At 29.5% G+C, this 72,089-nt stretch overlaps 1 protein-coding gene across 4 annotated transcripts; it reads right to left on the bottom strand.

Annotated features, from left to right (window-relative positions):
- Positions 1 to 13,914: 13,914 nt before the first annotated feature.
- Positions 13,915 to 52,724, bottom strand: LOC132951234 (tetratricopeptide repeat protein 12-like). Of its 4 annotated transcripts, XM_061023017.1 has the most exons (10): positions 52,587 to 52,711; positions 37,235 to 37,351; positions 36,920 to 37,105; positions 36,705 to 36,838; positions 34,936 to 35,114; positions 27,431 to 27,548; positions 25,749 to 25,946; positions 21,059 to 21,207; positions 14,886 to 15,129; positions 13,915 to 14,001 (listed from the first exon to the last, which is right to left on the bottom strand). In XM_061023017.1, exons 6-10 carry the CDS (start codon positions 27,495 to 27,497, stop codon positions 13,970 to 13,972), a joined length of 690 nt encoding a protein of 229 aa, XP_060879000.1. In that variant the 5' UTR covers positions 27,498 to 27,548; positions 34,936 to 35,114; positions 36,705 to 36,838; positions 36,920 to 37,105; positions 37,235 to 37,351; positions 52,587 to 52,711; the 3' UTR covers positions 13,915 to 13,969. The 4 variants fall into 4 exon arrangements, with proteins under 4 accessions (XP_060879000.1, XP_060879001.1, XP_060878999.1 ...); XM_061023018.1 differs by lacking the exon at positions 37,235 to 37,351 and having other exon boundaries at positions 52,587 to 52,708; XM_061023016.1 differs by lacking the exons at positions 34,936 to 35,114; positions 36,705 to 36,838; positions 36,920 to 37,105; positions 37,235 to 37,351 and having other exon boundaries at positions 52,587 to 52,724.
- Positions 52,725 to 72,089: the final 19,365 nt, after the last annotated feature.

The following is a 72,089-nucleotide window of genomic DNA, read 5'->3' as shown; positions in this document are numbered from 1 at the left end:
TTACAATAAATATTAAGTACCTATATTATTAGCTTCTAATAATTGGGACGTCATTTTTGTAGATATTGATCCGGACAAAATTATGCTGGCCCAGCGCTATGCCACGGTTTATGGCGTATCCATCCGATGAAATTGTTGGAGACTCTTTCAAACTGGGCAATCTGATAAACGGTGACGTGATCGTTACTTCGCGGCCATCATAGGGTAGACCAGAATACACAAAAATGTAGGTCATCGGGCTGTCGGCTGTATGATAAAGTCCTGGAAGTGGGAATTACAATAGCTCCTAAAATGCTGTTACACCTCAACCTTAATAAAAACAAAGAATGATTAAATAATGGCAACGGAATTGGCCTACAAATCTGAAAATAAGTTTATGGACAAATAACTTCTCAACGTAATATTATGACCGATCCAATAATAACTTTCCATAGGTACATCAGACCTATGTGCGACGGCTGCTCACCAACGTATCGACATCCACCAGATAACTTTGGTAAGTTTTAAAACTATACCGCTCATTCTTGAGGAATGCTAAAGAAAATTAATTTATTAGATAAATATTATACTATAACAATTTTTAAATATAGACGTTTTCAACTCACAGTTATGCAGATGGATGTCGACCGGTTTGGGAGCGACGTCTGATACGCCATTGTTCTAATGAATTCAAACATAAATAATATATTTTTATAATAATTTTATATGTATATAGGTACGGTTAGGTATATTAAATTAATTAAGCAGGTACTATATTAATATAGTCTATTAATTATTTTTTTTACTATGCTTTTATTGTATTAAAATATACACAATGACTTATAACTTACATTATTGGACCGGACATACAGCAACGTCGAGTTGAGGTACCTGTCCATAAACACATTTTCATCAGCAAAATATAATATAAAATATAAAGTAAAGAAATGCATAAAGAAAAAACTGTATTTATTCATACAATTTTGAAATCAAAAACATTAGAACAAGATAATGCTTTCTTGATAAATTAAAAATATTTGAAGATTTTATTTGTCATACGTTTACATGGCAATAGTAAAATTCTATTAAACCTATTAGGTAAGTAAACAACATTTATTAATATGACAAATATTTAAAATTTCAAAAAAGGGGGACCCTCGTGTTAATACCCCTCACTTTGTTTTTTGGATAGCGCTGGAAGTTTTTGTGCAAAAACGTCGGGACCTGGTGCACATTTCTGCACAAACGATGCACAAACGTTTGGCACCTTAAAAATTTCAATTTTCCAAAAAGAGGGTGTCTCGTTTCAATGCCCCCCCCCCCCACTTTGTTTTTTGGATAGCGCTGGGAGTTTTTGTGCACAAACGTCGGGACCTGGTGCATATTTCTGCACAAACGATGCACAAACGTTTGGCGTGGTCAGAAGTTCAAATTTCGAAAGTGGGGGGGCCATTGAAATGGACCTGAACTGCTTCTATTATTAATTATCGGTGACGACGTGACGTGGTGTAAACGTGTTAGAAGCAATATGCATTCATATTATATTATATGGACGCGTAAGTCTTATCTTCGAAACCAATAGGTACCTAATAATTATATATTATTATCTACATTTTTTTCGTTTAATCGTAAACGGTCGTATAATACACGTCATTATATTATTACAATTTAGGAGGTCCTGCATTTATTGTGTGTAAAATGGATACAATTTTACTAACGAAGTAAAACAAATACTAAGAGGTGTGACTCGTCTAAACACCGATACCAGAAAAAAAATAATTGTATTAAAAAATATACTTATCAAAAATAAAAATGTTATGAGTATTTTTAAGAAAATAGGGTTGAAAATTATGTTGAACTTGTCACAATGTAATGAGAGCTTATTAAACGAATGGAGATCATAGTGAGGAATTAAAATCACAATAATTATAGAGGGGTGGCAAAATTTAATTGAATATGGCTCAAACCGTAGATTTTGTCGAAAACTAATGTTGCGTAAAAATTCCCACCAACTAGATTCACATTCCCATCAGTAATATCGCCACATCTGACTCTCCCCCCCCCCCTCAATAATAATATTCTACTATTAAGACACTGTACGCATGAATTAACACATTTTAATGTTGTAGACAAATTATTAAACGAAGAAAACTTTGAAATATTTTAACACTAAAAACGTTTTGATAATATTGTACCAAACCCTATTTGAATAAGTTGAACAAATTGCACAATGCTGCTGTGCTGCAACACATGTGCTCACGCGTTCGAAACTTATATAATATGGTTTGTACTTTGTCGTTACCATTGGCATTGTAACAAAAGCATAATATAGATTGCTATTGTTAAAACGACAGTATTTGAAAATACTATTATTATTTGTCATCTTATATTATTATGGTTCGACTTCAGTATTGTAGCCGGCATGAATGCAAAATAAAATCTACATTATTATCTAGAACACTACACTTGAAAATGTTATAAAACAACAACAAAATTATTTATTTCTATATTTTCATACTAATATTATACATGCAGGCAAACGATATAATGTATTATTTTTTTTCAGTTATCACATTTTGCGGTCGTTGCTGTTTTATTATATATTATTTATTGTGGCCTGTGGATATCATATCTGCAGTAAATTATATGTGACAATATCGTTTAGCTAATAATGTTTTGAACGCACTGAACATAAAAATATTTATTTTGTTAAGTTCACAACAAGTGGCTAAAGTACAAACATTTTTGGTATTTAGTAATCATAATACCTACATAAGGTCATAAGGATACTACATTATAATATAGATAGAATCAAAGAAAAGCTAACATCTAATTAATTAGAAAGAACATTTAGAAAATTACATTTGGTTGTGAAACTATTTAGGAAGGAAGGTATTGGTACACCTAATATAGTTTAAAATTAACTATTTCCTCAAAAGTTAAAATGTAATTTTCCAATGCATATTATATATCCACGTCAACAGTTATATAAATCATATCAGGGGCGGCTTGTTATACATTTTTTTTAAGTTGTATACATTTAATCATAATAACATTAATAACTCGCCACTGAATGATATACTTATTAGTTAATAGTTATTATTATATATTGATTTGAATACATAATATATACCTACCCATTATAAAACTATTTTTAAGATTAGAAAAATAATCGTTGTAAAATTGTGTATAGGTACCTGAGTATGGTATACAGGGTAATTCTGATTCAACCAGCATGGTCTCCTCCATTTTTTCCTCAAATTATAAATTTATTAATATTTTGAGTTTTGGAAAATTTTAAATTAAATACCATATTTTAATTTTAAATTCTTGATAAATTTTATATTACTTAAATATATAGACTTCTACTACTTAGGATATATTATCTTAGTAATCTCAAGAGTTTGAAAATACAGTCTTGTAAGTATATTTAAAAATTCCGAATTTTTGGATAACTAGATTTTAAATAACTGCATTGTTGAAAAAAAGGGCGTGAGCATGCTTGTCGAATCACCCTGTATAACTGTGTAACTGTGTAACTGTGTAAGGTATCTAGTTATTTTAAGAAGATACATTTATTTTAGGTACATAAAAATAACAACTGTCATTACGAGGGTGGACGGAAAATGCTGCTATGACTCTAGCCCAAGGCCTTATGCAGCAATAAGAACCTCGGGAGATACCATCAGACCAGATTTACGGTTTTCCATATTATACACACGCATATTACAATAAACGTACCTACTTTATGTTTACTGTGCAACCTTCCTCCGGGCTTCGCTTATCTATTAGGGACGGCCCCGACAAAAATGTTTATGTCATAATCTTAAAGGTTTATCCCAAAATAAAAAAGATGTTTTCTTACACTCCACTGTTTCCCAAAACGAATTATTTATAGTTTATAGTTTATCTTAGGTACAATATGCCATCATCACGGCCACGTCACAGTTGCAATATTTCCTCAAATACATATAGTTATTATAATGATGATGATATTGAAGCATACCAAGTGGTTAGTACAAGTACATATTGTAGAATCTAAAATTTAGATGACTTACAAATTCTTCAATAGATAGATATATAAAAGGAGGAGGAGTTTTGGGGATTCCACCCTTCCCCCCACCCCAACATTTATTTTATAATTAATAAATTTATCTCATGAAAACTAAATTAATTATTACAATTTATCATATTTCCCTAATAATATGATAAGTGATAACTGTATATTATTATGTTCGTATTGTTAAACCTTATACAAATTATATTATATAATATTATAAAATATATATTACCGAGCAAATACACATTTTGTTGGTTTTGCTATGTATAATAAATATGAGACACAATATTTATCGACGGATAAAGATAACTTATTGAACATTATACGTCGATGCCCGTATTGCCGTTTTTCCCAAATTCGACTAGATATATTGAAGCATATATACTGTATAAATGTAATTCTGAATTTTTTCCAAATATATCTTTCCTTTTGAAATTATGAGATACATTACCAGTTACGATATCAAAATCAAATCGCACATTTTCTTCTATGAAAAGATTAAAAAAAATATTTACGAAACTCATCAGACCATTTACGTCTTACTATAGGTCGCTAGCTCTTTTGAGTGTTGAATGTACCTACATAGAAAAAATTGAAACCAATTCAGATGACGTGATCAGTTGTTTTGCAAAAGAAAAATAATACTGCTAGAGTCTAGTTGTTGGACTATTGTACTATAAAAATATTTAATTGTAAATTTTGTACATTTATCACACATGTAATACATAAAATAACCTTATTAAGATGTATTATTATAATATAATACAGATTTTTTTTAAATCGGTTTTTTATATTTTGAATATATTATATGATTTGGTTTTAAAACCTTCCCGAAAATTTGTTCCAGCTACTGCCTTGTAGATAGATATAGTCTATTCTAGTTGGTTACAAGAAATATGCACAGATTAATATACCTGCATACAATTAATATTATAATAATCGATGCAAACTGCAGACGCACTTTACAATATTTTTATTTTTAATAAATAATAATGCAAAAACATAACCAGCAAAGCTGAGAAATAGTGTAGGTTTAACTATAAATAATTATAATATAGTCACGAAACATATTTTAAAACGAATAATGTAAAAAAAACCATGTCATAAAATTATGAAATACACCTATTTTTTATTTATAAAATTTTTTTTAGTTATTTAATTAGGTATATTAAAAAAAACTTAAACACAATTAAACGCATAAAATTATTTTTATTTCGGATACAAAACATTATTATTTTCGTACACGTGAAGTCACGAACTCAATTAAAGAGATAATAATTAACGAGTAACAGTAGTAGGTATATGATTTCGCAGAGCCATTTGTTAACTGTTTGGCCAACCAATCGGTTGGAACAATATTTGATTGCATTAGGGACGAATTTCCTCCTAAAATGCTTTCGAATCGCCCTACAACATTAGCGTAGATACGCAATTATAATATTATTATCACTATTAATTATTATACGTAGGAAGGTACATAATATTATTAAAGATAAAACAACACTAAAATAATAATGTTATATATTTATTATTTTTCGTGTGTAACGGTAAAATAGGTATTTATATTTTTATATAAAACTTGAACTAAGTAATAATATATTATTATTACAATATTTATATAAATATTGGTCGTTTGAACGTTATTTAAGTTTTACGTGCAATTTTTATGATTTGTAAATTTAGATAGTACCTATAATACGAAAAATATTGTAAAGAATTATTTAAAAATTATTCTAAATCTAAAGTCTTAAGTTATTAAGGGGAGATTAATTTAATGGATATATGATATTCAAGGTATAAAAATATACTAGCTAACAGGAGGGATTATAGATTTTGTAGAACATAATGTTATAATTTATAATGTTAGTGCGGGTATACAATATTACAAAATACAGGGTTATTCCTGGCTCCATATAGGTCACTCGATATTACGCCGTGGGACTTCTACTTTTGGGGATATGTTAAAGACACTGTACGCACCACAATTATTACTGTCAACTACAGAGGAGTGAGGAGCTAAGCAATTAGTGGAGTCAATTACAATGGATATGTATGTAATGAGTTTGAGTTCCGAGTTCCAAATAGGTGTTGTTTGTGTTCAACAGACCAAGGGAAGTCACATAGAACATTAATTATAGGTAGGTACCTACCACAAAATAAATTTGAAATACTATTCTTTTAATTAATGTATCTTATTAAATTACTCTAAACCTAAAAACTAAAAACATAAAAACATTTTATATATAATAGATGAATAATTTTGAGCAACCCTGTACATGTAATCAGGATAATGTATTAATGTCTCTTGCGGTTTTACTAATTTAAATTTCAGTGGTATACCTATACCTACATTATTATATTTTATTGTTCGCCAGAATGGAGACAAATTTAATTCATTAAAATAAGCATTCGAGAACCTATATTATTTTAGATTTTGTTGTTAATAATTTATAAAATGTTCACCTTTTATAGCTAAGGATTGACAATTTAAAACAAGGTTGCACGTAAGTACCTAGCTAAATCTGTAACAAAAGAAACTAAAAAATATCCATAAACACAGTTTTTAGATTCTGAGCGGAGCGCAAGGAAACTAGTGGTTTTACAATGGTGTTTTTTTTTTTTTTTTTTTAATATCCTGTATACAAAATTTCTACTAGAAGAAAAGCTTTGATTTCACATACAGTACCTTATCTTTTAGCAAATTGGATCAAGATGGTGCTTTAAAGAGGTCATTTTTCGATTTTCTCAATAGTTATTTAATGCCATGGGAAAGACTACTGACAAATTACGAAATACCGCTTAAAATGGGATTTTAATTTCTCACGCTTTGTTTATCACTATAGAAACGAATAAAAATAAAAATAATGATTATAGTTATTTTGTTGTAATTAATAATATTAAATCAACTTACAGGCTGTAATAAAATATAATAACAATATAAAATATCCAGACTGACAAACCGTCTTCGCTCAGAATCGTTTTTCGTATACAAGGATATGATATCATTTAATTCAAATTTAATATAATCCATTATAAAGTGACCCACTTGTAACCTACTGTACAGCAGAGCGACATCAACTTACCCACTTTTTTTTTATAGTTATTTTAAGTTAAAATTTGGACGAAAGTACATATTAAATAACCAAGAATAACGATTTTAGTTATTTTTTGTAATTTTATAATAATAATTCAACTTAACAGCAATCGTATTAATAATAAGACGTATTAGTAATAACAATAATGTAAATTAATAAAATATAAAATATCTCAGTGGCTTGGTGTGGCGCGGTCCGTACGATCAACTGCGGAAATGCTCTGAGTGTAAGTATCGGCTGGTGTTGCTACAGGTGACAGACGGACAGCGGAGCCTTAGTAATAAGGTCCCGTTTTACCGTACAGAACCCTAAAAAGGGGTAAATTAGATAGGCAACCGCTCAGTTGTAGGTACAGTAGCTACACTAGATGGCTGGATGAGGTGTACCTCATTATCTAGTATTATAAATCACTGTAAACTGTGAACTGTAAAGTATGTGTTGAATTTGAATTCATTGAATTTAATGATAAATCATTACATTGGTACGAAAAACGATAGTCGTCAGCCTATATTACTAAGTATATTTTATGATATATTTATAATTATACTTAGATAGTAATTTATTTTATTACTAGATAGTATATATAGTAGCCAATATATAGGTTTGCTGAAAACATTACATTTATTATATTACCTATTAATATTGAATTATTATAATAGCAAGTATATACGTTTTCATATACCTATCATTGTTATTAACTTTTGAGTCAATAAAGACTTATTGTAGAACGGTGTGAACTGTGAGTTGTTAATAGCATACAATGAATCTAAATCTTTTTAAAATGTCATTGAATATATTATAATAATATACGTGAAATGGTATACCAATGTGAAATTACAAGCTTAAAGTTACCTAGCTGTAAATTTAAATTAATTAAGTGTATATATATATACAACAATAATATTATATTTAATAAGATCGATAAAGGTAAAACAGTTATATTATAATTAATTTATAACTTTTAACTTACTTACTTTATTGTACGCTTTTAATTTTTTTTTTGCTGTTAGTTTGATTTTTAATTAGTTGTTTAATAAAAATAAATTATTTACAGGAATAATTTTACACCCAATATGATATATATTAATTATTGAGTAGGTATTAACATATTACTTTAGTAAAATTCTTTGCTTATCGTTTTATACATTAGGCCTTAATTGAATAGGTAGGTACCTATAATAAATAATAATATCGTCTGTCAGTAATATTTTCTGAATTTAAATAATATTCTATAACTACATAGTTTTCAAACTAAGATTTTCTACTATTTAGTTTAACACCTGTATAAACCCATATTAACTCGAATAGGGTAGACGGTTATAGCACTTATACATTTGTTACAAATTCGCATCTGGGTGTTGGATCACTTGAATACATCGAGTTCATACTACCTACATGAGTAAGTGCACAAATACATTTATTGGGTGCAAAACCCTGGATGTAAGTAATGAAAAATTAAAATGTTATTAATAATTTCAATGTAATCTTTACAGAATTGTATGGATAATTATATATGTAATTAGTAATTATAACGAGTGAATTTTTCTCTGTTGTAATTATTATTTAAATAATATAATATAATTAAACTACGTTGTGATAATTAGATGAATAGAAAAATAATTCCCATACTTCTATAAAAAAAAATCATTATTTCTTACTTACAACAGAATTCTAATGATTTAATAATTGTGACGTGGCTCCTACGACCCGTTTAAAATTTATTTATTACATTCATTATAACATCATGATATACCTATATATTAATTATATTATGAGAATTCCCTACTAACATTTGAAGATTAAATTAAAAACAATCTAGACAATTTGTTTTTGGAGAGGACGATAGGCTAATGATAAACCTAAATATTCGCACTTGTACGGTTGTACGAACATAAAATGAGAATTGTGCAGAAAATTGTGTTAATGAAAATTGGTTTTGCATAGGTTCGTACAGTTTGTCTATTGAAGTTAATGTGTTTGTGTTTTCTCGTATGGTGAACTACGTAGAAGAGGATTTATTCAGCGTTCACAGATTAGGTACTATGCCAAAAGCCCAAAAATAATTAGTTGAAACTAGAGTGGAGAAGAAAATTGAGATTAAATAAAATTAAAATTTGTACCTAATTAATATTATATATTATTATGTATATTAATTATTAAATGTATATGTATACAATTTTAAAGAATAGATTGTATCTGTACGGTGCATATTTATTTTGTTATATTATCTGGCACACGCCCACTTCACCTATTTGTGCTTTTTTCTATGTGCTACACTGCAACAGCTTTGATCTTTCGTAAATAATAATAATTGTTAAAAATAAAGGACCAAGTATATTACACGAGTACCAGTACCTACTATATGGCATTATGGCTTGTCGCTACTCGCTTGTATATTATAATAACTGACTATGTATTAACTACGCAATGATTTTAGTTTATGTTTAAATGATAATAATTGTTATTTATTGAATACATTTCTATCGAGGGAAACAATTTTCCGCAAGAGCTATGTATGTGATTGTAGATAAGGTTATTTTGGCAATGAAAACGAAGACGGCATAGTCAACCCTTGAACACCTCAACACAAAATGTAGACATGTTGTGTTTATAATTTGTAGATTTAGGGTATTTAATCATCAGTACGGTATATGTATTATGTAGAAATGTAGAATGAATATTAAATAAACTTAAGTTCATAAATATAAGACTTTTACAAGTAAAGTAGTAAGATTAATTAATTAATTAATCACTTACAGCTATTCACCGAGAAGGAAGTCTGGCAAGGAGAAGTTATAAATATTTCAAACATTAATAAAATGTACTGGGTATATAATAATATTAACCATTTGGTTGATGAAATATGTTTAGAGCAAACACATGTTGTTTATGATAGTTGAAGTTAGCACCACAATAATACCGCTATGCAAGTGTGTGACTTATAGATACATGTACTTAAAATTATTATATTCACAATTCGTATGATATTATAATATACTATAGAGCAGACTCAGAGATTCCCAAACTGTGGGTCGCAATTATTTATGTTTGGGGAGTTGTGGAAAGTTTTGAAATATACATACCTAATATATTTAATTTTAATAATTTAAATTATTTAAGGGGGGTTCCAGCGTATCATGTTTTAAGGAGTAACATTTAGGCATTTAACATGACATGCACATTTGGGCTATATCTATGTGTGAGTAAATGATCATTGTGTGTTTCCGATAATCGATGTAAAGCTGTGGCGTCGGGCGACCGTCGCTGTATGTAACTCTCGCACGCGCACGCATATGTCAACACTTCGCGAAAATGAAATATATTTTTGTTTGCATAACCAAAAAAACCACTAAAAGTGGTAGTAAATTAGACATACTTCCTTAAGTTCGATTGTAATATTACGAAAAAATGGTTTGAATTCAGACGCTTCTAGATTCTCTTTAAGCATCACTTGTTTGATTTAAAATCAGATGTGCCAAAAATAAATAAAAATGTAATGAAATTATTTCATGGGAGTTTGAAAAAAACCCTTATTTTAAGGTGCTTAAAAATTGAAATTGAAAATCGACTATCTAAAAAGCCTTAATATTTTGTCAAAGAGTTCATACATGTATAAAGAATTAAAATCGGACATTCCGAAGTATGTGTAATTTACCACCGCTGATTGGTCTAAAACGTATGAAAAATACGCGTTCTGCGATCCTTTTAATATTATTTGATCACTTTAAAATATAATATATGAAAAAGAAAATATATATTTCATGTATAAAATATAAATACATAATAGTATAGTATATGATACAGTATATTCCGTGTAAGTGTGTAACTATGTATTGTGCATTTATTACTTTGGTATGAATTCAGTTTAGCCGTTTAGGTAGTTCCCATGTGATTATTGATTTGTTTTATCCTCGACAATAATTAAGAAAGTACCAGTGACGATCAGTGTGTCACCACAACGCTGCCGCACTAAAAATTATCTCAAAATGGATAGTACCGTAAAAAGTTTGGGAACCCAGTCTGGTATCGAGTATAAATGTAAGTGTATGAAATAAACAATAAAATGTATTTCGCAGTATATTTGAGCATAATATTATTATATTAAATACATAATATCACGTTATTAAATGAGTGCAGAGTGGGTATACGTAAAGTTTACATCCCAAACTTTAAATTAGTACTTATAATGACGTCCACGGTCCACCCAATTAGATAGCACACTATGAGTTATGACTGTAAATAATAATAATAACTGTACACTGTGGCCCGTGGACTCAACAATATTGTGATTACTGCAATATTGGTAATATATTTTAACCATGTAATGATATATGACAGGGGTCACCAATCAATATTTTTGGAGGGCTCCATTGGGAATTTTTAAAATTTTCATGGGCCATCTAAATTCAAAACAAATATTCTTAACGTATTATATTATAATGCAAAAGTAACATAGTAGCCTAGTGGAAATAAAATAATAATGAATTAAATAAATTAAATAAAAATTTATATTAATTATAATATAAATAGAAAATTAGGTAAAATTATTGGGAAAAATGGCAAGTATTCCTCTCACGTTCTCAACTAACTGCAAGAAAATTGGTGTATGATTCGTGCACTTAATATTTTATATGCAGCCATGCGGTTCTTATTTTTTGATTTACGAAGTTCACAAATTATTGAACAGTTTTAGGCAAATGATTTATGTGAAGTCTCATAATAATGTTTAATATTGAAGACTTTAAAAACAGCTACTGTCCGGTGGTAAATCAAACAAACTGGCAAAGCCCCTGCGCCTACCTATATATACTTTATTATCGGGTTTTTCATTTTGTTTCATACTTTCATTGTCTGCGGGCCGAATAAAATTTGTCCGTGAAGCTGATTTGGTGACCACTGATATACCATATACGATTGCTGTATGATAATGTATTTTATATCGCAGAGGTTCCCAAACTTTTTACGTTACGACCCATTTTGGACCATTTTTTTAATTTTGGCGACCCACAACATACTGTAGACCGTTTTTTGTTGTTTCATCGATAATCGCGATCTTTTATTGCGTCATAGTTGTGGTACACAAAACGTCACTGGTATTACACTCGTAATCGTCACGGATACTGATAAAACAATTCAATAATCACTGCACAGGAACTAAACTATATTTATACCAAAGTAATAAATGTACAATATAGTTACACTGAAAATACTGTATCATAATATACTCGTAGTTATATTTAAAATAATATTATATTTTATAGTAATCATATAATGATATTCAATATACGATAAATTATAAAATTAAATATATATATTTCAAAACATTACGTGACCAACCAAACATATAATTGCGTCTCGCAGTTTGGGAATCTCAGTTGTATCATTTAGCTATTATTATTGTAATTATATTTACTTTATAATTTGTTCGTCCAACGTATAATGATGACATCTTCGTCGCGTATCACCATGCTAAAATTTATAACGCCACCAATAATTCAAATGAGTCATTTTTTCTAACGATATTAATGTAGTTATAGTATATATTAAAATAACATTATATGGATAACGAAAAAAATTGTAATGAACTTTCTTGTTGATTTATTCGTAAATCGTACAATACAATACACAATAATCGATTTTTTTGTTTTTCCCGATTATTTTGAAAAGGATTATTTTGAAGTACCTACTGAACATTTTTAATTTTGACCATCCGAAATATCAAACAGATCTAATTTGCTACCTAACAAAAAACAACTTCAACGTTAAAGACTGAAAAGGACAGAAGGTGATGATTTATAAAAAAAAAAACAACACACACCATTATTATTAAACAATACATTCATCGCTCAACTTTGAATCTAAAAGCCACGTCTACGACGGAAATAAGTACATATATGTATAGTAATAGGTATACCCACCTTAATGTGAGACAATAAAAAAATAGTTTTCGAAGGTCGTGATCCTGGACCTAACCCACTGCCACTCTAAATTATATTATCTCGATAACGACAAAATTACGATATATACACGTACTGGCATTGTCTGACGGTGATATTATAATAATATACATTAATATTATACAAATATCTGTTGCTATATTTGGCACTATATACTGTGGGCGAGGTACCTATAGGTATACTTACGCCATTATTTTCTGGTTGTACGCTTTTTAAACGGTTCACAAACACGCATAACCATAATAATATATAATAATATATAATATTATTATAATAAAATATATTCAGAGATTTTACACGCCATGTATATACGTATTATGCATAATAATATTATGTTGTACACAGTAATATTCTTAATTCTTCTTTTATCTGTAAAAAAATTTTCACATAATTTTAATTGTGTTACACGACATTTTTGAAAAAAATATAGGTACTTTTTAGTTTTTATTAACGCCGCTATTGTCAATTAAAAAGCAAAAAACTTAAAAATTATATTATGATTTATGATAATACAAACAGTATATAAAAACGTGTTTTTTTTAAGCAAACGTTTACTGTGGAAATAACCTTTTAGGAGGGATAAGAGAATCACCTTATAGGTTAGGTTAGATTGTACGCTATACGTTATTATGCGTATGTTCGTAAACCGTAGGGATAAAGTACGTCCTATATTATAATACGAATAATTCTTGTTGTTAATTGTATAATCATTTTAATAATAATTATTGTATATTATTGTATAATGTGTAACACGAGAGTTTCTGCAAAAACGAAGACTCGCGAAAACGCCAAAAACGTATAATATATAATATAGTATACCCACTGCATTTGTGCATGATGATGTGCATGAAGGTGGCGAAGGATTTACAGCATGGGTATTAACGACTGCAGCTCAGTTTATTTCGGTAGTCTATACAAAAACAGAAATGAGAAAAAACATTATAGTGAGTCATAAACTTTTTATATATTGTATCATATACAATATTATATTAGTTTTGCTCGTTTTTGTTATTTTCCACATTTTTTTATTAATTAGCAGCAAGTCCTATCTATAATAAATCTAATTGATTAATAAAAATAATCATTTAAAGTTTAGATAAGAGGATTTTGGAATAAACAACAATTCGTGATATTTTATTATGTCTATTCCATTCCACTACATTTGATATAGTACAAACTACAAAACTGTTAACGCTAATAAGTGAGCGCCGCAACAATTGGTTAGGATCATTAAATCCATATTTTTTAAAAATATGGATCAATATTTTTGGGAATACGTTCTTCTCCTGAACGTACGAAAATCAAGAACTATGATTTCCATTTAAGAAAAACAGCAGGAAAAATTTCCATACTCAATCACATCTCAAAATTAAAATAACGCACATTATAACCACTCAATTCGATAAATAAGGTTTATTATATTATATTATTATATTGCCTCCACTCCCATTGGACTTTGTATTGAAAAAATAAACTATGCTAATAACCACGTGTACGTATTAAAATAGGCTTAGTAATAATAACAATAAAGGATAAACAATTTGTTTGTTCAATATTTAACACTGACGTCTGCTCCAAAAATATAATGCAGGTTTCCGTTCAAAATATTTGACAGTGATTTTTCCACAAATATTAGCACACGGATATAGTGTAATAAAGTTGGAATCGTGTGCGTAGATTTAATAAAGAACATTTTCTAAAGAAAAATTTGACTATACTTTTTGAAACAAAGAAGGTTGTGTGCAGTACCTATAATAATTATTAAAAATCATCCGGCCGTTATAAGGTGCTTACCTTGTATGCGTTTCGTCTGATCAGAGTGAGTTTTGAGTGCGGTCTCTAGCAAATCCTCGGCAGCTCTGGTATCGCCCAACCCCCATAATGCTTCAGCCTTGTAAAGGACGGCGTTCAGCGATCGGTCGTTGAGGCGCAACGCTCGATCGCAATCGCTGACGACTTCGTCCATTAGACCCAAATTGATCTTGGTCAGTGCCCGGTTGGTGAACAGCACGCAGCTATCTTTGCGCACGTCGATGGCCTAAACATTAACAACGGGATATAACAATGATAACATTGATAACAGTGTCGTACTTGGTATAGCGTGGGTCATAATAGATGTATTAAAATAGGGCGTAATCCTCTCCCCTATACAACCAATATTATGTATAGGCACTATAATGTAGGTATACTTTTATGCAGTACCTATATAATATACCTTAGTCTTGTAAGGAATACTTTTCAACGAATATATTCAGAGTACATTTCTGTTTATTCGATCAAAATGAAAGTAAAAATATATTCTCTATTACAATTGAATAAGTACCATATTATCTGCAAACTGCAGTATAATATTATTATTAATAACATTAGAAAATCGATATCGCGCTGTGTATTTAATTTTTTAAAACATCGCAACTTACGAAAAATACCGAACAGTAGATTTGATTCCTCACTATCGGCTATCTGTGTTTACAAAATCTATGAATATTTATTTCAGTTCGATGAATAATATTGTGCTTAATTAAAATGGCACGTATCGTGGGCAATGACATGTCACATGTGTACAAAAAATGTCGTGGTTTTTATTTCAGAATATTATTGCGACACACGTTAGTCGTTTCGTAGACCAATAATCAACATAATAGAGGAGAGGTCAGAAAGTCAAACGATCCCATATTTAATTTGAATTTCGAAAAACCCGTGACCTTATTATGGGTTAATATTATGCTCTGTTTAAAATACTGCACAATAACGCTAACCTATTTTGGGAGGGGGGGGGGGGGGGGGGTTATAAGCCACAGTTTAAGTCGTACTAGATGAGTTCGGTCTTGGTTTTAGAAAAAACTGAAGTTGTATACGAATACGAGTAATAGTAAAACAACAGCGATACAGAAGAATAATAGATAATGTTATCATTCAAACGTTATTACCATAACTACGTCATAGTGTAAAAAAATGTTTTATCGCTATACATCGTTCACAAGAGTGAACTTGAGTGCAACCACATTTTCTCGGCGAACAGAGTAAAACCATGTGGGTAATTAAATAAACTAATACCAGAATCTAACTATGACAAAATTAAAGAGATACCTAACAATTTCGAACAAACAAAAAACACTATAGCAACACTAATTAATAATAATAATTATTATAAAATACAATAAAATATACCTATTATGCCTAATCACGTATTTATTTTCAATATATTTTTAATTTAATGGATATTTAAGAGCGAATGATTGTATATTAAGTTATTATTAATAACAATTCAATGTAATACGTGTACCTACAACTAATCGTACTCGTATGTATACTAGATATTAGGTACCTATATACTATGTGTGCTGTAGGTTGGTTGCATGATCTTTTTTATTATTCTGCAGAATTTATATGCTTCTATTAATATTATGTACCATTCAGATCACAGGTTGATTATTTTAACAGTGAACACTTGCTATATCACAAATTATTTGTGTTTTTGAAAATATATTTATTTTTTTAATTTTGAAGTCATTACAAAACAAAACAGGTATTTTTTTTACCATTTTTATCGTTTGTATTCTAAAAATAATATTAATAATTAATAATAATAATAATAATATTTTTTATGCAAGATAACAATTACTATAGAAACTTGAAACATTAAAAACATACAAATTCAATACATCCATTGGATACAGAAACCTTGACCTCTGAACGAGGAGGAACTCTCAACACTGACGACACTATACAGCACAGTGACTTCCATATTTTTAAAGTTTTTTTTTCTTTTGCGAATGACACTAACATAAATACATTTCATTCATAGCCAAAGTATTTTTATTAGAAATTCTATGAATAAAAGTTGTATCCTTAATAATTCTCGTATAATACTCCAGTGCACTCCACTCCGCAAAATTCTAGTCCACTACTTTGTAGTTCGTAATTACCTAACTACTTATTCAAAATTCACTTTTTTTTGCATCAAAAATCAAAATACTTGAAAAAAATTTCTTTTAGGATTGTGAAATTAAAAATGTTTAGGTACTGTTGTTCAAAAAATGAAAAACTTAAAAAATGAAACGACAATGGTAAAAAGCTTAAAAACGAATTTTTTTTCTTCAAAAGTTTGATTTTGTTATACATTATTATTATAACAAATTATGTACAAAAAAATTCAAATACGTTAATACTTTTCGAGATAGTGAGCGCTTACTGTTAAAATAATCAACCACCTAATACATATGGGTACGTACCTACCGATGGACACTGACGAATAAACGAAAATCTTTTTCATTTTTTATTTTGATCATAGGAAGAATTTCTTTAACTATAAGATTTATTTTATTATTGTGAATGTTTTCTGTGGAAATAATTGTTTTCTATCGTGCACTTTGTGCAATACGCATTATATATATTAAACGTACCTACCTACAACCTGCCTGCCTATAAATACCAGGTGGTCCATTTAAGTGTACACTCATTTATTTCTAAATTAAGTTTAAATATTTTTTGATACCATTTTATAAGAATATTTCTGAAAAAAAAATATTTATTTTTCTTTTTCAAATAACACCACATTTTATTTTATATTCTGAAGCAAAATTTTATTCGGAGTATTTTAATAAAGATCATTTTTTAGACAAATAGTTTCAAGTAGCATTCAAAGTTTAGATTAGCGGAGTAGTGGAAAACATTTTACGGGGCATCCCTGTATACTACTCTACTCAGCTTATTATAATTTTAAATGCTATAGCAAATAAACTACTTGTCCGAAAATTCATCTTTATGGATTGAAATACTCCGAATAATATTCTGCTTAGGAATTTGAATTTTAAAGTATGATGTCGTTCTAAAAAGTAAAAAACTTTAACTTTAATAACAATAAAAAATGGTAAAAAATATAATCTTTTTCAGAAACGTTGTTTTGAAATGATATCAAATTATGTAAAATAAATATTTTTGAATATATGAGTGTAGACACTTAAATGAATCACCCTGTATATTTTATATTGTTATCTATAGGTAGCTCAAAGCCTAAAACAGTTTAAACTCTAAGTTATGTTGTTAGCATTGGAGATTATGTTAACACTAAACTGTATACAATAAGTAATACGTATTAACAATTAATATCCGTAATTATAATGACATATATAATATATGTGTCATATTATGAATTATTGCGATTAACCAATAATATTGTAATCGTTATTAGTCAGCAGTTTAACGCGGTTTTTTAGCTTATTTAAAACTGTGTTGAAGATTGCTCCCACATCACGTTACACCACACCTATTACAATTTACAATATACGTATATATACCAAATACCATTGTAATCAAATCTTGGCCACGATCCCGATAGTTTAGAGTTAATGATTTCCTCTATGAATTCACAAAAGACGTAAATGCATATTTATAGAATATTATGCAATAGTGGGTATACTATATATATATATTATTTCCGACTACGATAGAGATACGTGTTCTTGACGGACAACGAGGATCCCGCGATAAACGAACCACACTAAGAAAGAAAAGTAAACGCGAAAAAAATAATAGTTTAAAAACTTGTCAGTTGTCAATCGGTAAAAATAATATACACCAACCCGTTTGCAAAATATGTCTTGTTTGTGCCTATACGGTTTGGGTGAAGTGTATAATAATAACCATCGACGGAGGACCTGCGGGTTATAGAAGACGAAGGTTTCCCATTGAAATGTGCACAAAAGACAGTGCGAAACCTTTGATCGACCCTCGATTTAATTTTTGACACATTTCTGAGACGTCGACACGACATATACCAGCTATTTTATACATCGCATATAGGGTGATTCATTCATCGTGAACCACTGGCAGTATGTTTAGGAAATGTAAAGATTTTTAAATCATTATTCTTTTCAAAACATTTAAGTAAATATACGGTTTTACATTTTGCATTTTACGATTTTTTTTTCAGTATCTGATAACATCAAATAACAAAAATGAAAAATACTAAAATATTAAATAAAAATATTTTAAAATGCCTATTATACTTTTGAGTCTTTGAGAATTTGAGATACTGCTTTGTTCACCACAAAAGAATCACACACTATGTCACTATACATACATAATATATTATAATATGTATTACATTTGAATGTTATGTACAACATTTTATTCCTTTGTCGTCACTTTATATATTATTATTTTTTAAACTCACATTTTTTGTTCAATGCTGGTTTCCAAACGTATACCTACCTACCTACCTATAGAATATAATATATTTTGTGCGGGTTCGTATTCATCGCGTATACAATGACGTTATTTATAATTATTATCAAACACATAATATTATAATAAAATATGTAGGTATTTTATAAGTCATCTTACATGAGATACAATAATATAACGAGTTCTTATTTGATATTATATATTGACAACATTTTTCGTTTTGATTACGCGCGTTAATAGAATACTATATAATATTCGGCGTTGTGCTATTATTACACAAGCGTTTTCATAAATATATTATGGTGAGCTCATTTCGAGTTCGCTCTTTTTTTTCAAATTCGTTTTTCGATCTCTATTTCGTACGTAAAGTACCTATTATTGTTGAATAATAATGATAGACAACGCTCATCACTTGATATCGATATTTAGACTTTCGATAAATATTATAATATCACCACATAGACGCATAGTAAACGGATGATTATACTTTAGGAGGTAGTGACCTCCTACACACCTTACACATACTATATAGGTACTCACTTTGAACATTGAAATCGTATTAACAATAGTTTAATCAGTAAAATTACTGTCGAAATGTGCGTATACGTGTGTATACGTATTTAAATAATATTATTTGTTTGTTTAATTAGCACATTTATCTCGTAGCACTATTAAGACTTATAATAAAATCAAACTTCGAATCCACATGGTATAATTATATAATATTATATTATAATTAATACTGCCTTATATAAAATTAATCATTATCTGTTTTTTTTTAAAAAAAATATTTTATTTTTGAAATGATGTTTGGATGATAGAAACCAGCGTTTTGAGAAAAGTCTAGAACACAGTAAAGTATGTTTTCCTAGGCTAGGGCATGTAATAATATGATTGTGTATAAATCAATAATCATTTGTTACTACATAAAATGTTTGTAAGGCCATACATAGTATAATATAATATGTATCCTACGATTGGTATTCTTAAATTATATTAATTTAATCTTCAAGTATACTGCATAAGTAAACTGCAGTATATAATATAGAGTAAAACTAAAAAACACCAATATGATTGTTTGTAAACAACAATTCATTTTTATTGAGTACAATTATTATTAAAATAATTAACCTTGATGGTCCAAAACTAAACAGTTCAAATATAAAAAATAGAAAGAAAGTGTCAACCCATTTTGGTCAATGACCTTAGAGTTAAATATTTATTAATGCTTTTTTAATTTTTATTTATAAAATTCTAAAACAGTTTGTTATTACATTATACATTATCTACGACACAAACTATAAAGAGGGCGAGTCACAATAAGTTCAACATTATTACCTATAAAGAAATATTATTTTTATACACTCCATTATATTATAATAGTATTATGTATTGGTGTATGATAATATTAAATATGCGATGTGCCACTATATGTTTTATTGTTGTTGTATCATATTATTGTTATGTTGACTTTTGCCATTCAAAATAAAAATTTTGAATCCAAAGTTCCAACGACTAATGTATATAATATAGGTACCTAGAGCTTAGAGGTACCAATCTAGTATAGATATCTTAAAAAAGTGAATTTTTCGAATAATGTTTAGCGATTGTGCATGCAATATGGTATGGCGGTATAAGTCCATCCAGTTGGCACCGGCACATTATGCTACGAAACTGGTATCAACAATTTACTAGATTTTGGTAGCCCATTTATAGATTATGCTTGGGCCCCTGAACTTGACGGACATCTAAACTCTTAATGAAATATGATTATTTACTTGATTGTAGTAGATGAGAGCTTTTTCATAATTTCCTTTGCGGTACTCACAGTTGCCCATCGTTTTCAAATAGTCTGAACGTTTTATTTCTTTTTTCTTAGCTTCGGACCTCTGTTTTGCGTCTCTTTCTACGTGTGCCATGAATCCGGCTTTAAACAGACGCAAATATTATATACAAAAACAAATCACATACAACTTAATAATATTATATAATAATATAATTAAAGACGACGAAATAAAATTGTTTATACAGTTAATTGTAGTGTCCTCATAAAATATTTCCACTTTAGTTCCAATTATAAAATTAGGAAAACCTTGCCATGAAAATTTCAAGTTTCCTGCTATCATATAGTTTAGGATTCACATCGATTCGTCTGCCAGCCAATCAAAAAAGCAGTTTTATAGTTTTTCCCGAATTTTCTTAATTTCCGGGAAACTTGTCCAATTTTTCTTTCCAAAAGAACCTTATTCTGAGTAATACAAACATTAAAAAAAGAGCCTAATCGGTTCTCAAGTGATGCGCGATTACCAACGAACAACATTTATTTTTAATTTATAATATAAATTAGGTACTACTTTAACGATTACAATAAACAGTAGGTAAATACCTAAATCATGTAAATCTATAATACTAATTATATCAATACAATGTTTAGGAGTAATGATTGTATGATTTTATTTAAATTACCATAATATAATATAGGTAATATTATTATAAGCAACAAAAATTATGTTTTATAAAAAAGAAATATTTTGAAACTGTTAATTTAGGGTTTTTTTTTTAGTTTCATCGTTGTGATGTTCTCTAGATAATGTTTATTAAAAATAAAAACAAATTAGATCCAGTTTACACGCCAGTATAGTACATTGCCTTACATATGATTTATAAAATCAAGGCTCAATTATTATAATACATCGAATGTTCACCACTTGGAAAAATGACTTTGTATATATTTTATTATTTGCACAATTTTAACATCTTTATTACATCTCTAAAAAAAATATAAATACTAAATTGCTGTGCCTATGTATACGCAAATAGTTAGTTATTTTTTATCATTACTTTTGTAGGCCCTGTTTATAATTTATATTTTATTTATTTTTACATATGACTCATCAAAAATATATACTTTATAGTTTATATAGATGGGTGGGTAGATGCATGTGCTCTCCGAAAAACTTTATGCTCCATCACTATGGGCACCTACGCAATGTTTATACAATAATAAGTAAAACATAGCGTATACATACTGAATACCGCGGTATACGGTTGGTAGTCTGCCGGTAGATATTAGAAAAGAGATCGTCAGACACCAGGAATTCGGCCACCGCAGAAGAAATATATATTTTAAAAAATCATCTATATATGTACTAAATGTACTGCAGTATATGTAAAAAGGTTTTTTTCCTGGATATAATAGATATATTTATTGCCCGTTTATATGCATTTTTATCAATCAAAAAATGGCTCACTCCCACCATTCTCCTAAGTCGACAAGACATCGAAATCACCAGAATCAGAATCGGACACTGCTTCCACAGACACACTTACTTAATTAGTAAAGACTATAAAGTGCCTCAACCAACATGCGACGCATGCCACAAAACGCTAACTATCAAACACATATAGTGGAGGAGTTGTACTGAAGTTATATACTTCAACACACATACAGACCCTGAACATGCCACTCATCATAGCAGAAGCGCTCGCCGCTCAATTATGAAGACCAAACAACGAAAATAATCAAGTTTTTAAGAATCATCAATAGCATATAAACATTTTTGATTTAAAAATATGTTGTTGAAAAAAAAATCATATAATATATTATTATACCGACTGTAAAATATTTTAATTTGTAAAACCTTCTACAATGTAACTATTACTTACTAGGTAAGTATTTAAAAAAGATAATAATGTATTAATGCGTATAGTTCAATGGCAGGCAATAATCTATGCTCTAAATAAAAAAACAAAAACAAAAAAAAAAAAAATAATAATGTTTAGGTATTGGAATTGCGATTTATGATAATACTATCGCATCACAGTGCAGTGTGCATAATGATAAAATATATTTAGAACGACACCGGTTCTTACCTTATTCGATCTACGACGAAACCCCGGAAGTTCGTGATATTGCATTTTCCATTCAACTGACCACGACGACCGTATAGGTTAGGTTAGCTACATATGCCTATGTATAGTGCATGTACACAATATATATATGTAGGCACCTAACCTGAGCTACATATATGTATTATTATATACATAATATTATACATTGTAAGGCACGCGTAAACGTCAGCGTATTTGTTGTGCGTACGAAATCGTTTTGAGATTTACATGATACCTATATACAGGTAACAGGTACCTACAGTATACCTACTTTATATATATATATATATATTATATTATGTTATATATGAAAACGTTTTTTCCTGTATATTTTATTGCAGTCCGTTTATATGCATTTCTATCAATTCGTTTTGTATACACGCTATATATACTCCATGCCGTTTCCGGGTTTCACGACTACGTTATATATTTATATTAGTATATAATATTATAATATATATATTTATATAAAATACATTACGCTATATATCCGCCCGCTGCACGTTCTTTGAAATCGAATCGATTATTAACGATTGAAAAATCGATTTTTACGCGAATTGTAAAAAACAATCATTTCTTGGTTTGATAATTTTTTTCAGAAATTTTCGATTATGGGAAAATAATATGCATTCGTTTATAACTTGAACACATAACGGGGTATCTAGTACAGTCGTACCTACCTATAATTGTGTGTAGCATACAACACACATATTATAATATTATGAAGTGTATTATAGGTATATAATATGGAATTTAATTACGGAATTAAAAATTGCGTTTAATCTATGACCGCACGCACTATGAAAATTACGAAACTTTATAATTTTGGTCTTAATATCGAGTCGATTTTTTTTATATTTTGTAATTTTATTTAATTTTACTTAACGAATGATGTAAATAATTTGTATTTAAATTAACAATGGTGAGAGGAGAGATTAATATTTGATAATTTATCATCATCTTTTAGGAATATGCTAGTAATTACTATATTTATTGATGTTTGTAGGTTAATAATGCCATAATAAGTTAATTATTGATTAGATTTCAGTTAGAAATAAGGAAAGTTGGTTTGTAAGGCCGTTGTATTTTGGTTGTGTCATCTTGACTTCTTAAATACCTAATCAGATTATTTTGGTTCTCGTGTACCACTAACGTATGGGACTGAACATATTTTTCTTTAATGAGTGTATTTATAATAAATTATGTGTTGTTAGGACTATTAGGGGATTTTAAATATGATTTTCTCTGCTGTTAAAGATATCGATACAGTGGCTAGCCGTGGTAGTTAATTAGGCATAAGGTCCTTCGCATAATTTAAAATTAGGTAGTTAAAATATGATAGTTTTCAGTGTGACCAAATGTTGACATCAGAGACACTGTATTAGGTATTAATTTGTCTTTGATATTGATTCAAATTTAATTTTTGTACTTCAGATTGAGTCCACACATAGAAAATATCGATATTACATATTTGCATATTATTTGATTCATGTATGGTAAAATGTTTATTTGTGTGTAAAAAAAATTGAAGATGTAATATAATCAGTTAAAGAAGTTATTCTTTCCGCCATTATAAAACATCAAAAATACATAGATACCTACCTAGTCCCAATTTTTTGTGAATTTACTCAAAAACGGGTACACTTGACACCTACTATACCTACAGAAAATAGTGACTCCCTCGGTTTATTAAATTATTAACTACATATTTTACTATTTTAAACGGATTCGCAGTTTACTGAATGTTATTTTTTATATAAATTCCTTTGAAGCTCTACCATTGGATTAATTACAATTGAATATTGACTTTCCATTATAAACATAATATCTTACTCTGTAATTATTTACAAAACATGTAGAATGTAGAATGATTGTAAAATGTGAAATTTCAAATATTTATTTTATTTAAATAGCGATGTAGAATGAACGTGAAAAACAAACCATGATAACATAACACATAGCTCGTATAGCATTAACATGCATTGTATATATTTGTCAAGTACCCAAGTATTTACACAAAATGTTCATTTAAAATATACTCATAGGTATATATTCTAAGTTGTTTACTGTAAATTAATATTATCTTACGGACAGATATTTAAACATCGAATGTAAAAATAAATTTAACACCTATTTACAAGATGATATCGAACGGTATGTAATGTGAAATAATTCGAAGTGCTGTCGCTGGACGGCTGTCCCTTCACCTCAAGCCACACACCTTATTTTAGTATTTTATTTTACTTATTTATTTTTCTGTTTTTTCCGTCTCTATCTTCCACTTCTAGTTATTTTTAAAAATACCGTACGAGTTTGTGTCGGTCGTCGCATAGGAGTTGCAAGGTGTAAGAGGGAGGGGAGAGACTTTAGTCCTCAAAAATAATCATTCTAACAAAAAAAAATGTCCTCATTAATTATAGAAACTGATGATATTAACGGTATAATAATATTATCGACTACTATTATAATATTATACTATATACGCAAACCTTGAGTACAATAAAATTATAATATTTTTACGTCTTTCAAATAATATTATTATATTGTAGTAGGGTAAGTAAAAATTAATTTTTATACCAGCATCTGAGGGTATTTCATCTTTGGGTTTGCCTAGGTCTTCGAAAGCCTTACGGTTTATCGTCGTACCGTTTTGCACAGTTTTCAGTGAACTTTCGTCCCAAGTTTTTTCACCGTCGCCAAGCAGCTCTTCTGCCCTGAGCATGCCTATTCTGGACTTGGCTTCATTCTGCGAACTCAAATCCTTAATAATACCACCTGTGAGACACAATTATTAATATATTATATTATTGACTATTGTACTCACATATTCAATCGGTAACGATTACCGTTTAATCAACTACCTACTGTGTGCGCCAAGGTTGAAGTTTTTGGTGAAAAAAATAAACCTTTGAATATTCTTCTAAAAAGTAATATTGTAATATCAACAATTTTATACGTAGTTATTTATGACTAAAATATCGAATTTATTCTTATCCGTCTTCAACGTATTTTGAAAATTAAAAGTATATAATATTTTCGTTTTTCTTAGATTTTGTAGTAAACATAAAACGAATAAATCTTTAAAAAAAATCTTCTAAGTCTGAACTTGTTGACTGCAGCATATTATTATCTAGCCAAAAATGTATAGAATTTCGTATTGCACTAATAATTAACCTAGGTACTAAAATAAAACAATTCATGGCGTTAAAGTAATTCGTACATTAAAATAATTCAAATACTTATATATTATACTTATTGCCGTGGTTTTAAAGGCCCTCTGACTACTATAGGTATACTATTTGAGTCTTATAGTGGTATAGTAGCCTAATGGCCTGGTCTGTAACTTAAATACATTTGGTATGAATTTCGCTATTCTGTTGAAAGAATTAACTATTAAGTTCAAACAACATATTTTGTTTTATATAGTATTGCAAAATATAGAACATTTACAGATAGGTAACATATTTGATAAAATATTTATGGTATAATAAATTGCTCATAAAAGTTGTAATCTCTATAGAAGTAGGTAGATATATTATCTAAAAAAAGTATTGAAGTTGTTATTTGTCAGTGAATACCTACCTACTTATCTATACATTTGCATACAGCAAATTAATAAAAATTGTACAAATAACAGTTATAGGTTAAAAATTAGGGTAGGCTTGCAGAGCGAGCTTTGGGCAGAGCCCTTATAGTTTTTAATATTCATATATTTAAATAACATTTTATTCTGCAAATGATTTTTTTTTAAATGTAGCTTATTTTGCGTTAATTTCTAGTGCAAAAGTGCAACTATCCTTATGAGTTATGATTAAACAGCTTATGTATGTAGTATATACTTATCAAATGCACAACCCAGCCATAATAGTGCGTTGTGCATCAAATCCACAACTTTTTCCCTTACTTACGCTGATAGAGTAACAGTGATATTATGTATTATGATATTATGATATTATGCTGCAACTGCAACAGTATATCGCGGTCGGATGATACTAGTTTGAAGACGATACGACAAAGTCTGGGTGCTAACGTGAACTTGACACCCCGAACTATGTTTCCTCGTGGTGGTTGTAAAACCATGGAGCAAATTTTTTTTTTAGTGTTGCGAATAGTTGTAATTAATTTGCAAAAATATGATACTAGTTCGGATACGATACGACAAAGTCGGCGGGTGCTAACGTGAAATCGACACCCTGAACTATATGTCTCGTTATTCACGACGGTGTGTATGGCTATTATATATTACGGCGTGCACCTACCTATGAGATTGACTTTGCGCATAGATTCTTCAAACTCTCCGTCGTCGCCCATGTGCAGGTTGGACATCACGAGATCAATACAATGTGTACAGCTTACACGGGTAGTTTCGTGTCTATACTATATAACAAATAATACATATTATACGACTATGCTTTGATGTTCAACGACACTATGTAAATGCGCTCGCTGCAGGCTGCTTACACGTGATTTGCCTATATATGTGACGGTGGATTATGCCAAACGACGAGTGCACGACTATAATATTTGATAATAATTTTATATTGCATGCCACATCGTATACGCGTAATACTGTTGTCATAATAATATTATTATGTGCATAGTTACAGACGATGATCCATCACGCACTGCTGCTGTTGCCATAGCAAAATCAATTATTGATAACGCGCGGTGGGCGGCCAGGAACGCGCCACTGTCGCGCTATAAATCACGTGCTTCGTTTAACAGTGATATTGCAAAGGAAACTCGGGAATTGTGAAAGCAATTAAATGGAGCTTGTGCATTATTTCTGGTGAAAAAATGTTTAAATAAAACATTTGATTCAGAAAAAATGTAAAAAAAAGTTCCAGCAAAATAAAATTTTACCAAGATTATTATTACTTAATATCTTTAATTAACAGGTTATATAAAATTGATTATATCCGTATAAGACAAAAATGTTCGCTTGAATCATAGACCATATTACATTATTATAAATATATAGGTACCTATGATAGCTGTGTAGTGCAGTGTATAGGCCGTATTTATAGGAGTTATCGTTATACCTACTCGTAGAGTAACCCAATAAACATTTTGTAATTTTAAATATTAAATGTGTCATTTAAATACATTAATAGTTAAATATTTAACATTAATGCTTTAATTAACATTTAATTAAAGTATTTAAAAAAACCAACTATTAATATTAAGCAACAATAATTTTCAGTTCTTGTTTATAAAAAAATCAAATTTTTTTATGGATGTGTTGTTATTGTGTAATACAATAATATTATATAAGTTTATTTATTTGAACGATTTAATCGAACATATACTCTATAATATCATAATCACTAATCAAAGAAATTGGCGGAGAAAAAAATGTTTTTTTTCGTTAACCAAACTAAATATAATTTTAATATTAACGAGTACCTATATTAATTATATTAATAACTATAATTTGAACAAAAATTATTCAAAAATTGTATTGATTATATTAATTTTATTATTATCATGGGTACATCATGTACTTATGTATTATATTGTATATGATTGTTTTATTTAATTTTTGCCAGCCGAGACAAATACATAATATTATACTCTTACCAGAATACTGCCGTACCAAATACCAGTTATTGGTACCTTTGCTGACAAATGATAGCAGATCAATAATATTATAGGCAATTATTAAAATCAGTCAACTTTTAAATATTCAATTATTTTTTAAGTGACGAACGCGGAGTGTAGCGATTTTTAACGAAAATCTGTCTCGCCGAGGAAAACCTTACGCGACGAAAACTATTCTCATTTCCTGAAGAAAAAAAACTGTTCGCGGGGATTAAAAAGTAAAACGTGTGACTAATTTTACTTTTCTTTGAACAATGGCCAAACGCCACGGAAACAGTTGACGTCACCGATAGATGGCGAAAAGTGTAGTGTATGTACCTATTTAGACATTTAGGTGCATCGCCTTTTACGTATAGTCGTGAGTGGAACTATTATTTCTAATTAGTCAAACAGGCAACAGCGTAATAATTATTACAAATTACCGATGTCGACATCATATAATATTATATTATGTTTAATTTATTTCAATAAATGCCTATAGTAATAATACAATATTATGTGTGTTACAGATTTCTATAGTAAGTAAACAATAATAATTATTACAATAATAATTACTGTAGGTAGGTGCCAGTCTAAAAATGCATTACTATGTACAGGTAAATGTAATGCAATTCGTGGCGTGATTGTGTATGGTTAACATTGTACTTAACGAATACCACGGGTTTTTTTTTTAAATATTTACCTACATTTCACACGACGGTAAAACACTAAACGTCATTATCGCTTATCGTAGTTTTTATTATAATATATTAGTATGAACCCTCGCAGTAAACACATTTCTTAAATTGAACGTCACTCATTTTAGATTCTGAGTGGAGCTCAGTAACTATTTATTTTATAATTATGTGTGTGTGTTTTTTTAAATTTTTTTTTTATTGCGGTCTGAAATAAATAAGAATTGGTAACACAGGCTATTATAGTTACTTAGTATACTTTTTAAATTATAGTTACATTATAGGTATTTATACAAATATGTTACAACAATTTTTTTTATTTTAATTTTTTTTTTTATCTGTAGATAATACTTTTTACAGTAGGAAAAATATGCTTCGATCTTCAATATTCATATCAAAAAGCTTGAAAATATATTACAAGGTTCCTCATAACATTTCTTTAGAAGAATTTTTAAGAAAAATCACCGCGAATCTAGTATCTTCGTTAATTTATATAAGCTTGAATTGATTTACTTAAGGTTGGTTTCCACTACATACATGTACGTGCATGTATTGGCCGGATACGTTCGCTATGAACGGTCTCACAAACGTTTCCCATCGGTTAAAATGGGTTAGATGGGTTAGGATTGATAACATATATAGATACCTCATAATATTCTTATGTTATCAATATTTTTATCAAAATAGAGTCGTGTACACGTGAAAAGTTGAACTGAATCCAACTTCATGGTATCATGGTTAAACCTGTGGTAAGAACTTATAACATTCAGGTATACCAAAAGCTTACCATATAGGTATACCAACCAATCACAGAAAAGTATTTTTATGCACGTACACGTATGTAGAAGAAATCCACCTTTACACTTCAATAACAGTTACCAGATACCAGATAGTACCTAATGTTACCTATATGAAATAATATTGTGGTGCATAAAATATCCGAAAATATTTCATCAGAACCGTATAACTGGTTTTTTAGCAGAAAAATATTTTGTCCCAAAAAATATAATATGAGTGATATGAAAAATATTTTGCCCTAACCGAATTTTAACTGAAAAAAAATACTTCCTGTTTCGACATTTACATCAAAAACGTATGCGAACATGAAGTATTATTATTTTTTTTATATATTTATATAATATTAAGTGTGTTTACGTGCAGCAGCGCCTCGGTTTACGGTCAGTGTAATAAACGTCAGTATAATTATAATTACTTGAATTAATGAGAACATTACAATTTTTTTAAGTGCGAGTGAGTCATTATACCTACTAACCTGCGCTATGCCTTTTAAGAACATCGAATGAAAGGCACACGGTACATGAATCGCGTCGTTATATTATAGCACTCGTTATAGCACTTGCACAAAACAGGAGTACAATAAAATAATAATAATTGTTGTAAGTCATAGCGACTGCAAGTGATATCAAAAATCACGGATCTACGAATAATTTATAAAAAATACTCTACGGTTTGCCGGAACTGTGCAGAATTATAATATAGTACGATTAACGCAATAAAAGCGAAATATATAACAAAAAGTATAGTTTTATTATAATTTATAATATTATATAAATTAGTTCATAAAAGAATATTAATCTACTTATCTGAAATAGTGAAATAGGTACTCGGTCCGATATGATTCGTCAGACTAAACTCGGCAGATTGGCTAAACATCTAATAATAGTAATAATAATAATATTTGTTTATTGCTATCAGTAAGTGTGAACAATCATATTATAATTATTATATTATACTATACAAATTATAAGTACAAAAGTAAAATTTCCTCAAAATCCAAAGACTGTGCTCGAGGAGAGAGCAACTAAAAATATCTAAAATGTATACTGATATAGTGATATAAGTATTCAAGTCCCGTATGGTCCGGCACGGCATCTCCCTTAATAGGTACATATGTAAGCTTATGAAAATAACTAACTCTATTTATGTAAAGTGAACACAATAAGTTTAAATCACCAAGTTTAAAGTAAATAATTTTAACTTAATTTAGTTTAAAAAAATCTAATCTACTATTTTAAGAAACTAAAATACGTTATGTATTTTATGCCCAAATGATAATATTTTATCAAGAAACATAACGAAAATTATAGTAGGTCTTAGGTACCTATTAATTTATTTTACTATTGTTATAGTATTAGATTAATTTTATTTAAAACAGTGTATGATACTGCAATAGTATTAATGTATAAAACCATTAAAACCAAAAATTTCAAAATAATTTTTTATTTAAACTTGGTAGATTATTTTTATGCAACCGAAAAAATTAAGTTATTTCAATAACTTTTGACTGTTGAGTCAAATACATCATCTAAGTTCTTAAGTTATTTAGATAGTTAGCTAACTAGTAAAGTTAAAAAAAATATTATATAACTTTTTAACTCTACGGCTCTACTCTAATATACATCTACTATGATCTAAGCGTATATTTTGGTTTAAATTCTCAAACATTGATTTTATGAACGTAAAATATCTACATGTGATTATAATTATCAACTTATTATTCTTCTTTATTATAAGGAACAGTCAGGCCTGAGGGAGGGGAGGCTACTTCTCTCCTACCGACTTGTATATATATTTATTATGTATTTATGGAATGTGTACGAGTATAATATAATATAGACGTGCAAGTGGACGGAATCGCCGGGAAAATACCCATAAGCTACAAGTCGTAGCGGTTACCAAACTTTTCGTTTTAACCAAGGGCTTTAAGGAAGAATGTTTTTGATGGGTTAAGAATTTTAAATTATTCCTTTATTTCTTTATTTAACAGAACTAAATTGATATTTCCATATTGGCAATGATGGATAATGTTAACTTAGTGTTCGTGCAAAACGATAAATACGATAATGTTATTTCTATATTATTAATCGACGTACCTAACAACGATGACGTAGGTACGTTAAATTATAATCGTAGAAAAATATGATTATTAAATTGGCTGGTTAATACACAATCTCGGGCCGTAGTTGGGCACCCCTTAGCTATATAATAATAATAATAATAATAATGTGTGTATCCCGGTCTCTCTGTAAAATATTATTTGCTGGCATTGCTGCAGAACAGGGCAAACAGGACAAACATCTCGTGAATTAAGATGTACCTTAATTATTCATGCTCTTATGGCGTGTAGTGGTAAATTCAGTCGGAAAACGGTTTGCAGTTCGGTGTTGAACGGGGTGAGTCAAAATGCATAGATTGAAAAAAAAGAGCAAAAACCCGCAATAAGTTTTATACGGTGTCTTCTACAATACATTTTATACCAGTGGCGGATTTAATGGACGATTAGTCTGGAAATGCCAACTAAATTATTTAGTTAATCTTTTTTAAATTTTCACCACGAATAAATAAATACATTTTACATTGCAGACGGCAATATTATTTACCATTGTTAGGTAATAACTTGATAACAATTTCCATATTGTAATTCTACGTTAGGTATATACATTTTGTACGAGGCCTCTCTTTTGGATGTGCTGACTTTAATTTAACCCTTAAATCCACCACGTCGATATAGGAATATACTATAATATTATATTATGACCTGATATTTTCAAACGTTTTCTCAATAGATTTCGATTAAAAATCAAATCAAATATTATTCAATTAGGATTATACTATAAATCATTACACTAAAGCGTTATTATCTGCTATTGACAGCTAGTAATTTATTATAATAGCCCCTCGTATTTCAAATCTTCTTAATTAAGTAATTCAGCAGCCGAGTTTAAGAGGTTATGCGATGCCCTTGCAAGTTGCATTGGACTGATTTTGTATATATATAAATAAAAATAATATTTTAATATTTAGTTTGAGTAGCAAAACACGACTTCAGAGTTCAGACTGAATATTTATTATATAGTTACCTATACTCATATACATAAACTATCAAATATTAAACGTCTAATATTATACAGAGTGTGACTGTTTACGTCGTTGACCGTTGTATACGTGGTTTTTTAATTATTATAAATCGATAATATAACAATTCTATAAAAAATTAAAAGAAGATTTTTTCATATTTAACAGTCACTTTTTCATGACAATATAAAATATTTAAAGACGGATCATATGTAACAGCAAAATTTCATTACTTATTAACTACACTCATTTTATTTAAAATAATTAGTAATTGAATATATTTGAATTCTCTTTATTCTTAATCTTAGTAGTTAATAATTTTTTTAAAATAAATAATAGATTATATTTAGTCATATACCCGATAACGTATGTATTATGTATATTACACCATACCATAATAATATGTAGTATACCTATTAAACTGATACATAACAAGTCGATTTTGAATCGAATATCTTATAGTATAATTCAATATATATTTAGTTTAGTCATACAATTTTAAGAGTAAATACTAATTTAAGCTTGTAAACACTATCTGCTATTGCATAAAATTAAAATCGAGTGAAATATCATACTTTAGTTTTGCTTTTCCAAGTTTACATAGATAATGCGAAATATAAATACATTACCATATACAAATAAAATGCTCTACCCTAATACAATCGAACCAAATGACTTCGGAGTTGTAAATTAATTTGATAAACGTTTCATTATTGCACGTATAAGGTCTCAAACCACCAGACTTTTTCACACATATAGTATGCTAGTGCTCAAGTCGCAAATTCAATGGAACTCCTGAGGACATCGTAAATGCAACCCCTAACGCCAATCGAATGGATACGGAACCTAGATATTAACATATGAATAATATAATGTACTATCAGTTTTTATATATACTTTAATATCTTATATTCACTGTTAGAACCCATACGATATTCACATATATCACCCACATTATAGTGTCTATATTATAGTCAGCTATTACTATCGATATTAGGTATTAATATGTTTTTTATTACTATATTTTAGTTTATATAGTCTATTGTCATTATTTTATAAGCCTTACGAATAAATAAAACAAACGTGTCGGCCGCAAATACAACTCCTGCAGGCCGCTGCTAACGCCCGTGCCGCCGGAATGCAAGAATCAGTCTGTACTGCGTGACCGGGTGCACTGGTACTTCACTACCATCGCCAGGGGTTAAATTAAAGTGGGGGTTATATAGGGGGACTCAGCCCCCCTACCTCTGATGGTGGTTATAAAGCGTCCCCTTTAACAAATAAGCCTTTTCCTTTTTTAGTTTTGTAGGATCGAAGTCCTCCGTTCACATTGATGTTAATAATGATTAATGTTAGCCCCCTCCCTGAATTTTTAATGGATTTCCGCCTATAGGTTTTATAATAACACCGAATATAACGATTTCATAATATATTCATTATTATATATTTCCAATAGTCGAGCACGATTGATATATATTTTCACTGATGACTTGTACAACTATAAGTTGTAACATTTGATAAATCTTAAAATATTACTTCTTATCGCGAAATAAAACGTCATCGCTCGCTCGAATACATTGATTTTTAAAATATGAACGTGTTTGGGCGGTTACCTTTGTTTACACTCGTTGTCTCGTCACATAATATTATTTAAGGTGGTGGGTCATAACCATATCCTAATAACCCGTTACCAGAGTTTTATCGGTCGTGGCCCGTACTTCATAATTTTCTTCAAACGATTTTCAAATTCATCAGTGGATAAAAATGACTTCGATCGGCGCACACCGTGAACCTATAAGACGTTTGAATTATAATTATAATTAAAAGTAATTGCATTCACGATGACGTAAAATGTTTTAAAACAATTAATGGCGAACAATATCAATCGGAGGACACTGTCTTAAAAACTACATGTAAACAGGGCTGGTGGGAATGAGCAGAGTATCGTAAGGAGTCGTAGGCCAATTGAAAGTCGAAAGTCGACGAATCTATTCTTGACTACATTGTTTCATACCTACCTATTTAGGTAATTAAACATTTTTTTAAACATTTCATCAATTTTTTCGAGAGAATTAGGGTCAAAGTCATTACATAATATTTACTAAAACATTTAAGATTGAGTTGTTCAAAAAAATTTGATGGTAGGGCATCTATGACTGAAACATTACGCAAATGAACATAATAATATACGGCATCTATTGATATAACTATTATAAAATACTAAATAGATTAAAAATGGTTTCGTTTGTATTTGTATTTATTGAAAATTGAAATTTAATCATTAGATAATACGCAGTCAAAGGTCACTGAACTATTTTAGTAGACAGTCTTTTTTTTTATCAACACAGGTATTAAAGACAGTAAAATATGATAAAATAAAACTTATGATGTACAGTTTGTGCCTCTGTCTGCTAAGTTCTATAACTACATCAGAAGTTGAAACTTCCTAGACTTTTCCTCGATTACATTTTAAATTAAACCGGCATACGAACGTCAAACGAACGTTTATTTTTTGGTGAATTCGGTATTTGCCATCGGAAATGTTGTAAAATATCACCGATTTTACGTATTCGAAAAAATCTTCACTCCCTACTTCTAAAACAAAATATTAATACTAATGAAAACGTGTAGGTACCTACACCACTATTGCCGGCTTTTTTACGCGATTGTGATTTTAAATAAATTAAGAATTCGCCGTCAATAATATTAAACGAAATAATATCAATGTGAAAAAAACCGTAACGGAACAATGTGTTTTATTGTGGAGACTACAGAAGACTATAATAGATTGAGGTTATTGTTTTAGTACTGACGATTGTCTACAGTGAGTACTATTGCGTATAATATACACATACCTAACCATAAGTACAACTTTGGGTGCGAACAATGCTGCAATCTGTTGGTTGCGACTGCGATTAGTATAATATTTTTTCTACTTTGGTATTTAAAGATTACGACGGCTTATGTAAAGGATTTTTCATTTTTCAAAGCGAACCCAAATATGGTGCCGAGTCTCAGGCACGTCCGTATTTGCACGAAAATTAGACTTATTTGAGACATCATAATATTACGACAGTATAGTTTTTGAAAATCCATCGTAGTCTTTGCAATAGATGGACACTTAAAATGTTTACCCGAGAGTACGATTATAACGGTAAAGTAGTGTGGTAAAATATATGCTACCTATCATATTATTATTCTATAACATCGGTGGGTCAAAGACCTGCAGGAGTAGAAGCAGCGGTAATGGCGGGGTGGGTACCTTATATATTATTACTTATTACATTCGAAAATACAAAAAAATTCACTCAAACGTAGATAATGGAAGTTTATGATTATAAATTATTAAAAAACGTTACGGAAAAATAAAAATAAAACATACCACGATTGTCGACCCTCTCTCTTCCGCCTAGTGGGTGCAGGGGTTGTTTAGATGGATGAAGTGATGGTTGATAAATTAAATTTCGGACGTCAAATGTTTATGTCACCGAAAATGATTACATCCGACCGGAATTCCTGCAGGTCACATAAAATAATAATAATATAATTATATATTATATTTATTTTTGGCAAAAAAAAAAACAGTTTCACACGCACGTTGCAATATTGTTGCAAATGCACGGTTTACGTGCAAACTGACACAGTTTCAGTGCATCTACCGAACGATGGCCATCAGCGTATCGCATAAAACCCAAAATAATTGTTGTTGGTCGAAAAATATGTCAAATGCAATATAATATGACGTGTTAATCATCGTGTCCACGCCGACGCATGAAACGAACACTAAAAATGTACAAATATATACAATTATAATATGTACTTGCCCATATAATATAATATAATATAATATAATACGTTTGATTGTACATCTGTACGGATGTATAATAATAAACATACCTATAATAATATTACCTTATCTAAATTAGATAACCGTGAAGGCTGTGTACGCATACAATATCATCGACGGAGCAGTTTGCGGTGTGGGCACTTGAATTTGTAGCGTACAATAATTGTATCGTATACCTACGACTTTTCGACAGCCACATAAATAATATTAAATATAATATATATATACGATCAATCGTCGATAGTAATAACTAGGGCACGGATATTGTAGTAGTAAAAAACTAGTAAAATGAATTGCAATATTGCACTAAAAAATACAAGAAAATTGCACTAAAAAATAACAACGTTTCGTATGTATTAACTCATTGTTATTAATTTATTATGATCATTTTTATATTTTACTTACAGTTCACGGTAGGTGTACCTATTTTAAATAAGTACTTTTTCTTAAATATGTAATATTATAATATTTTACATATTGAATTGGATTATATATAAGTGTTTGTTTTAAATTTTCATATTCAAATGTTCTTCAACTTGGAACCAATAAATAAAAATCCAAAGTAAAACTACGTGAAATAAATTGAAAAGTAGTAAAATTTTTTATAAATGCGAATGAGTTCAACAAACTAAAGTCGAAAAAATTCCAAAAAAATTGTAAAAAATTTTAGATTTTAATTCGTATTTATATGAAATGTATACTACATTTTCTCACCAATAAATAAGAACAGTAGAAGAAAAGTTTTAAATTCAACAACATCCGTGCCCTATGCCCCTATATAGTAATAACCCAACAGTTATATAAAGAGATAATTAGTCGTTATATAGTATTATGATTATATTGTCCGATCAGTTCGGGTTTTTTGTACAGTGCACACGCTGCAGTATAGTATTACCAATGATTATAAATACTATAAATATAATATAATCAATGATTATGGGTGATGAGTACTAGATTAGATATAATTTATAATATTTACAGTGGCGCGGTAAAGAATAATATTTCAGAAGCGATTACCTTTGAGATTTTCAAACTTTTAGGGGTTGCAAGTGTAATTTTTATCGGAGTATTTATAAAAAAAATTAAGCGCATTCAATAAAATAGTTAATGAACAGTTTGAAACGCACAGTTCATTACATTCTGTAAATTCTAGATTATTAAGTACAGGTATATAGGTAAAATGGTAAAATGTTAATTGTAATGTGGAATGAAAAATGGATGGTAAATTTTTACATCTAAGCTCACGAATGACTGGTGTGTAGCTGATGGGTTTGCCTCTTAATAATTTTGAGTTCGTCACTCGGCTGTATATTAATTATATCTATGAAGAAACCTCAAAAGGGTTATGCATATATAAATACATTAGAATGTTCTTAGAATTATATTATACTTGATGGAAGGATTATTCTTACAGCCGAAAGCGGCGAAATTTATGTTAAATAACTCGATATTAATTTGTTTAGGATTTGAACAGTTTTGTCTTTTGATCTTATAATAGGAAGCTTAATTTATTTCAAAATTATTCGGTCGAAATGTGTCACTTTACTCTCGCCATGAAAATCACATATACTAATATTATCGTACAACAGGAACTGTAAATATAAGTAATAATAAAACTAAAATATTTTACGACAAAGTTATAGATGTGTTTTAAAGTTCTCAATTGTACAGATCAACCGATTATTTGCAAATTTATATTATTATGAATAATAGTGCTGACCGGGAAAACAATAAGAAAAATTATTTTCACTCTAAATACAAAATTATTCTATGCAGCTATATAATATAAGACATCTATTAAAACTCAAGCATAGTAATAATAATAAATCTACCGATTACGACACTCAAGCAGAACAAAAAAAAAAAAGAACAATTCATTATTTCAATTCTATATCGTCGTCACGCTAAATTTAATGCTTTTTCTCATAAGTAGGTATTATATTATTTATTTATTTTAATTTTCTTTCAAAAATATACTGGGCCTCACTGAGAAAAACAGAAAAACTTGTGTGGAGACCCACCATTAATACTCTTATAATGTTTCACGTATAACGTCATGATGTATTTCGCTAAATTATTAATTCTTGCCATTAAATTATACATAGGTAGGTATACTGTATGACTATAAAATAACACTGAAGTATGTTTCAATTTAATTTCAAAAAAAAAAGAAATTATACTAAAGAGCAAATAATATTTAAAGTAAAAATATGAATTATTATGTATTTGTATATTATATTATTATACAATTTCTCTAAACTCAATTATTTTCTGTTTAAACCAATTTCGTTCATTTTTTTTATTCATAAAATGTAGTTTTTTTTTTTTAAATAGGTTTTATTTACTGTAGTCGAATGTAAAATAAATTATGTTTTTATCGCACATTTAGTTTGTTTATCTTTATTCATTTAATATGTAACCCAAAGCACAATAATTAAACGGGTGCAATACCAGCTATATGTATAACCGATGCATAAACTTTCGAGCTCGTGATCGGGATGTAAAAATTTAACAAAAATCTAGTTGCAGAAGAATCGTTTTCTTTTAACCCTTCAATATCTGTATTACTAGATATAGGTAACTATAGGTATTCAAACAAGTAACAACGGACCATTACAAAGACTATTTAAAATTGTAATGATTTTTAAACGTAACAATAAGAGCTAATAGTGCTATAGAATTTTCTTTGTGTCTAATTATTCGACAACAACCATAAATACGTATTTGGTTTTATAATTATATGATATTAATTCGAACTTAATTCAACAACAATATATAAGTGAATACGGAGCAAGCGCATAATATTAACTGTTATAATATGTATGAGGTATACAAAATGATTAATTAATGAAAAATACAGTAAAGCGATATATAGTATTAGCGAATAATTTGAACGAAATTTATGTTTTGTGTTTTTAATGCTGTATTCTACGTTTATAGAAACAGTGGTTTTGTATCCTAAATAATATATTAAGGGGATTCCATATTGTGATTTTCTGTTTTTGTCTAACACACGCGTGACATAGGATTTTTGACGGATTCTTTGCCAAACATATTAATTGATCTAATGAAGTGATGAGAATTCTAAAAACAGATTTGAATTCGTCGTCAAGTCTACTTGAAATCGACTTTCCCACAATTTTTGATTTTAGCTTTTCCAAAAATTGAAATACAAAAATGTTTAAATACTCTTTTTTAATATGACGTTTTCTGGAATTTGGGGGATAATATCAAAAATATGAGAAAGTCAATTTCAAGTAGACTTGACGACGACTGTTTTCGGAATTCTTATCGCTTCAATAGATCAATTGGAATGTTTGGCAAAAAACACGTCTAAAATACTATGTCGCGCGTGTGTTAGACAAAAACAGAAAATCACGGTATCGAATCCCCTGAAGTGGACTTTGCTTTCACGTAAAAACTATAATTTTAAAATACAATATAATATAAATATCAGTTCAGTTACAATAGTCACAACTATAAGTCAATAATCAATGCTGTTGTGACTTCTAATAAAAATAATAGTTACAACCATATTGTTATTACTTATAAGTATTATTTTAACTTGGTCCATTATTAATCTATATTTATATATAATATGTATATATTAATGGGAGTGTATTATTTTTTCCGTGTTGAATTGTTTATATATAATAAAATAAGTTAATTAAAAAAAATACCACGGAAAACAAAAATTGAAAAAACAACAGGAACGCAGACAACCTGAATGTAAGTGTAAATATTGTTCATCCGAATTCTTCTCATCCCAAACGACCTAAACCCAAACTATTTATTCGAAATGTATTCTCATAGAATAACAATGACGAAAGACAAAAAAAAAACAATCGCTATTGGAATAGTAGTGGCAAGTGAGAATTATTAATATAGGGCACAATATAAATTAACATACGAAAATAATCAAACTTATCGATCGGCAATGTTTGTTATAGATATGGTTCGTTTCTTCGGTATACAGACAATTGTATAAACATAATAATATATAAATATATAACCTAATACTTTATTCATAACGATTTACTAAGTACAAAGTCCATATTATATTTGTAACTCATAGGTAATGTATACATTTACATACTGATCCGTGTCTGATAAGGAGCATTACCGACTTTAAGACTCTAAACTTCATATACTTAATTTTAACTTTAATGAATTACCTTTTTCCCGCAGTATGGATAACGACGAGTTCCGATTCCCAATTACGAGTTTTAACACCGGATATCGAAGACTGAAGTCGGTTACTGTACACGTGACGTACCTACCGAGTTTTGACAAGAGCTCTATTGGTACTAAAATGGGGAGGTTCAATATAGGCGCATTTGTATAATAAAATAAAATAATTGATATATTATGGATGCTGCGTGCTTGCGTACTGATCATAGAGTAGAGTAATAGCCGTATTAAATTTTCAACGTATAGGATGTTTCATCTGTAAATTAAGTAATTAACTATATAAAGCACAAATGATGATTATTATTTACAGGGTAGGTACATATACTTCAAAACAAAAATAAATAAAAATATTGTGATATCGTGGTACGACGGGTACCTGCAGTCATAGTTATAAAAATTGAACATTTTATACATTTTTAACTGCAAAATAGTTTGCTCATTTTCGTTATTTTAACGAATTTTCACGAAATTTGAATTTTAAATTCTTACAAAAAAAAGCGAACCAACTATGTATTCTTAATATTTTTAAATGTCTGTGTACTCTATAATAACAACTTTAACATCTATTATTCACTGTTTACATTTTTACAGGTTAAAAGTTAAAACTGTACTTTCATAATGAACTATAAATTTTTGATAGAAAGCATAATACTACAATAAAAGTAACACATCTTACCAAATATTTAACAATATTTTTTTTCATAAAAGTAATCGTACTGTAAAACAGAAACCACTTGCGCATCAACTCGTTATATAGAACGATATAGAGAACTATATTACTCTATGGTTCTGACTTTTGATTGCGTTCTGGTCTCCGTAAGGAGCAAGACCAACCCAAACTGTGTAGTGGCAATTGTTTTTTTAATCTTGTGTATAACAATAACAGTTTAATGTTTTTGGTCGAAATGGATATAACGCACTTGCTGGCTCGGCAATAACTGTTTTCGACCAAAATCGAATACTTTTCCCTTTTCGGCCGATTATCTTTTTGTCCAAATTTAAAAGAAGTTTTGAATTCACTTTTCGACCAAAATTGTACCCATCCCTTTTCGGCCAAACCAAATAATGTAATATTTTTTTTACTTTATGTTTATAAAAATAGAAAAATAATAAAAATATAAGTTGTAGGTATACAAATTATATAGGTAATATAATATAAATGATTAAACATAATTTTTTTCAATAATATTTAGACTAGTATCTACTGCAGTTACTATAAGCATGTACCTACATCGTAAATATTTTGTCTACATTTATGTTAAACATAAAGAAAAGTATTAAAGATATAAGTTGTATAAAAATATTTTATTTATTAGATATTTATTGTTTATTCAGTCTTGTCTTAATACGTATATATTATGATAGTTGTCGTCACAATAGAATTTTACGACCATTGATTAAATAATTAATGACACATTGACACCAATTATATCGGTATGTATATTTGTTTTTATAATATTACATAATACAAATTAAATTTTATACACTTTTCTATATGTGTTAAGTAAATATCAAACTTTTTGGTTCGATGAAAAGGGTAGAATACGATTTTTGTCTAAAAGGATCTCGCCTATCTGCTGGTGTCTAGTTGTATTATATTTTCGATTTTATTTTAAATACGTCACACTATACCATTTGTATATAACATGTCTGTGGTGATAATTTTTCCCAATATTTTTTGATTACATAATATGTGATATGAAATTATTATATTATATGAATTGTGGTAATATTTATATTTATTGTATGCTACTATTTAAATTATTGTAAATATTTAATTGTGTTGCTACAACCATTTATATAGCAACAATTTTAAAAGTTATTTTATTGTCTATACTCTATTTTAACTTTGCCAACTTATATATTATGTCGACACCCTTAGTGAGTGAGTCACCATTAGACAAAATTATGCGCCAAAAAAATAAAATTATAATAATAATGATTTGACCTAAATCGTGTAACTGATAGGTATAGGTTAATTTTGATTTAGAGTGTAAAGTTAAGTGTATTATTTCAAATAACTAGCAAACTATTAAGCTTTCTTTCACTTAACCGAATACAACTATACAGTTTAATTTAATTAATTGACTGACCTCGGCGGGCTCGATAATCATATTAGGTTGTTGTATACCTACTAATTTATTATTTTATAAAGATAAACAAAATTAGATTTTACAGTTTAATCTGTGTAAAATAATTGATTTCACTTAACCTACTCGTAAATCAGGCACTGGAACCTTTAAGATTTTATCGGTTTAGGTTTGGGTTTCGGTTCTCAAAAACCTAAGATGTAGGTTACGGTTATCACCGGTTTTAACCCTTTATATTATAGGTACTTGCTTTATTTTATTTTTATCAATTAAGTACTGTGTAAAAGAAAAAAATACGTATTAAGAACCTCTATTTAATGACAGGTATTTGTACTTAAGTGTACAGATTTCAAAATTAAGGGTATACATCACATAATATTATCACTAAAACTATAAAAAAAAACACACACACTATTATATTCATGTGTATATATGTGGTTACATATCCTATATATTATATAATATCTATCAAGTAAAAATAAAATCGAAGTAAAACGTACGTATGTGTAATAAAAGTAGGTTCCAAATAGCTGCAGAATTCATAGTTTAAAAAAAATTGTTGGTGTATACAGCTAAGATGATACCTAGTAACTATACAATACTTTATTTTGTAATACATTTTTTTTCAATTTGAATTTGATAGAACCGGTGACGACAATTATATGTGTAGCGTATACCAAACGTGTAGTATTCGTGATTCGTTTAAAACACCATTAATTAAGTCCACGTAATTATGTTATATTATATTATAGGCGTATTCGACTGCATCTGATGCAGCAATACGCATAACTACAATGTTTCTTCCGCCGCGGGTTTGGCCTATATATTATTAATTATCTATATTGTGTTTCGAGTATACCTACTTATGTAATGCACAGCATTTATCGTATGCATAATTGATAATTTAATAGAGTCCGTCCAAAAAATAACGTAAAATAAAACTACCTAATATTTTACGCGTATCTACAATAATATTAATAGACGGAAAAAAAACACCAAAATCACCACGCCCTAAAGCCGTATTTCACTTGCAACTGCGTGTCTTATTAGTTTTCATGTGTCGCGGATAATTTGTGGTAAATAAATCGTAAAGGAGTTTTTTCGACGTGAAAAATAATAAATTATACCATTATAATGGTTCGTTTTTGGTCGTTTCAAGATTTCCCAAAGCAAAAATACATCACGTACCTTGTACCTACTTGTATACTGTATACTTGTACAGTTGTACCGAACCTGTTCGAATAAAACGTATTCATCACAAAGGAGTATAATATTGTATTTGTACATATTTTAGTTCTTGTGATCATTTTTTTTTAACTTGAAAAATGAATGATTATAGAAAATGTTAGCTATAATTATATTGTATAATCTGTGTACATTATACATCGATCAGAATTTCGATCGCATGTAAAAAAATATAATGTAAGATAGAATATTGACAATAATAAATTGTTGATATTATTATTCATTAATCGGATGTTCCCAGAAATCTTGCAGTAAATCGACATCCGGGATTTTAAATGACGGATACGTCTTAGCTTCGTTATTTTTTATAACAAGTTTAATAATATGAGTATAGGTATGTGCCAATAAAAAAAAACCACTTTAAATCAGTTATTAATTTAAACTTCGGTGTTATATATTATTTTAAATATCAATTAATTTCTTGTCAGGTGGCACTGCTGGGAGCCTTCCTACTTTACAATTAATGTTCCTATTTCAGATGTCATTTTATGTCACCACAATTACTCAATATACCTGTAGTATAGATTGTAAATGTATTTTTAAATAATAATAAAAAAAAAGATTCGAACTATAGAAAAAAATATCAGTTTGGTAAGGAAATCGTCTTATTTATCTAAATAATATGAAATATTTACTGTTATTTTTAAATTAATTGTAATCAATATATTATTATTATTAACTTTTATTTTGAAAGTTTCCTTACGGCAGGTACATAAAAAAAATGTCTGTGCACGGTCGTCAGACGGTCGCCTATAATATTGGCGAGTGGCGGGGTGATAAATCGTATATATACGGCTCAGTGGCGATGGCGGGACGATAACAATAAAAAGTCGCATAAATAAACATATTGTATCATAAGATATATCAGTGTAGAATACTTACACAACGGGCTAATTGTATGGAGTATAATAAAATATAATATTATTATGATAATATAGCCTTGCAAAAGCGGTAACCATCATCATATTATTTTTGCGACTTAAAACGTTCGGTCTGTTATTGCTGAAACGAACAAACACATGCTATAAATACACATTTGCAGAATGCTCCTATCACGAATATCTGACGATTTTTTTCTTTCAATGGAATAACATTTAAATATCATGTCAGATCGTGGTGATACACTATTTGTACATTATTATGATATTATTTTGCCGTGTTTTATGCGATCTTAACAATACCAAAACACACACCGACTCGCCTTGATCTTTATAATTGTATACGACCGTCGAACCGCTCTTAAAAAAATTATGTACTATAATGCAGTGACGAAAATAATATAATGTGAACGTGCGATGGAAGTTCAAAATTATTTCGGAGAAATCGTTCGTAAAAAAAAAATAATATAATATGTATCGTTATGCAGTCTGCACGAGTAGTCTGCGCCGATCAAATGGTATATTATCTGCAACAGTATGGAATCGTCGTCGTCGTTGATAACCAAGACCTATAAAGGATCTATCTTCTTAATAGAATATCTTGGCCGATAACATATTATCATCATTGTAATAGCGTTGTTAAGAGATGATTTTTTTTCTGCGTGAATAAAGGGTGAATTTTACTCAGTTTCAAATCGCGGATGTAACGGATTTATAGGGAAGCGTTTAGCGTCGAACGGTTTATTATTATTATTATCGATTTGACCGTGAACAACTGTTTATCTTTTTCTTTTTTTTTCTTTTCAGGAAGTAGACGATGGCCATATGTTACGAATTCGGAGCGAGCAAAGGTGATTATTTTTAACGTTCAGGCCTTTATTGTGATGCCGCACGGCGAAAACAGCGATTATGTTTATTAGACCATCAAATATAATAATATTATGCGCTCGCGTTTTAAAAATAACTAAATCCAAACGTAAAATTCTTCCCATACAGTTTTTAGCTCACAACATAGGTATAGGCGCTTGCGGCGTACGGGTTACTCGAACGAGCATAAAAAATTCAACGAATCAATAATAATATAAATAATAGACTGAATATAATATTACAAAAGACATTGAGCGGGGGGGGGGGGGGGGGATGCGTAAAGATCGTATAATTTTCTTTTTATCGAACAAACTAGAATATATTAATATTTATTATGCGAGCATATAAGTGCTCGCAATATTATTTAGTGCTGCAATGATAAATTCGCATGTGCAGTACACATTTTGAGCGTGCGAAACGCATAAAACCTATTTATACTATTTGTGTATACCGCAAACTCCTATGGAGTAAAATATTATACGTCTCGTATTATACTTATGATAAATAATATAATTTTCCATTAAAAATAATAACTGTTCAGTTATACTGTTACGCGTGTACGACATTACAATATATTAAAACGAAAATTTGAAAAACGTAAACCAGCGTAGTGGTAAGTATACCTATCTATATATTTTACGTGACACTCGTTATGAAACATTGACTCGTGGATTTTGCTATACCTATAATTGTAAACATAAAAAATTTAATAACTGCTTGTACACGCATAGACTTATACTCCTATAGATATATATCATAAATTATAATGTAAAACCCTATCTAATATTTCTATTGCAAATTCGTTATATTATACTTTAATAATATCAATTATTTCATTTACCAGTCCCATAATAAGGCCCGTTATTTATATATTGCGTTTCGCTTCACTCACTTCCGAGCAGGATCGCATTCATTATATGGAACTAAAATAATAATTTCTTAATATTATGTATGTGTAGAGAATGGTGAGCCCCAAAGCCCGCAGAATGTATAGCGTTTGATGGTTAAAGATTTATTATAATATAGCCACCAATTTTCGCACTTCAAAATTCGATACCATTTCCTATGGGTATTGAACGGACAAAAAGAAAAATAATATATTTGGCAATAGCTTAATAATTTAAAATTAAAACAAGGGCGTTTAAGTTTTTATGTAAATATTACTAAATGCTTATACTATAATATAGATACTGCTTACTGTACTGTATTTATTGACTCTCCTCGTTGTGCCCAACAGTATAATATAACAAAAAAATATAATCTCAATTTTATCATATATTATATTTTATACGAACGGAATCTGATTTAATTTACACCAATCAATCTGACGACGTTTTATCTAATTCATACAAGTATAAATATTTAATCAAACACATTGATTGTTGATTAAGTCAATGTTAGTGGTTCCACAATGGAATGTTTGCATGTGGGTAGTATTATACATTGTTTATTTAATATTATTGTGTTTAAACTTGAAATAGACATTAGAATAAACCTACTACCTAAGCTATACTACCTACTGGCAAATATTACACGCCATACGGTCATTGCCAAAGCACTTAGGAGCAAAATCCTAGTGATAAAGTCAATGAACCTAGATTATTAGGTTAAAATGGCTTAGACTTATGAGCATTATTTTTATTATTTTATAATCTACTAAAAAAAGAGACTAATATTGAAATATATTCTATTGATCTCTCCTATTTCAATTAAAATAATAAATATTATATTTTTCATGATATTTTAAAAACTGCAATAACGTACCCAAGTATAATAATATACCAAATATTGCAAGTAATTTTCTTGATACATCAAAATGGATATTATAAGTTAGTTATAACTACAAAAATAAGTATTGTTAAATAACTATATTTTAAAATTATTATAAAAACATTTTTAAATTTTTTTTTTTTAAGCTTCTAAAGTTCAAATATTTCTTAACTCATAAAAATCACGAATATCTGCAAATATTTTCGTAGGTAAAAATGCATACCATTTTTAATTTTATTACCTAATATTTGAAAATTTAACCCAATAGATTCTTCATCATAGGTTCTTTTTACTGGACTTTAAAAATAATTCTTCCGGTCTTTAGGATTCGCGTACACAAAGCGGAGTGACTTGTCACTTACATGGCTGTCAAACCAAATCCTCCAAACAGTTCCTCACTTCTGGCCCCTTTACGAGTGCGTCGGCTATATACGGCATCGGCTTACACGTCCTGTCCGTTTGTGCCTTTTTGGTTGCTTTTACATACCATTTTAACGTTATTTTATCATTAAGACGTTTGAAGACTATACTATTATATAGTCTAAAAGCTAGTCTAAAAACTGTGATTTCAAGATCGTTCCTCGTATTTAGCAAGTAATCAAAAAAGTAGGTATAAAACTGATTTTAAAATTAACATTTAGATGTAGCGTTATACTGATAACTGATACCTGATCTGTAACTTATACTAAACAATGATTGTCACAGTCATCATAATAAATTATCAGAAGTATTTAATTGTTTGTCTCTTTCTAACCTCTAGCAGACATTATACCTGAATATAAATTATTGTTCATTTTTAAGTTTTAACCCATCTTCTAATCATGTCATTGCACTCGAATGATTTATACGGGTCTAGGGTTTTGGTGCTGTATGTACTCGGATGCTCAAACATTAGAATAAATAAATTAAACAAACGTTTGGGTGTTAATAACCGTTATTGTTCGGGTTAATATTGGTTAATACGCGGGTGTTTAGTAGTTCAGACAACACATAATTGTTCATAGTTATTTCTATAAGATATATTTTTAAATGTTTAATTGTTTAGGAAAATGTTCAAATATTGTTATTATTAAACAAATAAATAACTACAAAATCGAACTAACCACATAAAATATATACAAAATGATAAATCACACGAAAATTGTAAAATAAAAAATTATTCGGGTTTCGGGTTAACCAGATTTTTTTATTCGGGTGTTTTGAAAATAGAATTTATATGGGTTCGAGTGTTTGATTTTTTTTAAGGATTTTTAAGGGTGTTACGGGTTCTGGTTGATTTAAGTGCAAGGTCCTGCTTCTAATATTATTAAAATTAAGTTTTTAATTGTACTATTTAAGGGAAGGTCACGCGTGAGAGCCCCGGATTAGCTATAGGGACAGGCTGCAAATATTTTATTTTTACACCCTTTCTTGTAACTGTGTCAGTTAGGTTAAGTAGATAGTAGTTTAAGTTAGATAGTAGGTATCTTATATTATGTACGTCTAGGTAAAATTAGTATAATATAGTTATTAACTTATGATAAAACCTGTCATCTTGAGATGTGCCATTAAGGATGAAATATTCATTACGAAAACAGCTTTCCATCATACATCTGTTTGATATAATAATAATCGTTATATTGTTATATGAGTTCTACAATGATATTATCGTTTGTAACTTTCTTGTGTAGGTACATAGAGATTGATACAATTCGAACTTCGAAGTTTCACGAGAATATTGCGATGGTCTATACCCACTGGTATGTTGGTAAGTTTCAAAGTTGTACTTTTGTTTCCACATTGAACGTATAAAACAATGTCACGCGTGCCTTCATAATGCTCATTCAGAAATATAGGTATAGGTATTATTCTTTAATAATAACAATATTTTTTTTTTTTCATTGAATTTAAGCCCGGCGATCATGGCCATTAGCTGTTGTAGGGGATTATGAACTGTGGTTGGTAAGGTTTGTACGGTAAGGTGTTGTTACAGTAGGTAAGCAAACACGTGTATGTGAAGCAAGGTTTTTACTCCTACGAAACTGTGCGGTCACCCATCCTGGAACTAGTAGCAGCGGGCAGCTTACTCTCAGTCACATCGCGCGACTGGTAGCAGTCAACGCGCCAAGCCAAGCCACACGATAATTATTATTGTAATCAATAAAATGTATAACTAGATGATAACTCAAAACATTAAACAAACTAATTTCAATTTAGTACAATTTATTAAAAATATAATAATAAAATGATTATGACATAATCATAATAATAATGCTAAATTATTGTGAAGTACCTACATACTTATATGCATGTGTAGGTAATTACGTTTAATGAGTAATGCCAGTGTTTCGATATTAAAATTTTAATAAAAAACGGTTGTATCATATTATTTTACATAGGTATAATCAAATACTACCATCGGTGTTATTATTTCAAGCTTAAATACAACTAGAATTTAGCTGTATTAAAAAATGTTAAATCTATTTAATAGCCTACAATATTATAAATCCTATAAAAAAAAATCATAACTAACAAATAGGTAGTGATATATTTTGACTTTGGGTTAAATATAATATTATGTATTTGCAGTGTTATATCCGCAACAAATTTCCAATGAATTGTTTTATACCAAAAATAATTAGATATATTAAATTTTTTACTAAAAAACATTTAAAATTGTTTTCATTAGTTACGTTTCAGGTTTTATTAATAATTTAAAAAAAAAATGTTGGACGATATGGCGGGTTGGCGTATTGGAAATAAATCCGTCTAGTTTTAATCTATTTAAATGAAAAAAGTCAAAAGGTCAGGTTAGTTCTGAAAAAAATATATATATATTACGACAGTTTTTAAATAAAATCAAAACATCTTAATGCGTACTAAAATAACTTCTGGAAACATGCATTTGGTTTTACATAAAATTGTTCATTCCGAAACGGTGTTCCTATATTTAAACTTGAATTTCTTGATTGGTAAATAGCAAGTATAGCGCGCATTGCCGTTGCACATAAGTCTAACGAAATAACTTGAAAAAATTTAGACACTAAATACGTCAGTGTTAGGAACGCCGGTAGGTATATCAGTAAGTGCCTATGCATCACAACGATATGACGTTTACATAATACCTTTATAAATGATAAAAAGCGTCTAATGATGGTGCTGACGAGTGAAAGAAACAGAACAGCTTATAAAACATTTTTGCGCAAAATGATAAATGAGAAAGTCCTAAATTCTAATAACTCTGTGAGGTCTGTAGAAAACCCTCGACGATAGTAGGTACCTCGTACCTATATTCGATAACGTCATAAAATATTTTCTAGCGGTTTTCATTTAGTCGTGCGACGATATTATATTATTATTACAGTCGACAGACGGTCGAAAATAATAATAATAAAATTGCCAAGCAAAATCATATCATCCTCGTGCTATAATATTTTAACGATAACCCTATGGCACTGTATATATTATATACTATGTCAAGAAGCTTCAATCGGAGTATCGATCTAGGTGTGCAGTAATATAGGCACGTTCAGCTGCAGAATAGCCATTCGGTTTGGTTGTACGACTTAATATCGTTTTAATAATACAATTTACAGTAATCGACTTAACATCAAATATTTTAAGGTAAGTACCTACATTATCTGTGTTTATTTATCTTGTCATTTATCTCTCACCGGTTTGTAAAATACTAACGCTAACAAATTAATAACATACTCGCGTAGTTCGCTTGTGAACACTGTCCGCGTGCAGTTATATTATTATCTTTAAATTTGATTTAATAGGACCGTTCACTCCGATATAATATTCGATTAAAACTAGTGACATTAAATGGCTTCTGTAGAACATCGTACATTTTCCGTGTCAGGCAGGTATAATATTACATAAAAAACAAATACGGAGACAACAAAATACCAAATATACGTGGGTCATCTCATTAATTAATGTACATTTTTTTTCCCGTGTTATCGAGAACCGGGGGAGCCGGGGAGGGACTGGTTTTGGCATTGCTTCTCCCCAAACATTGCTTCTCCGCGAGCATTGCTTCTCCCCCTTAATTAATGTACCTAGGTATACTGGTGCAGAAAATCGCAAATATACACACAGTGCGAGTTGTCAATTAATGAACAAACATGACGTATTTAACTGTATGATATCTACCTATATTATTATTTGTCTTGCACAGTAACTCAATAAGAGAATCTCTATCTATATAATATTATATTATATTCTACAAGACGTTTTACATCTGTAGAATGTAAATAAAGTATAAGTGGCAGTCTTGAGAACAAATCACTAGACGCATCTTTCTGTTTATTTAAACAGTACAACTATACTTACCCGTTTTTTTAAATTAAATTCGCATAAATTATTAATGATATAAATATAATAATAATTACCTTCATGTACTCCATTTTTAAGGCTTCTACAATAACGAAGTCGAAAGAAGCATTTTGGTGGATTGCAAATACTTCGGAGTTGCGTGGATACAACAAATAGTATTGTGAACCTTCCATCACACCAACCGAACGCAATAATGGTTGGATGATAGTAAAATAAATAGTAATAGACACTATTATTAATGAAAGATAATTAATAATTATAGTGATTTCTATGAACGTAAAATTGACGCAAAAATTAAATTGTATCTTAATATTATGATTAGATTAAAATAATTAAAAATTATTATTTATGCTTATGTATATAATATTATAGGTAATATTATCAACAATTATTAGATTAAAAATACAAAGTATACAATACATGTTCAATGTTCATGTATTTAATATATAGATAAGTAAATATGACGTAAATTATAGTATTATAAAGAATTATTGGATTAATAATGCTTAAATACACATATGCGTAAATTATTAGAAAATTGGGGAAGTCTGCTGTATAGCAGGTGTCGAGTGTACCTTGTCATTGAGCAGGTTACTTTAATGGGTATGTTAAATTTGAATTCAATGATAAATCTTGTATTCGAAAAACAATTTTGAGCAGAGACGGTCTATACTTCTAATAATATTTTTGTTTTTATTAGGTTTTTTAGGCTTTGACGACTGAGGTAATTAGCCTTTAAGGCTGGTAGGGTTGGTACAGTAGGGTTGGGACGGTTGGTACGTTCGGTTAGGAACACGTGTATGTGTGGCAAGGTTTTTGAGCACTACGAACACGGGCGGTCACCCATCCGAGAACTAGCGGCAGTGGTCGTTGTTACTTTCAATCACGTCACGTGATTGATTTCAGCCACTGTGCAGCGCCGAGCCACAATAATATTTTATTATACGTTTATATTGCTATTTGCTATATAGTAATTTGTGTTCCTAATTGTAAATTTGTAATACGATAGGTTGAACTAGTTATTGTCAAAAACAAATCATATATATATTTTATAATAATATAGCCATGGTATTATTTCACACGACATATTGATATTATTAACCATTATTAAATAAGTTATAATACCGACGTAGGTACAATTATGCGGTGTGAAAAGGTTCGTGGTATAAATCGTTTAAAACGAATCTAAAATATTTTTGAAATGTCATTGCGGTAATTATCAACAAAATAATTTATTCATTTTCGGGATTTTAACAAATGTTGTTCTCTAAACATTCTCTAAACTCTAAATATTTGTAGAAAAAATTGTGACTGATGTATTTTTGGTATTATTTAATTGCTGTTAGAACAAATTATGTGAAACCTTGTAATAAAATCTCAAACTATTTTACTTGCAAAAAAATATTTTGTCAAACAAATTTAAAGTTGAAAAAAAAACTAATACTTTTTAGTTATATAAGTAAAATAGAAAATTTAAAATATCTATAAACATCATAATAAAGGTCAAATGATAATTTGGTGAAAAAAATATGTCTCTACTGTTATTAATTTTTGAATTAGAAATTAGAACACTGGTAAGTAGATGTCATTCTGCTATACATTAAGTTACAAGTTTGTCACTGTAATGGATGGTGTAAAATTTGAATTCGATGATAGGTATTATATCATTGTATACGAAAAACGATTCTGAGCGGAGACGGTTTGTTAACATAGAATATTTTATATTATATTAATATTATTATTATTATTAGGTAATACAATTTCGTCCAAATTGAAACATAAAAAACTATTAAAAGAACTTTTTGTTTTTGTTTTTCTCGTCGCTTTTGGTAATTTTAAATTGTGACCTCTCGAATGCACCAACTAGATTCATTTTTCCATCGAACAAGATACTGTTGAAGAAAATCGAAACATTTTTACCGCCCAAGAAGATGACGACTAACACAAAAATAAAATAATAAATAATAAAAAAACTCGCATCATTCTAAAGCCAATACATTCATCGAAATCTAAATTATAAAAACAAATTAATACTTATATTGCATATCATTATTATTACACATAGTACCTACGTATAATGTATATTATAATATGTACCTACAATGTTATATTATATTTAACTTTATTTATAAACATACCCGTTTCTCTTTCAACTAATTAGTATGCACATTTTTTATTGTAGGTACCTATATTACAACTTTCTAGTTTTTGTGTTTATATTCACTTAACAATAATAACTGTGCTTTTAACGAATTTTCAAACTATATTCATCTCGTTATAATATTCAAATGTATTTTAATATACCGGTGGGACGTACCTAAAGGTATAAAGTGAAAAAGTAAAGTTTAAAAACATTATTCTTGTCGTTAATAAAATTATGATATTGAAATGCATTTAAAACTAGTTCCACTCGAAGTTACTCAGCGTTCATTTATTCCGAATAACCTGTACGAAAATCGAAAGGCGAAAGCTATATTATTATTATTATATTTAATAAAATAAACAATTGAGATCCTGTTCTTTCGTTATAATATTATTATAATCGCACACCGAGTTCTAAATATACATTATAAGAAACTTTTATTTTTCATCAAACGAGTTGTATAAAACAATTTAAAACCGAAAATATTTTACTTTACTTTACTTTGCGATAAATGCATTCACCTCTTATTATTAATTATTATAAATATGACTGTACAGTGTACATCGTTAAATATTAAAGTTTTTCAAACTAATGGGTGTTGTCATAGGTAAATGGCAATGAATAGCTTATTGAATTTGACGTATTGGTGGTTCGTTGGTACAGAGGCGAATGCATTGATCGCCTGGCAGTTCAAATCGTTAAAAAACAATTTCGGTTCAAAAATTGTTTTCTACGATATGTAGATATAAGACGTACTATGGGTATAACGATAATCGAGTTAAAACGTTTGTTTTAAAATCCCAAGTGTTATATTATTATAATTAATTATTAACTATTATCTTATATATAAAAATCTCGTGTCACGTCTTTGTCCGGAATAAACTCCGAAACTACTGGACCGATCTTGATGACATTTTTACAATGTGTGTAATTTGGCCGAACTTAAAAGATAGGCTAATTTTAAAAGGGAGAGGATCAGCCCCGGGAGGTGCTAAAACGGGAATTTTGAGATTTCAGATGGAAATGTTTATTTATAAATGGTTGCCATGGGTTTTTATTAATAATAATAATAATAAAAAAAAACGATTTGCTTTACTTTTAAATATACATATAATATAATATCCAACTATAAAAACGTGAAATGACAATCTCTGTACAGGTTGAACTCTGGAACTACTTATCAGATCTTCTTGATTTTTTTTTTTTGAACGAAAGAGTATTTCACGGAGAAGGGCTATATGAAAGAAAATTTTAGGTTGCTATTGGTTAATCGGGCATGTTTGTTGATTTGTATTATTATTTTTTGTCAATATACATAAATATAATATAATATACAAAACGATCTGATAAGTAGTTCTAGAGTTTAGTCTGTATAGCTATAGTCTCTGTATTTATATAGTTAGATATATATATAAATTAATGTTTATGGGTAGATTAGACCTCTGGGAAGAAGATAGGTTAATTTACAAAGGGTTAAATTTGCTTTTTTTTATTCATCGGATTATAGTACCTACGATTAGGTTAGGATAGGATTTTGTAAAAAATTATTATATTAATCTATCGTAGGTAAAATTAAGTAAAAACGACAAACTTGGGCACTTGGTATAACTTTGATACTTTAGAGTTAAATCATACACTTACGTACAAACAGCACGGCGGGGCCCGCGATCTACCGCAGGTAGATTGCCTACCTGATAATGTACTGCTGCGAATCAGAATTTTTATTTCGGGCAACGGAAAAGTTAAGATTAATTTTGAACACCATACAACGAATATTAAATAACGAATTGAACAAAGTTTGAGTCATATAGAGTTGATAAATTTAACGGGCAACGAAGTGCACGGGATCAGCTAGTAACATAATAAAGAAATTTCCCTTGAAAGCCGCTACATTTTAAACTTTTTGTAAATAACGATTAATATTTGTGTTATATTGAAAGAAAAAACGAAAGTATGATTTCATATATTTGTGCATTAAAGTCGATATATCATCGAGCCGGCTATATTTTAAAATGCTTATACACATATTTCCTTAATAAGATGACGTATCAGGTGATTACTGATTGTAGCAGCGAGTAAATAACTACAGCGATTAGCTTTGTAATTATTTGCCAACCTAATGTAAAATATTAATTTGTATTTTGTGCTAATTAGCGTAAATTATAGTACATGATATTATATATATATATATGCCTTACCGATGTACACTGCACGCTAAATCACATAACGCATATTTGCAGGTCTCATAATTGGTCATAACATCAAATATCACACTTGATTCTCATACTTTCTATACTGCGATTATGATTTTTTTACAAGCCCTACGGTTCTTAATTTAGACATACATTTAGAACAGTCCTTTGCAGTTAATAGAAAATAATATGGTGAGTTTGATTCGGTGATTTTACATAAAGGTTTTAAAGCTAACTGTTTCTGTAATACATAATATAAGTGCAGCGTATATTGTACTGTATATCATTATACAATATCAGAGTTAATAATATTATTATCTATTTTATAGTGTAATAAACGATATAGTTATAAGTATATAATATATACTATATATATTTTTTAAACAATATTAATTTCAAACGAGCTTTTTTATTTTTGAAATTATCGCTGTATGATTATAATTACAGTTATACCTATTAAATCGTTCAATTTCATGTCTGAAACATCTACAGACAGCAATTATAAAATAAGAAGGACATGTCGTTATCTGTAGTAAGTGTGAGCGTTCTGCAGATCAGATTATTATTATAGCTTTTGAGTATAATGAGTCTACATCAGCCTTTACGTTACATTTAATAATCGACTGCACATTATTAATATAACTGAAAAATTATATCGTAAAACTAATTTTACTATAAGTATAAATTATAAAATGTATGAAACACATTTCTCTACCGACAATCACCTTTACTTATGACTTATGAGTATCATAACACTTGACCTATATCATAGGTTAGGTTTTAATTCATCATATATGTATCATCAGGTCTGGCCACCGTATCTTGTCATTTTTTTAAATAGCTTTAAATAGGAAAATGAGAAAACATTATTGTAGTCTGTAGATCAACCCACTACCAGAGACGTATTTACATTTTTGGTACCCTGGGGCTCTATTCCTCTTTAGTGCCCTTGCATAAAAACGCTGAGCTAAGATTTCCTAACATTTTTTTTTTTTGATAAAGGTAGACAAACATATTATGAGGAATCTTGTATTACATTTTCAAATCTTAGAATAAAAAAAGAAATTTTTTTTTGAAATTCTAACTCAAAATAATTTGGCAAATTTTCGTCATGTTTACGTATTTTATCAATATTTGAACTTTAAATGCTTATAAAAAAAAAATTGTGACTGGATTTATTAATAACCAACAAATAAAATTTTATTGATATTTATAGAAAAAAAAACTAAAATAAATGGAAACTGAAAATATCCGTAAACAGCTCAAAATAAGTCAAAATATTTGGAAAATGTCATGGTATATAGAAAATGCTAATATAAACATTCAGTCAAAATTTCATGTATTTACGGTCATTTGTTTTAGAGTTGCACCAAAAACCAAAATTGATTTTCTCGAAAACAGATTTTGCGTAAAAATTCCTGTTTTTCCTTAATTTTTTCTTTGGTTTTTCACGTCGCTTTTGAAAACTACTGGGAAATGTTTACTTTTGACCCCCCAAAGTACCAACTAGATTCACTTTCCTATCAGAAAAGTTACTGATTTTACTGTCCTAAAAGGTGATGACAGACACAAAAAAAAAATAAAAGAATAAAAAAAAACACACTTCATTATAAAATCAATACATTCATCGCTTCGCTCAGAATCTAAAAAAAAACACACATCATTGTAAAATCAATACATTCATCGTTCTACCCAGAATCTAAAACCAACGGAAAAAAACCCAAAGAAAAAAAAATCAACGGAAAAAAAAACCCAAAGTGATAATCAGAGAATTAATATTATCACAAAATATATTATACAATCTATATATGCTGTGTTATCAATATTAAAAAAAATATTATATACCAAATATCATCATAGCTTATATTCATACAGGTAATGGTAGTTGCAAATTCAATATATAGAAAATTTCTAATCCATTCAGATTTCAGACGATCGTCAGTCATTCTCAATAAGATTTAATTATCTTTAGTGCAGACAATTTTTTTTAGCTGAACGTGCAATAGGCAGTATAAAGGTACATTTTATTTTATGCTACGTATGGAAACAGTTTGTGCAGTTTTTCAACTCTGATAATTTTACATTTTACATGTACCATTGTACCTATTGTATTATAGTTTTAGTTAAATAGTTTATTTATACTTACCAATTAATTCAATAACTTCTTAATTGTATAAATTCATCAGAAAATAAAGAAGAAATATAATTTGTATACATATTTTGTGGTATGTAAGATTTCTTTGCAAACCCGTTGGACGTTGGTGATAATTTTATAATATGAAACGAAACGTTAAATATTTTGTTAGATTTATCATAGAACAATTTTTTTTTCTACTTCTTAATATAGCTTTTCAATATTAATATTGTAAGTATCAATCCTGAACGAGTCTCAAATTTCAAAATATATTTCTTCTTCTCTTTTTTATCAAAAGTAAGTATAGGTAGTGCGACTACCACAGTACACTTATTTTGTATCCATTGTATGTAATTGCTAATTTACATTAATGTTACAGGTACACGTTACAAATAATAATTAAATTAAATTACCATTTCATTTAAATTTTGATACCCCCTTAAATTTTGGCGTCCGGGAATACCCTGTGCCCCTAATTTGAATTACTAGCATCTATTCGGATTTCGGATAACATTGATAGATCTATAACAAGCTGTTTTCCAAAATATTCATACAAATTATAGTTTTATAAATGTACAATGGTATTTTTAAATTAAAAATATATTACACTTCAAATTGGTTCACAGACTGCCAACAGTCACGCAACTATGCAAATTTTAAAAGTGAATCTAAAGATCTAATAAATATACTCACACACTAATAACAACGATCACAAATCATTGGAACAAAAATTTTCAGGATTCGACATTATAACATTTAAATGTATATAATTATAATCACCTTGTGCCCTTCTCACGAACACCATCCAATACAGGTAATAAATATATTTTTATTCGAATTTGGTTCGAGAATCAACAACGTTTTATTTTCAACCATGTAGGGGGAGAGGTGTTATAAGAATACATTTAAATGAATTGTGGTGGTGAATGGTAATATCAAATGGACAAATTAGGGGCTTTATGGGTCAAAAATCGTTCGTATAGCTTATAAAATGCTGTACACCTACTTAAGTGTATATATTGTGTATTGGTTTGTACTCGTATTTAAAATGAGTTTAAATTGCAAAAAAAATTACACTGTTGTGGGGAAATAACCCCTAACCTCCCCCCACTCTTGGAAAGCCATTGCCGAAATTATAGTATAAGATCCTATCTAAGCGTAATTCATAGCAGAATTTGAAACACCACATAATAATAATATGTTCTTACATTTGACATATGTCATCTGACAAGGGCACAATTAGTAATTCTAATCAAACGCATTTCTTAGTGAAGTAATTCGGTGTAGCTAATATACATTAATTTTATACATAACGCGTCACATCACACACATACCTATGTATAGGTATGGTCATAATTAATAATAATGTATGTGTGGTTTGTCCCGGAACGAAAACGGTTTTTAATGTATTCATTGAGCGCGTTTAATACCCATCGGTGATCCCATATTTTAACAATAATTAGAATTATAAGACTGTAAATACCTGTATACAATATATATATTACATAGGTAATAAATACTATTAACATTACACGTATTATACTGCTGCAAGCTATAAAAACTACTGGGAATTTTTACTTTTGACTGACCAAAGAGTACCAACTATAGATTCACTTTCCTATCCGCAGAAGAGTTGCTGAAGTAGAAAATCGAAGCTTTTTTTTATTGCTAATTTACAGGTGATGACATCCGAAAAAAATAACACACACACATCATTGAAAAATCAATACATTCATCACTCTGCTCAGAATCTAAAACGAAAAATGTATACCTACAGGTAATAATAAGATGAAAATATAAATAAACAATTTAAAAAATGTTAAAAATGTTAAAAATACATAAGAACGTAAAAACCCAAGGCCATAAAGGTTAAAGTTATATAAGTTTTAGATCAATAATAATAATAATAATAAATAAAATTGAAGGTTATGATCAAGTTCGACGTACCCACGTAGAGGGAAATACAGTCATAATAATAACAACGACGACGAGACAACACTATAATATACGTCTAGCGTATCATAAATAGTAATATTCGTTTGGTATTATTATTTATTACAATATTAAGGTGTATACATCGACACATCGTACTTATATATTATTGTATACGAGTACATATAGTGCAGACGACGACTACATTAAGTATGTTATACAGAGTGTAACAGAAAGACCTGACAAAAAAAAATAAAAAATTATACTAGTACGAAAATTATAAATAGGTATAGGTAATAAATAATTTAAGAAATAAACTTATGTCAGGAAATTTCCAAAGAGAATATTTTGAAAAAGAGCTTTTACGTTTCAAATTAATTTACTCCAAAAAACATTGATATATTAAAAATTGTAAAAACAAACCACTTGACTTAAATAAATATTTCTACTATCAACATTTTTCTAAAAATTAAATTTACAATTTTGATTTTTACATGTCTTTCTGTGACACCTTGTATGTTATCATGATGTAACACGACCGCGGGTAGCCATATAAAATTGTTCTTCCTGTTTACAAATTCCCACGACGCGCAAGAAATTACACAATCCGTTATTCTGCACTACATCAATCGGTACAAATATTATAATAATAATAATAAATAAATAATAATATTTGGTAGGTATAGGCCTAAACAACACTTTTGCGTTTCACTAGTCGTTGACCCCGTCGTAGCTGATGTGCTGCACAGTGTCATGTGTGGACGCGTCATTGTGCGTCGGTAATATTATACGTATGTCGACGCGAACGGATACTATCGGATTTCATCCAAAAATAGAAGACGCGCTGACTCCCCCTCACTGGAACACGGGGAGCATTATACTATACTATAGATTATAATACGAATAATATTGAAAATATTATTATTACGATACTAAAAATATATATACATAGTACATACTCATATATACATGTCGTCATATCACTCGTGCCTATGGATATATAAGTATGGATAGATCCGTTAGATTTTAAGATTTTAAATTTCAATACCAACAAAAATCAAATTTTGTAAATTTTTAAATATTTAAACCAAATATATGTGTTATAGTTGTTGGGGAATGAAATTTTAAAAAATTGGCCTGATCGAACTCAAGTAGACATAATACAAAAATGAGATTATTATTCAAAAGTATAATCGCATTACCATCAGTATGATTGACAAAGATTAGTACATTTTGTTTGAAATAACATACGTTTGCAATCCCTTTAATAATTAATAATAATTATTATAATTTTTATGACTCATAATTGTCCGCACAGGTATGACGATATTGTTACGTAATAAATAGTAATTGTTTAATATACTAACGCTGTAGTAGGCGTTCATTTGATTGGGCACCGTCGGACTCGCCCGGGACTGATCTTAATTAACCTACTCTTAATCTGTTTATTGTATTCCATACGATCCATGGTTGTTTTCCTCCAGGTGACAAGTGTTAGGCAGGTAGAGTGGGTATGTTATGCTCTTCTCTCCATTTCTGTAATCTAAGCAATTTTGGGGCAACTTGGATTGCGTTGAAATGGCGATAAAACTTCTTCGGGATTTAAGTGTCCTTTGGGATCCTGAATAACCATGCGTGTTTTTGGTCTATGGTTTGTTTTGTTCTTTCTATGCTTCACTCTTAAAAGTCGATCACAACGTATAATATGCAGTGTTTAATGTTTATATCATACCATTACTCAATATTTTCCATGGTGGTAGTTTCAATGTTATCCTCAGCATGGAAAATATCATCTTCTTTCCCCCGTAAGCTCATATTCAATGAGTTAGAAGAATTAAAAATACCAGCTAAATAAGCCACTAGAGAAAGTCATTTATAATTATTGAAATAATTAACATTTTTAGTAGCTCCGTGCAGTTATCCAAAAATAACACCCTGATTGAATTGCTCGGCTCAAAAACACGTGACACAATTTTGCCGCGTGACAACCAGTGAACTGGTTAATCGTGAAATATCAACTTAAATATATAGTATAATGCCTATACTGCTTGTATATGCTTCCCATGCCTGATGTCTTCACAAATTCCAATGCGGGAACTCAAATACCTAGCCTCGATTAGGTTTACTAATTGTACTAGAAGAATTTATACATAATAAAACTAAATAGACACTGTCTAGACGGCTGCAACGAAGACAATAAACACTGATAATGGGATATTTGGCCGTCGCGATTAGCGAGGTCCCATACATCGATACCCGCATTGTTCTTTTAATCGCTTTTTAACGATAATTTCCTCAGGCGTAGCCTGTCTAGACCAAAAATGACCTTCCCTGTTTCGCCCAAATTTTGTTGTTATATGATTTACGATTCACCCAGACTAGTTAACAATTTTAGATCAATTTCAAACTAAATCAGGAATGGTTCAGTCAATATGAAAATTTGCACGCTCAAACCTGTGAGAAAAAAAAACGCACCAGGATGTATGGACCACATCATTGACGTGGATAATCTTAAACCCGTTAAGTCTACCGAATTTCTATATTATCTTTAATATTTTAACACCATTTAGCGAACTTCAAGAAAAAATGATACTTACGAATTTATCAATGGTGTCAAATTAAATTTGGCATCTATTATAAACAGTCGTTTTCATTTAACACATTCATATAGTTTCGAAACGTTCAGAAGTATGGTTAAGCTACAGAATATTAAAAAATCCGGATAAGAGCGAATGTATTAAGGTAGGTACGCACTTTGGTTTATTATAATTAGAACCTTACGAAGTTCCCAGTTGTTTTGTTGACGATTTAATGCCGGAGTACCCATTTGACGATGGATTGATCAAATATTGTAATTATTCTATAATAACGACTATATTTCCGAGGATATTACATTTACTCCTACTTCTTAGTATATGGATATATAACACGGCGAGTATTCGGCTTATGACGAATGCGAGTCATTTCATTTGATATTCAATGACAATGTTTATTCTAATTCTCCGTCTACATTAAGTTGGTTAAATGTTGTACGAAATTATGTCCAAACCGATACGTTCTCAAAACCGATAAAGTTGAAATACCAAGGACATCAAAAGATTTTATATGATACCTACTCACATATTACTATATTTATTTATTTATATATATTTTAAGCCAATCGACAGTTAACAAGGATACATGTATGGTGGAAAAAATAATCAAGCAACAATACCAATAGCTATAATATAGCCTATAAAGAAAAAAAATAAGAAAAAGCGTACAAGGGATACAAGTAGCCAAAGAACGAAGCTAAAACCACTAGGCACAATTAAATTAGTAACTCGGAGTGTTGTGTGTAGTGGATGATTGTAACTATAGACTGTTGAGTGGTGCGAGGTTTAAAACTGGACTAGGTTTCGTATTCCTAAAGGTAGGAACTTAGAATGAAATTCCAGCAAGTAAATTGTGAGCGTCTAAGGTACCATTTATAAGGGAAATTAAAAGTATTCATTTATATCAGCGTGTCGAGAAGAAAGAGATTTGATGTATTATGTAGACGGACATAGTCGTGGAGAAACACATCAATTTTACACACGAATGCTAACTGCTAAGTAAGTTATGAAGCGATTTTGCACCTGATCTATCTTATGTTTGTGTTTTGCAAGGAATTGTTTAGTGTTGCATTTAATAAATCCGAGATCTTTAAAATGTATATAACTTTTTTTTGTTTGTAAAATGCCCAGGTGACTTGGGTTATTGGCTACAGGAATCGACTTGCTTAATATTATAATTATTTTACAATATTAAAATTTAGAGAAAACATTTAACACAATATAATATCTAATAATATAACCTAACAATGGACATAATAAAGATAATTCAATGATGAATATATTATACAATACAATCCTAAATGTGTGTGTGTAGTTTATGAAATGTAAATTATTTAATATTATTAAATCTATATATAATCTATGTACTACACATCATAAACTAACCGAAAACATTAAAATGAATAACTGTATGAAAACAATCATTGACAACTTAATTTTAAATCGACCGAAACTACTCTGGGCGAAACAGGAATCATATAATACCAAAATTTGGGTGAAACGGATATCTTAGCGAAACGGGGAAGGTCATTTTTTTAAGATAAAGGCTATGCCCATCAAAACTATCGTTAACAGTTTAATCAGAGGACCTACCTACTTATATTTAACACTCCATTTTCCTGTGTGATACGGATATTAATTACCTACTTCAATATTTACAGACGTGTTCGCGGACCCCCTCAGGTGCACTTGCGGGCCACCGTTTGGGAGACGCTGGTATTCAGTACTACAGTAGGTATGATTATGATGGCGACAAAAGAACATAATAGTCAATATGCCCATATAATATATTATCATAATATTATAGGTACCTATAGCTACCAATAGGTCATATCATCGTGTGACCTGATCGAGTATGCGGAGTTTGAGCCGAAGAGCGATCTTTGTATAGTTTCTGTCATTGTCCTCATCGTGTCTATGTGTCTATATATATATATTATATTATATATTTTTTGTTAATACATTTAACTTTAAAAAAAAATCACTTGTTCAGCCATACATTGAGCGATACTCACGTCTCTTCGATAATAATAGAATATAGTAAGAATAAAAGCATAAAATAATTTACGACATTGTATCATTATAATTTATAAACATTATTATACCTAATTATTATACAGGCATACAGCTAAGTATAGGTATAATAAGTGTATAATATACATAATAAATAAATGGTAAATACATGTAGTCAATTAGATATTTATATAATATAGCCAAACAGGTATGTATAATATAATATGATATAGTTGTATTTGGTACAGTAGTAATAGATAGTTCAATATAATGGACAGTTACAGGAAATTTAAAACCATTCGCCATTGAGAGGTGTCCAACTACATTGAGAAATTTTTTTTAATGTTCCTGTATCTATTTAATCATAATAATACGTATTTTTATGTATCTATAATTTGTATTATCTATATAATTTAAAAGTAAAATGTATATTTACTAATATATTATATACATTATTCATAGGAATGTATTATTAACACTTAACTCTATTAATAAAACTATAATTAAAAACTATTTTATTTTAATGCTAATTTACGTGCGATAAACACTGTGTGAAAAATGTCCACTATAAGAGAAAACTCACATAACTCATATATTTTTAAACATCACATAATATCGGTTAGGTTTCTAGATTACCTTTTTTATTGTAAACTCAAGGAGGAAATTTCAGGGGGAAAAAGGTCGATTGTAAACTCCATTCGATCATTTTACAGATAAAATATAATAATAAGCACAACATAATTTTATTGGGTTACTTGTGTTAAAACGGCCAATGTTTCTGATATACTATGACCAAATTAGATTTGACATTGGCCACTATATTTGACAATAATCGATAGAAGTACATCAGTTAACATAAGTTACTAACATTATGATTTATATACAATTGAATATTTATATTATTAGGTATTAAATAAAAAATTAAGTTGTTTTAAATTTTAGTTTTTGTACCATAGTGTGTGAAGGGACGAAAAGCTTTTGGGCGGCACAGCATCGTTTGAAATCGAAGTAAGTTCAGTATACCGATAAGTCGCCGTCCCACATTCTCGCATTGTATAACGGTCAACGCCGTCCGTTGAGATTGTCGGTATATACTTAACTAATAAATAACGCTATTTAATTATATGATGTTATACTTGGCCGACCACATCACGAGCGAGGCATCAATCGCACCAATGTTGGGACGTTGATGGACGCGGAGAAAAAACGTCGGCGATGACCACGTTTTCCTCAGACTGCAGCTGCTGTTGCGTGTACTGCAGACATGATTGACAACTGGGAAATTATCGCGGTTACCCGTTTGCGGCCATACAATTTGTTTATACAATGTGTACAAACGGTCAGCAAATTTATACCGCGGTTCATAATAAGCCGGATTCACGCAGCTACGTCGTCCGAGGGTGTGGTAGATATATTATGGTTAAAACTGGTAACCATATTGGTTTTAATGTTGAGCATAGTAAATTCCTGGTATACTCGGTTAGAACTCGGTATTATTGCATGATGCCAAAAAAGTAACCTCCAATCACGCAATGCGATTCGACACGACACGCGGCGTATAGCTGTGAATGTAGCTATTTACTCGTGAGTGAGTAACAGCGATATTTTCCGTCGGTCGGTCTCATTGGAAAACACGGTGCAGGTGACTCGCACCGACACGCTTTTCACCACGTCCGTCCGATACCCAACCTTTGACTCGATGAAATGTATTGAACTGTACACATTTTCCAGCAGCTAACCTTGTTAAGCTCAACTTCGTCAAGCTCAACTTCGTCGATCAGTCAGTCTGATGATATATAAGTCATTCGTCGCGGGCTTACGTTCATGCAGCGTCCACCGTGCAGTCTCAACCAAACCATGCAGGTTTTCGTTTTTCCATTTCTGATTTATTTCAAATAATATTTATATTTTTAAGCAAGTTTTTTTTTTTTTCATTGAGCTTGAGCCCGGCAACTTAGGCCAATAGCTGTTGGTTTATTTGTTTGTTTGTAGGTTGTTGTTAGTAGGGGGGGGGGGGGGTTGAAAACACGTTTTGTATATGTGGCAAGGATTCGTTGCTAAAAATCCCGGGTGGTCACCCATCCGGGAACTAGCAACGCCGGCCGTTTCGTACACTCAGTGCATTTCCGCAGTTGAGTGTACGCACTGCGACACACCAAGCCACAAAGCGAGTTTTTATGGCATGTGATTACTTTAGACCTATGTACAATATTATTATAATTTCAAAATACTCATAACTCACTTAAAAATTAAGACATTGTAACATTCAATAACATATACAATCACAGATAATTCTACTTGTTGGTAGGGTTGGTACAGTAGGATTGGGACGGTTGGTACGGTCGGTTAGGAACACATCTATGTGTGGCAAAGTTTTTGCCACTCTATGACCCAGGTGGTCACCCATCCGGGAACTATTAGTAGTTGCTTACTCTCAATCACATGCCGTGCAAATCGTGCCACGTGTTACGGTTTATGTGCGTGTATAATAGTGTATTAGTATAATATTTTAAATAATTATTAATGTTTGCATTGATTATAAATACTAAAGTGATACAAGTGATATTTGTTATCTCTCATATAGATTAAGTAAATAATAATAAAATTATTATATTACAATATTTAATTATTTGAGCCTGAATATAACATTATAAACGAAGGTTGGTGAAATATAAATACAAAATGCAATGGTGGTCAATGAAAACTGAAAACACCAAAAACAATAATATTAAATCACCGTAATTAACTGTAATAATATTTAAAACTCGAATCACTTTAGAGATCTTCTGATCTTGTCGAATTCGTATTTAGCTACAATTGTTCAACTGCTGTAAATTATCATGTTAATACGGATGTTTTTATTGTTTTCTAACAGCATTGCGCGAAATAATATGTTTGAGAATATAATATATGCTTTGCGTAATCATCGATGTAAAAAAAAGAATCAAGCCAATAATGTTAAATTATTTTATCCCGAAACTTATGATAAGTACTGGTTTTGGGTTTTTACACTCATAAACATTAAATACATCAATACGAGTAACAATAATAATGGTTTTTCCACAGCCACTGAGTAAGCGACGGAATCGGATTTTCTGCAAATAATGTACGTAATACCTGCTACTTGAAAATTCGGGATGTTGTGTATATTATGCATACACAGATAATTCTACGAATCTACGCAGAAAATGCAGCTTAGCTCCAATAAGCTATTTTTAGAAATCATTTTTGGGAATATATATATTTCAACCGGTTAAGTACAATGGTCAAAAGGTTATAACTTATAACCTTTTGAAGTTTGCAGTTTTGAGTATTTTACGTCAACGCAGGTTATTCCATGAATCTACTCGAAAAAGAACATTTTAAAACTTTATTAAATAGTATGTAATTATTTATTTTAATGTATACATGTACCTACTTACATTATACAGATACAGATCACAATGGTTGGACTGAGAGGTTTATATGAATAAGCAAACATATTATTTTTGGCGAGTGTAGGAGGGGGGTAAACATAGATAATATAAGAATGGATAGGAGTGATAGGACATAAGAACTTAACACATGAAACTTTAGTGATACTATTTTTAAGGTTATATGGGGCAAATATTGATATGATAATTGATAAATAATAATAAATATTTTAAATATTTTAAATGTTTAACAAAGTTTATAGTAATTTTCCAGGCACAAGTAGCACAACAATTAAAATACAAACTGACAAATATCTAAATATAACTGACTATTATGTTATCATTATTATTTAATAAAATAGTTTTGCACATAACTTTAAAAAGCCCCATATCGTCTTTCTCTCTTTACGTTCTCTCTTCCCCAAAAAAGCACACGGCCCCATATGGAACTGGTATATGCATGTCCTATCCATTCTTATATTATCTATGGGGGTAAATTGTTCAATCCCTTCCCCCACAAACATGACTCAAACACTATATATAGTAAACAGTACACTGTACCTACTTTTAACACACGGAATAACGTTGAACGTTATAGCCTTATCTTAAGAAGACTGAGGTTTTTTTTATCGTCAATATTTCGAATTGGTGTTATTATAGAGTAGAAAACTAGACATTTCTCATATCATAGTGGGAGCATAATTTAGAGGAGCGAAACATTTTTTGAGACAAGGATGTAATTCAGGAAACGTCACCCTCCAATTATTTAACCGAGCTCTCGATTCACCGTGTACTGTAGAGTTTACTGTTGGTATATTAAATATAATTACATTAAAGACGACCGGTTGTTCCGAATCGACAATAATAATTCACACGACTGTATCGCTGATTTCACGCGCCGCGAACAAAAAAAAAAACAAAACAATTAAAATAACAATAAAATAACGAATAAAATACGGATGATAACAATAATAATGATGATAATATTTTAACGAGCTAATTATTGCGCGCCGCCCACTGAAGAGTGTAAGTACGTTTGACTTCGCGGGTCTCGCTCTCGGCCACGTTCGCGGCCGTCCGTCCACCACACGTCTCGGAACCGTGGCAAGTATAGACCAGTTATCTACAGCCTGTTTATTATCTATTGTGGGAAATAAGGTTTCGGTCAGGTCTTATCCGATGGTTCATCCGACAGCCGGTGGCCATTGCATGGATGTCATGGTTATTTACCCCTCCCCCACACCTGTACCGCCGAATAGTCATTGCCAGAAGATTCCATCGAAATTTTTGCCGTGGCAATTCAGTAGCAAACAGTATTGTAATAGAATAATAATAATAATAATTTATACTATTAGTCTGTTGAAAATATATCATAATAAATAAATAATATAGGTACTACCCAAAACAATACGTTTGTGGATATAATATTCAAACCATATATACCATCCGCATCGTTACCAAGTGGTATTATACGCATATGTGTAAACATACAACTGTTATGGATAGGTATGATATATGTACGATAAACCTATAAATTATAATAGAGGTACATAATATACTACGGTGAAAGACTACGCTTCATTTTCCCTATTATTGTTGCAGGTGTTTGTTGTTGCTCTTGCTACGTATCTTTTAATTTTTCAGTTAATAATTTATTACATTAAATATTTATTCCCTATAGCCGTATACCTACAATTTAGAATTTTTCTAAAATGATTATAATTATAATTCATAATCACGTATAGCTTATAAACTAAATTTAATCTAAAGCCGATTTCTGATAAAAAAAATTCTGTTTAGGAGAGTATCGCGAAATCTATAAGACTATAACCATCGTAATTATAAATTGCTCGAAAATATTTCATTAATCCGAGTTTTTGGTATACCCGATAAGACGGCTGTAATTTTCAAACTATAGTAATATTTACTGTTCCGTTCCAAAAATAGATACATATTAGCTATTCAGCATGAAATCAATAGAATAGAATATTATCAATGAGTCCTGATAGTCTGAAGCAAATTGGTTATAATTGAAAATAAAACTTTATCGATATCAGCTGTGGATAATAATCAATGTCAATAATTTTAAACCCATAGTAATATTAGTTGCAGTTTTTATAGAAACAAACAGAAGATTACAAAATATTTATATATAGGTATAGGTACATTTGCAGACCTTTGATTTTACGAGAATTATATATTTTAAATTTAAATTTGCAAAACACAAGTAATAATTTTGATAATAAATATTTATGAATTATTGCAGTTATTTCATAAAAAAATATATTTTAATGTAAAAATTGTTTTCTATTAAATTATGATTACAATTAACTCGTTTAAATAGTAAAAGAAAATAGTATTTAATAAGTAATCCATTGCAAGATATTGAGTATTTCAATCGATTACAATTTACAACAATTCACGCAACTTCTATAACTCGATTAAAATACATAAGTACTTAAATAGTTACGACTATAATTATTATCATCGGCTCTCAATTGTTATTATAGGGACACGTAATATATTATATAATATTTATAGTATTATTATCGTTCTCACCTGAAGTAGCCACCGTTACAACCAATTTTCAAATCCACACAAATAATATCTTCATTCTACACTCTACAGTTAGTAGTTCAGTCCATAGTGTAACTGCTTTGAATCTATTCGATGTAGGTAGGGACGATTTTTATCGCAGATTTCGATACGGTTATTCCGTCAATAGTTTGGTGGTACCACTTTTTACACCATAATATAGGCATATAATATATTATTTTTAAATTTTTAAACAAATCATAATTATTTTCTAGATTTCCTAATTTCTAAGATCAATGAAATGCGTCGATTAGTTTATGTTAATATTCCCTTACAGATTTCGTTCGACTGCACGACTGTGTGACTGCAAAACTTAGGTAATAATTATTTTGATACTAAATATTTATGAACGATTTTTATCGTAATAAACTTTGTCGCTTTCAAGAATCGCCCCCCTATTTGTTTGCAACCGAAATTTTGCCATAAATTATAATAATATAATAGCTAATGACCATAGTTGCCGGGCTTTACGATAAATTAAAAAAAAAATACATATAAAAAAAGGTGGGTAAGTGGATGTCGCTCTGCTGTACAGTAGGTTAG

This window comes from Metopolophium dirhodum, chromosome 8, assembly GCF_019925205.1.
Source record: "Metopolophium dirhodum isolate CAU chromosome 8, ASM1992520v1, whole genome shotgun sequence".
NCBI lineage: Eukaryota > Metazoa > Arthropoda > Insecta > Hemiptera > Aphididae > Metopolophium > Metopolophium dirhodum.
This window is presented reverse-complemented; position numbering and strand designations above follow the sequence as displayed.

Bases quoted from the DNA above. Each gene is read 5' to 3' on its own strand.
- LOC132951234 (XM_061023016.1), bottom strand. From the start codon at position 52,703: ATGGAAGGTTCACAATACTATTTGTTGTATCCACGCAACTCCGAAGTA. The intron at 25,947-27,430 runs GTAGGTGCACGC...TGTGTCTCACAG, and splicing joins GCGCAAAGTCAATCTCATAG to GTGGTATTATTAAGGATTTG. The intron at 14,002-14,885 runs GTAAGCACCTTA...GTTTTTGTATAG, and splicing joins TCAGACGAAACGCATACAAG to ACTACCGAAATAAACTGAGC.